This window comes from Eriocheir sinensis, chromosome 15 (genome assembly GCF_024679095.1).
Source record: "Eriocheir sinensis breed Jianghai 21 chromosome 15, ASM2467909v1, whole genome shotgun sequence".
NCBI lineage: Eukaryota > Metazoa > Arthropoda > Malacostraca > Decapoda > Varunidae > Eriocheir > Eriocheir sinensis.
Genome location: NC_066523.1, coordinates 641461 through 713549, shown reverse-complemented (window position 1 = coordinate 713549; position 72089 = coordinate 641461). Strand labels below are relative to the sequence as shown.

Genomic DNA, 72089 nt, shown 5'->3' with positions numbered 1-72089 from the left:
CCGAGATATGGGATAGATGTGAAGAGGAGGAGGAGGAGGAGGAGGAGGAGGAGGAGGAGGACGACGAGATAATGAGGCAGGGAAGGAGGAGGAAACGTGAGGTTGGGAAGAGGCCGGCGTGTGAGGCAATCTAGTGGACAGGTGTAGCGAAGGATGAATTACCTGGCGGGAGGTGAAGAGGCGACAGGTGAGGCAAAAGGTAAACGAGAGATGAGGGAAGGGAAAGGGAAGGGAGAGGAGTAATGAAGCGGTCACAAGCAAGGAAACTAAAAGAAATGGAAGAGAAGAAGGAGGAGAGAGAAGAGGAGTAACAGAAAGAGAAGCAGGAGGAGGAGGAGGAGGAGCGGTAACAAGCAAGGTGGCAGGGTAGTCGCCTCTTCCTCAGCGCGGGCGGCATTATCCGGGCACTCGTCATGCTCAGAGCTGGTACTTGAGCGGCCACGGTGTGATTATGCTTGATGGAGGACCGCGGAGGAGGAGAAGGAGGAGTAGGGAGGTGGTGGTGGTTCTGGAAGTGGAGGAGGAAGATCATGACGACGAGGAGGAGGACAAAGAAATGGAGAGAAGACAAATATAAGGAGAAGAAGAAGGAGGAGGACAAAGAATGGTAGGGAAGCCAAATACAAAGAATAAGAAGAAAGAAAGAGAGGTAAGTAAAAATACGATGATGAAAAATTGTAGAGAATGGGAAGAAATATAAAAGAAGAAGGTGAAGAAAAGATAGACTGGATAAGAACAAGAAGAAGAGCAAGAACAAGAAGAGCAAGAACAAGAAGAACAAGAACGAGAACAAAAACAAGAACAAGAAGAACAAGAACAAGGACACAAAACGAGAACATTCACAATGAAAAAAAAATAAAGAAGAAAATATGGGAAAGAGAAAAAAAAGATGACTGGAAAAGAAAAGAAAACAAATACAAAGGAATGAGACAAATGATAATATATGAATGTAGAAAAATTAATAATGAGAGAGAGAGAGAGAGAGAGAGAGAGAGAGAGAGAGAGAGAGAGAGAGAGAGAGAGAGAGAGAGAGAGAGAGAGAGAGAGAGAGAGAGAGAGAGAGAGAAAGGAAAAGAAAAGGAATTAAGGAAGAAAGGAAGGAAGGAAGGAAGAAAAACAGGAAATAGGCAAAACTTAATAATAATGGAGAATAGAGTCACAAAAAACACACAAACACACATACAATTTTCTAGGTCCCCTAAAATCATCATTACTACCTCCTCCTCCTCCTCCTCCTCCTCCTCCTCCAATTAATCCTCCTGTCCTAGTGCTCCTCCTCCTCGTCACGGTGTCATGAACTTAATTAACACACACACACACACACACACACACACACACACACACACACACACACACACACACCTGACTAATGAGCGGGCAGGTAAGTGAGAGGCGGCGCGAGGTGTAATCTGCATGGCGAGTGACTGATGGGCGAGGGGAAGCGGCCGTGAGGTAAGGGAAGTAACGCGCCACCCGTGTAAGTCGCCAACACTAAGACCCGATTTTATAGTCCAATTCGGTGGGTTTGTAATCGCCCGAACTCCAAACTATTCGATCTTCTATAATCCACAATAGTTAGGATCTCGATATAACTCAAGATACGCTATAGAGATTTCACGTAGCTATAGTTTCCTCGAATTTCTTACCTTTTTTTATTACAGTAAACAGCTCAGAGACAAAAACAAAAAAAACAAAAAAAAACAATAATGAAAAAAAGCCCACAAATCACAGTCACTAACCACAAGTAATTTTCGAGGTTTATGGTATTGGTTTGAAGGCTTACTAACCCATCATGGCGAACCGTGCACGTCGCCAACACTACATTTACCAGCACTACAACGTTATCCCTCTCGATGTTGTTTTCCCTATTTCTATTTCTTATCCTCTTCAGAGCTAAAACTACCGCCGCCTGCTTTTCCTACCATCTTACTCTGGGGTGGCTGTGGCTGAGTGGTTAGCGTGCAGACGTGGTGATCCGGAGACCCGCGTTCAAATCCCGCCCGCCCGAAGCTACAAGGTGACAATTATATCAGTGGAACTCCATGGAGGCAGCTCGAGATAACCAAGAATGGCGCCATTATAAACTCTTGGCTGGACGTTATAGGCTCACGGAATAACGAAGAGGCAGATGAGTAAAGCAAGTCCTATAGTGTCATGGTAAAACACCCCCCCTCCTCCACTCCCATCCACCCAACACACGTCCTTCACACCATCCCAAGCTGAGAGGAAGGGGAGGAAGGGGTGAAGGGAAGGTCTTTATTTCTTCTCAGCCTCCCTCCCTCCCTCCCTTCACCTCCCTTCCTTCACCTTCACCTCCCCCCACCCCACCCCACGCACGCACCTGCCGCCCCCTCCTCCTCCTCCGCCGCCGCCGCCACGAGACTGATGAGCGGCCATCCGTCACGCCGAAGATCTAGCATACTACCTCCTCCTCCTACTCCTCCTCTTCCTCCTCCTCCTTCGTATCCTCACCCCCTCCTTACCTCCATCGATCTCTTCTTCCTCTGCTTCTCCTCTGACTTCGACACGTGGTGCTCTTCCTCTTCTTTCTCTTCTTCCTCCTTCTCTTCTCACGCCTGTCATTCTCTTCTTTCTCCTCCTCCTACTACACCTTTCTCTTTATCTTATTCCCCTTCTTCCTCCTTCTCCTCCTCCTCCTCTTCTTATACCTGTCTTTCTCTCCTTTTTCTGATTTATTTCTACCGTACCCTTCTTTCTCTTTCTCCTCCTCCTCCTCCTCCTCCTCCTCCTCCCCTTCCTACTCTCTTCTCTTTCTCTTCCTTTTCTTTAACTATACCTATCTTCCTCAATCTTTTTCTCCTCTTCCTCCTTTTCTTCTTACATCTTTCTTTCTCTTTCTCCTCCTTCTCCTTCTCCTCCTTCTCCTCTTTTTCCATCTGTTCCTACTTCTTCTCCTTATGTCCTAATCATGTGCGCAATGTCCCGCGGCCAATAAACTAATTTAACTATCAACCCGTCAAACGTTTTCTTCGGTGCACACACTAACTAAAGTATCCAGCCGTCAAACGTTTTTTTCGGGCACACACGGGAAGGGCGTGCAACCGGGGACACTAAACTAATTGTCCTTCATCGTATTCTGGCACGTCGGGGGAGGTTAAACGTGTCCTTCCGGCGGCAGTCTGACCACGCCTTCTGCATCTGTAATGTTGTGTGTGGCTGCCGACGCTTCCGCCAGTGCAGTCCCCGATGAAGCAGGTTATGTCTTTATTATCTGCTGTGTGGGGTGAGGGATGGGTTGGGAGGGTGAGTGTGTGTGTGTGTGTGTGTGTGTGTGTGTGTGTGTTTCTGTCTGTCTATCTGTCTGTCTCCCTGTCTGTCTGTCTGTTCCTCTCTTTCTGTCTTTTAATCTGTCTGTCTCTGTCCGTGTCCGTGTCCGTGTGCGTGTGTGTATGTGTGCGTGTGTGTGTGTGTGTGTGTGTGTGTGTGTGTGTGTGTGTGTGTGTGTGTGTGTGTGTGTGTGTGTGTGTGTGTGTGCGCGCGCGAGCTCTTCCTTGCCTGGCGTGGGGTGGATTTTAATATATCCGCTACAAAAAAAAGAGAAGCAAGTCCACTTTTTATCGTACAAGGAAAGACCAGAGACTAAATAAAAGGCGCATAAGCATAAAGCCGCTCGCCACACCCTGCTGCCGTATACAAAGTATAGCAGGTACAGCAAGGAGAAGTTGTTAAAAAGAACGATCAAATTTAATTCTTGAGTAACATACAAGTTTTTTCTCCTCCCCGCTATCGTGTTGGGGCTGATAATGAACGCTCGTCTATTACTACCTGCATTTTCTCTGATACAGTGTCTGCCGCACACACACACACACACACACACACACACACCAAAGGGTTCATGATACTCCTCAAGTGAAGATGTAAAAAAGTTTCAGCTACATATTACTTGGGTTTTTGATTTTCAGCTCCCATGTGTTGCTTGCTGCTCATAATGTTGATCTCACAAAACAGGTAAAAAGGAAAGAAAAGAAAGAGAGGATAAAAATAAGAGGCAAGTAATCAATATAGGTGTGAGCATTATTTGGCTTTTCGTCACGAAGCTACTGTGGTACTGATTCTCAAAACATGAAAAAAGAAAAAGGGATTGGATGAAGGAAAATGGAAAAGGAAAATTATCCATATACATTATCTGAGGTTTCTTAAAAAAAAGGCTCCTATGTTATTGTTATTAATGATTACCTATTAAGACACACACACACACACACACACACACACACACACACACACACACACACACATGCACAGACCCCCCCCCCCATACACACACATATATCACCTCACCTAGCCTCGGGTTGGCGGTTCAAATCAACACCACCTCGCCAAACGTTTCACTGTATTACACGTTCATCTTCTCACCTCCAGTATCAGGTGCGTGTCGGTAATGGGTACTTCGAGAACGGAAACTCTACTACACGCCGCGGGAGCTTCCTGTCCAACGTTTACTGCAACGAGACCTGCAGAGCGCCAATCTACTTCCTTACGCTATGTTTTATGTATGGTATGAAATGTGTGTGTGTTTTGTTTTCACTTATAGAATATCCACCGGTTCTTAAATAGTGTTCTTTTTCCTTTTATAAATTGTCCTTCATTCCTCTTATTTCCTCTTCGATCTTAAGTGCTCCAAAGTTTTCAGCCTGACTAAAATAGCGCTAAGTTCAAAACGGAAATACAAAAGCTCAGATATCTCAGCCGCCACAAAGGAAGTCTCAGAAAAAATATTATTGATGCTAAAAAAGACTGAGAAAGTTAATCCACGAAAAAAGCAAAGAATGTTCAACGTTAGACAAAAACATGCAAATATAACGACAAGGAAAAGATAGAAGAAAAAAACTAGAGGCTGAAAATGACAGAAACCTAATCCAAGAAAAGAAGATAAAAAAGTTTAGCATTAGAAAAATCACGCAAAGGTCACTAGCAAAAAAAGTATAGAAGGAAATCATGCCACCCACAAAAAATAACCTCAGCACCAACACAAAGATAAAAGAAAAGCCAAGAAAATTCATGTCAACCACAACGAACACACACACACACACACACACACACACACACAGAACACAACAACCAACAGAATGAAGTCGTCTTACACGCTTCATCTTCGGCGGCCGCGGGAGGGAGAGAGAGAGAGTGACGGAGAAAGATGAAAGTTTACATTTTGACGTCAAGGAAGGGACACGACTGTTCCCTTCACCCATACACGACCCCGCGCCATCGATCACACTGCGTCAGGAGGAGGAGGAGGAGGAGGAGGAACTCAAAGGTCAACATTACCACCCTCTGACATTAGGCCGTGTCAGCGCTAGTGTGTGTGTGTGTGTGTGTGAGAGAGAGAGAGAGAGAGAGAGAGAGAGAGAGAGAGAGAGAGAGAGAGAGAGAGAGAGAGAGAGAGAGAGAGAGATCTAAACTTTCATTCACATACACCATCTACAGAGAGAGAGAGAGAGAGAGAGAGAGGCTGTGAGGTGATCTGACTTGTAGATATCCAGGATGAAGATGTTATGGGTTAGAAGCCCGACGTTTAGGCTTACGCACCCGACTCCCGCGGACTCATCGGTTAGTCGGGTGTCGAAGCTTCGTGTTCGTGGCTTCGTTCGGGTTCATGACTTGTTTGGCATGTGTGTGTGTGTGTGTGTGTGTGTGTGTGTGTGTGTGTGTTCTTTATATTCGTAACTTTGTATAATATCCTCCTCCTCCTCCTCCTCCTGCCTTTCCAGCATTCCCTACACGTTGTGACTCACGGAAGGCATCTTATCTCTGTCGCTGCCCCGCCACCTTCACCTCCTCCTCGCCGACTCCCTCAGCTTACGCCCCTCTCAGTGGTCTCTCCTGCTATCCTTGTCTCTCATATTAACTCTTACCACCCCTACCACCCTTGCCTCCCCCACCTTCGCATATCATCTACCACCATCCACATACCCACTATCTCCCTCGCCCTAACTACCCCTAACCACCCCTCCTTCTACGCCCACTATTACCAACACCTAACCATCCCTAACCATCCCCAAAATTCCCCCCACGAAACGAACCATCCACCCTTCCTTCCCCTTCCTTCCTCTCCCTCCCCCATATCGCCCAAGTACCTCCCTCGCCCCAGCCGCCTCGTCCCCCCGGCGCCAAGACACGTCGTATCAGGGCGAGGCGTCAATCGTCGCCCCACGCTGAGAGGCATCGAAGGAACCTTGTCTCCCACGCCGCCGCTGACAGACTGGCGGTGATGGTGACGTGGTGATGGTGAGGAGATGGTGACGAGTAGTGATGTGGTGATGTAGTGATGGGTGGTGACAGGGGGCGATGATGAGAGGACACTTATCATCAGAGAGCATCATAACATATTTAATTCTCACACCTCCGCCTTGAGACAATGATTAAGACAAACTTTTATCCACACACACACACACACACACACACACACACACACACACACGGACACGCCGCTGTTGACAATGGCCTCCAGACCCAAAATAATTGCACTCTTCCTCATCAGTACAATAATTTTCCTCCAGTTTCTCCTTTCTTATCTCTCTCTCTCTCTCTCTCTCTCTCTCTCTCTCTCTCTCTCTCTCTCTCTCTCTCTCTCTCTCTCTCTCTCTCTCTCTCTCTCTCTGTATCTATCTATCTATCTACCTATATCTCTAGTCATCTATACCATCACTTTCCTTCGTCCCTCCCTCCTCTCTCTCTCTCTCTCTCTCTCTCTCTCTCTCTCTCTCTCTCTCTCTCTCTCTCTCTCTCTCTCTCTCTCTCTCTCTCTCTCTCTCTCTCTCTCTTCCATCACCACCCTGGGCCTCCCCCACCATCACGTCCATCACGCCCTCCCTCATTACGGCCCTCAGCGCACCTCACGCCTCCACCTCGCCACGCCCGCACGCTTTATCAGCCTCCTGCCTCCTTTCCTCGCCTCGCCTCACGCCGCCTCTCGCCTGACATCACGCCACCCATAGCTTTCTCGCGCGCTGTCCCTCCGCTCTCGCCTCCTCCCAGTCACTTCACGTCGCCTCTCCTCACGTCGGGAGGGTGGATACATGTTAGATGCCACACGACGAAATTATCACTTTTTATTGCATGTTATGGCTTGACATTGAAAACGGGAAGTCACGCTGTAGATAGGACACTCTGTACTTTCCTAACCAAGACTATTTATACTTATAATTACCGAAAGAAAACTTAAACTTATGTAACACCTGTCCCCCTTACTATAACATCCGGCTGCTGTCCACTATCACTGCCCCATTAGCATTGCAATCACTACCCTCTGCAAAAGTTTTCATCTATCTATCTGTCAATCTCTGTATCTATCTATCTATCTGCCTCTTTATTCATCTACCAACATTTTACATCGTCCTTCCTTCCCCTCCTTCCCTTCCAAGCTCCCTTCTCCCACCTCCTATGTTATTACCTGCCTCTTATCACCACCCTGGGCTCGCATTCTCAAACACTATACTCTCGCCACGACTATTTTTCTAAGACCGCAGACGAGATTAGTCGGGTGTCTTCCGTCCATGACACAGAAACATTGTCAGATTACCACTAGGATCCTGAAAATCACCCATGGGATTCTTTACAAGCACTACGAGAGCCTTTCATTGATGTACTAAGGCGACGAAACGTTTGAGAATATGCACATCACTATAGTTACTGTCACAGGCTTGCTTACCTTAGCCGCTGTGGTGGAGGTCCCTGCAGGCGTGGCATGGAGGTCTTGGTGGCAATGGTGGTGACGGCCGTTGAGAAGGCGATTACGGTCACACAATCTGCTTGAGTCTCGTGTGTCCAAGCACCAAGGAAGCACCAAACAAGACATATAGATTAACACTATGTCCCCACACTCCATTTTCAGGGTAATAGTGACGGCTGTTGAGAAGGCGATTACAGGCACACATTCTGCTTGAGTCTCGTGTGGCCAGGCACCCAGGAAGCACTCAACACGACACACAGATCAACACTATGCTCCCACACTTCATTTTAGCGTAACAGTTCCATGGTGACGGCTGTTGAGAAGGCGATTACCAGCGCACATTCTGCTTGAGTCTCGTGTGTCCAGGCACCAAGGAAGCACTCAACACGACACACGGATTAACACTACGCCCCAGCACTCCACTTTACCATAACATTTCCTTGGTGAGGGTGACCTTTATCTTGACTGTTTGAAAGCACTGAACACTATAAATCTTTTCTTAATCAATTTTCCACCACTAACACTTATTCAATTTAACGTCACAGCAAGCTACACACACCTCTGTATATCAATTCCTTGGTGACGGTGATCTTGGGGACTGTTTGAAGAACTTGAACACTATCACCTATTTGTTTCAATGATTGGCACAGCTAACACTTCAATTTCACGTCACTCCACTCAGTACAACATGTCTAAACACTCCACTTGGCCATAACATTTCCTTGGTGACCTTGTTGTTGGCTGTTTGAAAGGATTGAACACTATTACATTTTTATTTTATCGATCGACAACATTACCATTTCTACTTCCCATCACACCATGTCCAGTATTGTCCATGCACTCCACTGTACCGTAAGGAAGAGGTGTTGGATCCAGCCTGAGTGCCTCTAAGAGTGACATAAAGCAGTCTAATTTTCCGGCTCAGTAGCTGCTCCCCCGCTGTGACGAGTGGCAGGTGTCCCGGGAGGTGAGGTGACGGCAGGTGAGGTGATGGCTAGTTAGTGGGTGCTTTTGGTGCCTGCCCCGCGACCCTGAGGTTACGAGTTCTGTCCCAGCTCACGGCGGCTTCTCGGTCACTCGATAAGGTACCTAGCAGACTCCTATATCACTAGCACGGCGGTGGGGGATCTTTAAGTCACCTGTAGTTTAAAATCTAGACACAGATGCCACTTAGTGCTGTAATTTTCGTGACAGCTATCTTCATGCACGCCCACATACAGCCGTTATAGGTCACTTACGTAATGTCGTTTCATACCGTGACCTCCTGTTTCAATGGTAATGTGTTGCAGTGTATATATGTGATAAATTTAATGGAACCGGAAGTGCTCGTTTAGTCTCCCTCCCTCCCTCCCTCCCTCCTTGTCCTGCCCAGGCCTGCCAACCGGCCAAACCTTCCCGCCAATATTGACAGCCACCATGGCCGCCACACGCGGGCCCTGCAGAGTCTGCCTGTTCATTGCTCCGGCGCCTTGCCTCACACTGTACTGGTGACGATGCATTCAGGGCTACGTAATATAACCGTACAAGGGATGAAAACCCTAGCCATGGACGGCTGCCAGACCTGGGCAGGAGAGTGCAACTGTGTGTGTGTGCGTGTGCGTGTGTGTGTGATTGTGTGTGTGTGTGTGTGTGTGTTTAAGGGGTAACTGATGAATGGTAAAAACAAAAGATATGTAGTGGACGCATATATAGCTAAAAATATTAAATGATGGTTTGATTAATTTGATGACAGAAAGGTAACTTGGTGAATAACTCGTTCCCAGGAGCAACCTTGTGTAGGCCGGCTGGCGGATACTAATATCGGGTAATTTCCCGGCTGTTGGCTGCCGCCAGATATCAGATCAGTTTGATCGCAAGAAAGTTAGTCCGCTTAGAACACAGCTAGACTTATAGGGGTGGAAGCAACAGAGGTCAGAGAGATAGATAGAGATAGATAGATAGATAGAGAGAGATAGAGAGAGAGAGAGAGAGAGAGAGAGAGAGAGAGAGAGAGAGAGAGAGAGAGAGAGAGAGAGAGAGAGAGAGAGAGAGAGAGTGTGCTACTATAAACACAGGGCCGTAATTTCAAGGCGGCTAGGGGGGCTATAGACCCTCAATGTTTTCTATATCGGCCTCAAAATGCCCCGTGTTTATTTTTCAATGATTTTTCCCACCTGTGTATGCTCGCCTAGCTCCCCCGCCCTCTTACGAACCTGTGATGCCCTGTAGCTCCCCCCAAAAATAATCTACCAAAATTGCAGACCTGAAACCTATAAAACAGAAGAAGACCAGCGCGTAATGGATGGTCGTGGACCTTTACTTCATGTCATTCTATTCCCGCTAAGGCTAATAAAGTTTCTCGTTGGATGCGCAACACTCACGCCACACGACCGCCGACGAGTACGCAATAAATAGTACGACATAGTGCACATGCAAATAATGAACTAAATGGAATGCTATGACATGGTATTTCCGGTAAGACTGCAGCACTATTTTCGTTAGATGCTCAAATCTCACGCAACACGTCCACTGTATAAGGAGCAGTAACTTGGGGGTTCGGGTACATACCAGTTCAGTATTCATCTCCTACCTTCTGCCTTGTATTTGTCTCTCCATGCTAACTCCTCCTCTGAACTAAAAATTATCTCTTCCCTTTCTAACCTCATCTGCTCTCTTCCTCCTAACTGCTTTACCGAACTTAATTTATCTCTCGTTTTAACTTCTTTTGCTCTCTTCATACCTATTGCTTTTCTGAACTTACTAACTACACGCCTCCTCCAACCCTCTCGCGGTTTCAATGGATAAGACTCTACTGTAGTTCATCTCTGTGTTGCCTCAGTGCTCATCTCCGTGTGAAAGCAAGAGATAAAGTCAATTCGGATGCAATGTAAGTAAGGTACACGCAAATAATGGACGCAACGCAATTTTCATAGATAAATTCAAACCTAAATTCAGCTGATCCGATAAAGCCGATATATATAGCTGCGTATCTCCTCGTGTTTGTTTGTCTCCTGAGGCCAAAAAGATCCCGCTGTCTCATTATTTCCCGCTCCGAATAAAGATTTGCTACAACAAGTCCATCAGATAAGATAATGAATAGGTACGTGTCTGTCTTTGTGTGTGTGTGTGTGTGTGTGTGTGTGTGTGTGTGTGTGTGTGTGTGTGTGTGTGTGTGTGTGTGTGTTTCTTGAGGCAGTTCACATGTGTAGCAGTATTTTCATCCTCGGTAGTTTTATGTAAGTTTTCCACACACACACACACACACACACACACACACACACACACACACACACACACACACACACACACGAGACACCATCATCCTTTGCAGACACGAAACACAAGGAGAGAGGTCAAAGATAAAAACAAGTGCAAGGTGACAGATGGTGTTCAGTCCAACCCTTCTGACCCCAGCATCCGTGGCCTCCAACCCCATTCTGCCCCTTCCAACCCCCTTGTCACACCTGCCCTTTCCTCCCTATAACCCCCATCACCTTCCTCCCACTATACTACAACCCCACAACACTCCCCCCAACACACACACAACATTACTCCGCCCACTATACTCCGTTCACGCTAACTCCGTACAGAAGTCCCACCCTTGCACACCCATCCCCCACCAATGGGCTACAGCCTTTCCCAGCATTCACCAATCACATGCAGCCACAGCTAGAAAGGGGGCGTGGTTTACTCGTGGATTAGCCAATGGTATGTGCCTAACAGGGAAGGGGGAGGGGCTTATTTGCCTAGTTAACGTAACATGCCCACAACCTTTACCAACCTTGTATCCCCCTTCATACCACAACCTCCAGTACCATTCCAGCATCCCTATAACTTCACCAACCTTCAATGCACTCCCCCTCATACCACAACTTCGAGCACATCTCAGCATCCCTAAATCTTCCCGTATACCTTCAATGTATTCCCCTTCATACCACAACTTCCAGCACCATCCCAGCATCCCTACATCTTCACGTATCTTCAATGCATTTCTCTTCATACCCCAGCCTCTCGATCCCTTCCCAGCATCCCTACACCTTCCCCAACCTTCAATGCCTTCCCCTTTCACACCACAACCTCTATCATCTTACACAATCCCAAAATCACAACCTCCAGCCCTTTCCCAGCATCCCTACAACCTCCGCAATGCACCCTTTCACACCACAACCTCTCGCACCCTTTCTAGTCTTCCCATGCTCCCCCCCTTTACCCCTCCCTTTCCCTCACCCACGCCCCGTCACCCGCCACACGCCGTCATCCGTCAGCCGTAACGAGGCCCGGGAGGAGGCGTGACAATGGGCCCCGGAGTAGGCGTGACCCGCGACTCAGCAGTGGGCGTGACCTCTACTAACCCGCCATTATCAATTCAAGGCGCGGAAAAACCAATAAGGAGACAACCGCGGCCTCGGGGGTCCATCATTTACGGTCGCTACGGGGCGCCGCGTCTCGACAAGCGCGGGTTGCCAACTCTCGCGCGTGAATGAGCGATGAACGCCCCTCGGAATGGCGTGTTTGGGGCCGATGGATTATTTTCAGGCCGGTGTTGATTATTCGTGGCGTTTGGGGTCCTTACACGCCACGTAATCAGTGGAGTTATTGCCAATAAGTTTAACACGCCGCTGTCTTACGTGCGGGTACCTCCTTCTCACTCTCCTTCTACCTCCCCTTCCTCCTCCTCCTCCTCGTCTTCCTTCCCTTGGTCTGAGATTAGCACTAGACACGCATATGCAAAGGAGAGGAGAGAGGGGAGAGGAGGAGAGGTGAGGAGAGGACTCAGGCCACAAAAAAAGAGAGGAACACATCGCCGGGATCCTCGCAAGAGTGACGGGTGTGAAAAATTACTCCCGCGATCTGGGCGGCGACGGATTTGAGCTGTGCGATCTCCTCTTCGACTGTCTCTCTTCCTTGCTCGTGATGTGTGTGAGTGGCGGCTATTGTTATTGTTATTATTATTGCTGTTGTTGTTATTGTTTGGTTATCAACGCCACGGCCTTTACTCCTCTCATTATTCCTCCTCCTCCATCTCCTCCCTTTCATAACTTCCTCCTCCACATCCTTCATTTTATCTTCGTATCTACCTCCTGCTTTTCTTCTTTTTACTCCTCCTCTTTCTCCCCCTCCTACTCCTTCTCCTAATGCCTTATTCTATTTTTTTTTTCTTTTGTTGCTTGTATACCTCCTCTTCTTCCTCCTTCCCCGCAATATCTTCCTACTCCTTCTTCTTCCTTGCGTTCTGTTCTACATTCTGATTCTTTTGTTTTCTTCTTCTTCTGCCTCCTTCTCCTCTTCTTCCTCCTCCTTTTTCTTGTCTTCCTCTTTCTTGCGATCTACTCATTATTTCGTATATCGTGGTTGTGGTCGTGATGATGATGGTGGTGGTGATGGTGGTTGTGGTGATGGTGGTGATGGTAGTGGCGGTACACAACACGATTATAATAATGTCTTTTCCTCTCTTCCTTATCCTCCTCCTCCTCCTCCTCCTCCTCCTCCTTCTCCTTCTCCTTTTTATTTCGTCCTTCTCCTCTTCCTCCTCCTCTTTCTTCCCTTCATCACAAATCCTTCCACTAACGCGATACAAGACATCTATATTTTCCGTTCCTTCTCCTCCCTCCGTGTTATCATATTACTGGAGGAAAGATCTGCATTGTCACTCTGGGAAGGGAAGGGAACGGATTGTCAGAAGATTTCGTCTGTGTGTGTGTGTGTGTGTGTGTGTGTGTGTGTGTGTGTGTGTGTGTGTCTCCCATTCTGTCCCACGCCTTCACTTCTCTCTTTTTTCCTGTTTCTCCTCTTTCTCCTTCTCCTCTTACACTTATCTCTTCATATTTTCCTCCTCCGCTTCCTCCTTCTACTCTATCTTCACCTATCCCAACTTCTCTCCGTACCATCTCCTCCTCTTCCTTCTCCTCCTTCATCTCTGCCTTTCTCTTTCGTCCTCCCTGGCCTCATCTAGAATTCATGAAGGCAGCGCACGTGAATACAGCCAAAGACAGCTCTAATTGGTGTAGGCGAGGTGTGTATGGCCCGCTGCAGCCGTGCCAGGGGCGAGGACAAACAGGGTGGAACGAGGTGGAACAAGGGAGGGGCGGGGCGCTTTCCTTGCTGAACTCCTGACTGCCCGCTGCGAGCCTTGACCGGGACGACGTTATCGGCGGCGCCCAGATTAGTTTGTCATTGCCAGAACGTCTTCATAGGGCGAGGAGCAGCATGGAAGGGAGGCGAGGGGTTAGGGAGTGACGGCTGATACGAGGAAGGGTAAAGGTTGGGAAGGAAAGGCTAGATGTGAGATCGAGTGAGTGAGTGAGTGACTGGGAGTGTAATATATGATCCAGGTAATGAAACGAGATGGCAGAGGTGAGGTGAGGCGTGTGTGATATGATGCGCGACTGTTCCGTGGTGGAGGTGTGTTGTGTTGATCGTATTTATATATTTTTATTTATTTGGCTGTCCATTATTTATAATTTATTGCTTTATGTACTTATTTATATTTTTCATTATCTATTGTATGTTTCCAATTTATTTATTGTTATTTTGTACATATTTAGTTAGTTAGCTGTTTTGTAAGTAAGCTAGTCAGTTTGTTATTTAAATTGTAAGTAAGATAGTTAGTTCATCAGTCACTTAGTTAGTTAGTTTGTAGTTTAGTGTATTAGTTAGTTCTCCAGTAAGTAAACAAGTAAGTGAGTTAGGTAGTTAATTGTTTGTTTGTAAGGAAGTTTGTTAGTTCGTTACACCGTTCTCGTTAATGTCTAAAAAAAAAAATCAATATAGAAAAAAGTAAAGAAATTGTGCTAAGAAAATAAATATTCGGTCTTCCCAAACACGGCACACTTAGTCAATAATATATGCATAATTTTTTTTCCTCGGCGTGTAGGTGTGGCTTGATGTGATGTGATTTTAATTTGATATTTATCTGGTTAACATATACATATACAATTCACCGGGGGTTGCGCAGGAAAATGTTAACACTTAATATTTTCAGTGCTCGACTCCCAACAGACTTACTTACCTACAACATTATGAGTTCCAGGAAATATGAGCTAGGGAAACTGTGTCGAAATGATTAGTTAGCAAGTAGATTAAGCAATAAGAAAAGAATATCGAAGTTAATAAGCTTCTAGGAATAAATTACTATATTGCATATCTTTGCCAGCGTGACACAAACCATTTATTTAGCATATAACTTCATTAGGATAAACTATTATTATAACTATAATTATTGCCATGACTGTTCCTACAACTATAAATATTAATGACTATTCACATAAACTATAAACTAACTTCATCGTCATTAACTATTCTCTTGGCCTATAATTTCATTGTCTCAGCCTCAGCTATCCTATAAGTATAAACTATTCCAATAATTATTCTTTAACAATCATCATAAACTATTCTTATTCATCGTTGTAAACTATCCCTTTGGCCTATAACTTCATAGTCATAATCACAAGCTCATGCAGTCCTATGTTTACTTTGATGTTGTTTATCATGATTATAGGAAGAGATTATGAGTGGCCTCTGTATTGAAGGGGAAAAAAATCAACGTCAGTATCGAACCACTCTTTCAAAGCTTATAACTTCACTGTCACAGCCCTAACAGTGGATTTATAGGACCCCTGAGCTCACTGAATGCTGTATGTCATGATAAGGAAATATTGTGAGTGGTCTCTTTATCGAAAGGAAAATATTGATAAAATAAAATAAAAATAAAAACATTTGAATAGCCTACTATGACGAGACATTTCTTTTTTCTTTCCTCATATTCTCGTTGTTTCTATTACTTATCCTTATATTTAGTTATCTTTATTGGTTATCATTGTCGTATCAGAGGTTGTAGATGTACTTTTCCTGTTGCAAAGTTAATATACCTTGATAAGATATGAGCTAAATTATCAATACTACATAATTAAACCAGAGTTCAGATTTATACCTAACACGCATTTTATGTTAAACCATGAACTCTAATATTTATTGAGCTCAGAATTACTTTAAGTCTAATTAATATTGTACGAGAAAAAGTAGATAAAATTATATTGCACAAGAACTACTTAACTAAATGACAAGCTAAACTAATGAGTACTGAGCTGACACTACGGTACATAATATAAAGAGTTTAGATTCATGCCTAATCATCAACCCTATTATTTAATGTGCTGTGAGCATTCAAAAGTTTAATTAATATTTTACATAAGAGATAGATATATATATACAGGGCGCGGAGGGATACATGGCAGCAGTCGTGTCTATGCAAGTGATGAGTATGCGCGCGTTTTTTTCTGTGCTCTCTTCTGAAGTCGGGAATCTGGGAATATACGGGACCTACCTTGGTGCCAGGGACTCCTAATGACTGGTGAGGAATCTAGTACCTTTCTAATAAGCCTTGTGTGTGTTGTAACGTGTAGGGAAAGGTTAGGTAGTGGAAAGAGTGGAGGGAAAATTATTTATGGCGCGGAGTAGGTTACGGGGACCTACAAATTCCCGCCTTATTCATCCTGTTTGCCCGCGTCACGTAATTGTATAATGGGTCTGATTTCATGTCGCTCAGTGAGATCCTATTTACGTAACGCGGAATATGTGATTATGTTTTGTGTGAGTAGGCAATCAGCAGGACAGTAGAGATATATGAAATAATATCTTCTCAAGTTCCATAAAATAACTAACTAGGCTACATCATGGCGAAAATATGTAGGGCGTATTGTTTCTTGTGTAGTTGTATAATCTGGTTATCATCATCATCATCATCATCATCATAATAATAATAATAATAATAATAATACTATACCAATAACTAAAAATGATAATAATTAAATAATAATACTTATGATAACAGCAACAGTAATAATGATGATAACAGTGATAAAGAATAATAATACGTGTTAATATTAATACTGTTATTATTATTATTATTATTATTATTATTATTATTATTATTATTATTATTATTATTATTATAATTACTATTATATCTTAATTTTTCTTTTCCTTCTTGTTCTTGTTCTTTTTGTTCTTGTTTTTCTTCTTGTTCTTGTTCTTCTTCTCATTATTATTATTTCTATTACTGTCATTATTATTAATATTGTTGTCGTTATCATTCTTATAATCATTACTAATATCATCGTCATCGTCATCATTATATAGTTTGTTGACAACGATATTAAAGCAGACACTCGTTTGCAATACTGAGAATGTTATGCGAGACGTTATAAGCCTTTGGTGAAGTTGGATTCCGTCAAAATGTGTGAATTATTTTCTAACTTGTTAAATTTCGGTGAAAGTGACACGGTAGTTAACTGATAAATTCTTCATTACACGGGATAAACTTTTTGCTCCCTTCACTTTTTCGTATCATAGGTGAGGGTCACTTAATCTTTCCTTAGTGCCCCAGTAGTGGAAGCTTGGCCTTGCGTCTGCCCTTACATGGGGGTGATAAGAACAACCTCCTGAGCCGCGGCCTTATGCCTCACCTCCACTACCAACACGCTCATTAGAATGTATAATGGCGGGGCTACGGCTAAAAGTCTTCATTTCCCGCCGCTTCTAGTCGCCGCTGATACTCACGTCAGCGGCCATCACATCACCCGTCCCTAGGCTGTTTAGCACCACAGCCGCCGCCGATGCTGCCAATTTTCTCGTCGAGGCGTCTAGAGAAGGGTTTTTCTGGGCACGTGTGGCTCTCTGGTATTGACTCGTGACAGGTAAAGGTAAAGACTGGGCATACACTGTAGCTGCACGTGTCCTCGGTGCTCATCTCCGTATCAGTGCCCCCATACTTTTCCTTTTCCCCTTTTTCCTCCAACTTAATTCATCTTTTGCCCCGCTTCTTCCTCCTCTTCGTTTCTCCGCTCTCTTCTTTCCTCTTCCACCTTCTTCTTTCCTATTCCTTCGCATTCCCCTACCTTCACTTTCTCATCTTTCTCCATTTTCCACCTCTAATTCACCTTTCCTCCCCTATCTTCCTTCTATCTCCTTAACCTTTCCCTTCTTTCACTTTCCTACCCCCCTACCTTCACCCGTTATTCCCCTGTTTCTTTATCCTCTCTTTCCTTCATTGCCTCATCTTCCTCCATTTTCCACCGCCTAAATTCACCTTTCCTCCTCTGTCTTCCTTATTTTCCTTAACCTTTCCCTTCCTTTACCTTTTTCCTCCCCCCACCTCCACCGCTTCCTTCCCCCTCCCTTCTCACCGCCGCGGCCGCCGTTGTCCACATCCCCGCCGCCGCCGATTACGGTCCGCTGAAAGGTTTTAAGAATGGGCCATTTTTCAGCATTTCCTAATAATTGGAATTCCTCCCCCGGATCTGATAAGCAGCCTCACTCTAATGGAACCACTTACTATCTTTATCGAGCCGTATTTTTCGCGCGTGGGAAATGTAACTTGCATCTTTTGTCGAGATTAGGCGCCGTGTTATTTGTCTTAAGTCTGACGTTGTCTCGCTTTTTACCGTGTTTGTCTTCTCTTCTTGGATGGAGTGCGTTAGGTTTGTGGTTTCGTGTGGTGGTGAGGGTGGTGGTGGTGGTGGTGACGGTGATGTGTTACTGTTGTTGTTGTTGGTGGTGTTGGTGATGGTAGTGGTGGTGGTGGTGGTAGGGCGCAATTGACAGTAAGCAAGATAGAGCATTGTGACACAGACGCATCTTTGTCTCTCACTAAAGTGCAGGGATCGTGGCGATATTCTCGAAGGAGGGAGTGAAGTTGCGTTTCTCTCCTCACCCCCTTTCTTTAACACACACACACACACCACAACATAGAGCGGCCTTCGTGAAACTGCATGGCGCCGGCGTCCCTCGTTTCGTGCCTGCCTGTCGTTTCGGCCTAATACACGGCGCCTATGCATAGGGTTGTTTCGGATTATTTACCGCCGCGTGGCTCACAGCGGCTGACAAGGCGAGACCAGGAACCCTTGCCACGGCGGCTTGGTGGCAAAAGGCAAACAGCTGGAAACTCAAGAGGAGGATATGTAAAGGACAACTGACTTTGACACTCCACCAAAATTATTGAGATATTAGTTTAACCGGATTTTGTTTTTCATTCATATTTTGTGCGTGGAGGTAAAATCTATACTGACCAAGCTGAGAGTCTTCGTTATTGTTATGTCGCTATTGATTTGTGTTCATGGCTTAAAGGTGTGTTATGGTATCCGTTATTCCTTGTTTCTGATATACTGGGTTATAAGACTTTACTCTTGGTCGACGCCTCAGTTGACAAGCAGATCAATGCTGAGTTATTAGACTAACTACTCTCTAAACTCTATAAAGAAATCTGCAACTGGGTTGTTAGAATAATTTATAAACCCAAGCTATTTCGCCTCATGAAAAGTTAAAAGGCCATTGGTGTATGTTATGTATCCTTCTTAAGCCCTGCGTGCAAATTTGAGCTCTGGCTGGGAACGTACATTCACATATCCAACGCCTAGCTGTGAATCCTCCTCCTTCCTGGTTTTGAGGGTACGCGGACACCAGCAGACACCGCGGGAAGGCAAAGGGTCATATTCTTAAACATTTCGGCTCCCAAGAGCACAAATTTGACAAGACTTTCATAGAAATTGTGGGCATTTCCAGGGGTAGTCTTATGACCCTTCTGGTAGTCTGACCCTTCTTCTGTGCCATGACCCTAAAACACACTCATTTGAACCCGACTGATCTCCTTTTCGGTCCTTGGAAATAGTTTATGTGAGGGGAGGAAGCGTCTGACAATACCGCCCCAAAGTGTGGTACCTTGATGTCAGGGCCGCCCTCGTTACTCACCCGGGAAGGCAAGTAAACCTGTCCCTTCAGACCTCAATATACAATCATCTCGTAAACTGATTTATGGCGTTCGGGTGTCCCTCCTCTCCCTCCTCCTCCTTTCTCCCTCACCTTTCGACTCCTTGTTTTAGTTAGATTGTATTGCCGCTCGTTTGTGAATGGGTGAAGAAAGGAGGGGATGTTCTACTTAGTTTGGGATTTGTCTTTTTCTTATTATGCATCTTTTTCCTTTTTTATTTCGTTTCATTGAGGCTTATTTATACGATTTTATTTTATGGGATTTTACTCTGAATTGATTTTTCTATAAATCGTTGCTCTTTCTTTATTTCTTATTTCCCTCTCCCCACTGAAATTTATTTATAGCGTAAGGTCATATTTTTCTGCCTGATATTTTGCTTCCATGTGTTGTCGCACAGATTGATATGTTTATAGTGACGCCTCTCTCAAGGGTCGCGTCCGCCTCCCACGACGAGAATATATACGCCTGGCGGCAACCTTTGGAGCATGCATATTTTCAATATATCCCTCACGACCTATTTTGAAGCCCCAAGTGGCAGTAGTTTGAGCTTTGTGCGGTCCATAACCTGGTATTACCTTACCTATTTTAAGAAGCGGCGACCCAATATGTAAATCCCTAGTGACTGGTGCGCGAGTTACACTTTGAAAACTCATGCTATAGAGTGCTTATTTGACAAGCACGAAGGGTACGCCACACAGTGGACAAAACAGAGAGTAACACCTCTGTTTTATTATTATCACTCCTCGTTCCAGCTGTCATTTTAGTCTATTCCAATTATCCTCGCAAATATACCTTCCCTTATTCTGAGCGTACATCATTGGTCAGCCTACAAACAGGACACTTTTCCTCTTAACTCGACTTGTATAATAAAAGTGGTTGGTGTATGCATGACGTAATCTCATTGATGGCTTGTGAACTTTCATGGGTAGTGTTTATTTTTAAGGTGATTTGAACAGAGTATACCACCGCCCTAACCTTGTGACAACCACTACCACCATCACCACCAACACCTAGCCACTCCCATTACCATTTCCACCACAACCACCACCACCACCAACACCATCATCACTACCTGAGCTCAGTAACCTTCCTCACCTGAGAGCTCAATTGACCTTACATCTGTTACTTTTAATCCTATCCTGTCCTGTCCTATCTTATGTATTTTATCCTGCACTATCCTGTTATACTTGATACTTTTTCCTATTCTACTTATTCTATCATTTCCTTCGTATCCATTTACACCTGTTTTCTTAATCCTATTTAATCCTCTATAATCCTATTCGATCCTGTATTTTCCTATCCTATCCTATCTAATCCTGTTCCCTTTCGGCCACAGCAGAAAGGCGTTTGTATTTGCAAGTCCGATCAAGGCAAGGAATTCAACACAACGGAACACTCACTCACCCTCGCTCCTATTATTTCTCTCTCTCTCTCTCTCTCTCTCTCTCTCTCTCTCTCTCTCTCTCTCTCTCTCTCTCTCTCTCTCTCTCTCTCGTAAAAGAAAAAGAAAATCAATGCAGGGTGGAGTTTGTATTATTCATGACCGCAGAAGTGCTTGAATGACCTCTTCTCTCTCTCTCTCTCTCTCTCTCTCTCTCTCTCTCTCTCTCTCTCTCTCTCTCTCTCTCTCTCTCTCTCTCTCTCTCTCTCTCTCTCTCTCTCTCTCATATCTATACGAATAAACGACCTACATACATTCCTAAAAGATATATGATTTAACTTATGTATATATGTATGTATGAATGTATGTATGTATGAATGTATGTTGGTAGGTAAGTAGGTAGGAAGTTTTTCGTAAATGTTTGTACTCGAAAAAAGATTATTTAAGAATATGATGAAAGGAGACGAAGAAGATGATTTAGGAGAAGAGGAGGAGGGAGGGATGGCTAAAATAAATCGGTGTTCTCGCTAATATTTCCACGGTAAAGGGTTGAGGCCGGTTCCTGGGAGCGTTGAATTGTTTAAAGCTAACGTGATGGAGAAAGATGGTGCTGGATTAAGGGTTTTAAGCCGCCATAACGGGCCAGTGAGTGTAAAGGAAAGGGCAGAGAGAAGAGGTGAAGTCAGCTGGTGAGAGAGAGAGAGAGAGAGAGAGAGAGAGAGAGAGAGAGAGAGAGAGAGAGAGAGAGAGAGAGAGACCGTCACATATCACACAATAATATCACGCTACGTAACATCGCAATCGCTCCCAGACAGTCACACTCATGGATTTCACGCCATTGTTCACACACACACACACACACACACACACACACACACACACACACACACACACACACACACACACACACACACACACACCTGTTACCTGTATTCAATGTACCTGAACACCCTATAATTAATTTACCTGAAGGAATTTTGTCATTACGCTTCTCACTCTTTTCTCACTCCATTTCCTAAGTTTTTTTTTTCCATCAATTTATTTTTTTCTTCGTCCTATAAAAGAGAAAGATGTCTTAAACTATGCTGCTAAGAATTTTGCTATCATCGTTCGCACCATTTTCACACTCTATTGCTCTGCGTATTATCTATTTATTATTTTTTTTCGTTTGAGGTATAATTGTTATCTGGGTCTAATTATAAGCAGCTGGATGTCAACGGAGAGCTTATTTTTTTATTAATTTTCAGCGTTGTTAAGAATATCCATGTATGTTATTACGCACTATTTGGATTTTAATCATTTTGCAAAGGAGTAGAAGACGAGAAAGGAGAGGAAAGTGGATCGCAGTGAAGCCAGATGCGCGTTGGAACTGAAAATCACTTGTCGTAAGCGATTTTTTTCCTTCTCATTTCTTGAGTTTAAAGACCGGACAGACTTTCAATGGAAGAATCCAAAAAGAGAGGAAACAAAATACTCAATCCCTTTCTCTTGACCAGGATTCTGTTTTCTTTAAGAGGTGGTCTGATACTCTCTCTTCTTCCTTTGCCTTTTGTGTTGGTGGTAAAAGTCTATCTGTCTATCTATTTATATACCAATCGGTTTTTCTCTTTATCTACATCCTAATCTACCTCCCAATTTTTTCCCTCATTTTTCTTCCCTTCGCCCTCTTGTCTTTGGTTACTCTTTCTCTCTCTCCCTCCTTTCCCTTACCTTCGCACCTTTGTCTTATTTTTTGGTGGTTCTAATACTCTTTCACCTTCCTCCTTTTCCTTTCTTTCGCACTCTTGTCAGCGTCACTACATCCTTGCCGTCCCTCAGAGCAGCAGGAGAAAGACTCACTCGACGCCCTCTCGCGGTGGAGGAAAAGTTGAGTTTACGGGCAAGAAATAATGATCTCTGAAGCCACAAAAACACTTTCCGGAGAGACATTACTGGGGTGCTTGGGGCGAGAGAGAGAGAGAGAGAGAGAGAGAGAGAGAGAGAGAGAGAGAGAGAGAGAGAGAGATAATGAAATAATGGCGTAATATAAATACACTGTACAAACAAACGTGGGGAGTCACTCATTGGAAAAGGCAGGAAGGAAATGGCGGAAAATGAAGAGAAGGAGGAGGAGGAGGAGGAGGAGGAGGAGGAGGAATAGACAAGAGAGGAATTAAAGAAGAGGAGGAAGAAAGAAACTAGGAGGTAAAGGAGAGTAAGAGAGATAAAAATAAGGTGAGGAGAAGGAAGAAGAGGAGGAGAAGGAGGAGGAGGAGGAGGAGGAAGAGGAGGAAGAAGAAGAGGAGGAGGAGGCATGAAGTGGTGGGAGTCGTGACGATAAATTATCAGCACAAGTGTAATGATTATCTCCCCAAAGGCGACGACTTGCCACGGCCACCACCAGGCTGCCCGGACCCTCGCACACACACACACACACACACACACACACACACACACACACACACACACACACACACACACACACACACACACACACACACACTCTCATTATACTTTATTTAGGTTCTGTATCCTTCTCGGTAAAAGTCTATCTGTCTATCTATTTATATACCAATCTGTTTTTCTCTTTATCTACATCCTAATCTACCTCCCAATCTCTCTCTCTCTCTCTCTCTCTCTCTCTCTCTCTCTCTCTCTCTCTCTCTCTCTCTCTCTCTCTCTCTCTCTCTCTCTCTCTCTCTCTCTCTCAGCCTCAGGAGATGAACTTCAGCAGCATCCGAACGAGAGAAATGTATCGAGATAAGGAATATAAGGATGTAATTTCTCCCTTAGGCGACTAACTTGATTGGGAGAGGAGATCAATGGCTTGTGATTGTGGTGGTGGTTGTGGTGGTGTTGGTGATGGCGGTGGGGCTGACGGTGTTATATGAGATGGGTAGTGGTGGTGGTAGTGGTGGTGAGAGAGAGAGAGAGAGAGAGAGAGAGAGAGAGAGAGAGAGAGAGAGAGAGAGAGAGAGAGAGAGAGAGAAAGTAAGTAAGTAAAATTGGAACGTAACAAGATTGCGGGCCAGAGTCAGTCAGTCAGTAAGGTGCCGCCCGGTGTTGGATAATGAGTGAAAGGCGAGCATTCAGACCGCCGGAACCATGCAATACTAAACTTATATGTAATCTGTGAGGGGCGCACCAACACACTCTCTCTCTCTCTCTCTCTCTCTCTCTCTCTCTCTCTCTCTCTCTCCTTTCCTTAAATACAAAGTGAAGGTTCGTTGGCTTGTTCAGGCAGGAGAGAGAGAGAGAGAGAGAGAGAGAGAGAGAGAGAGAGAGAGAGAGAGAGAGAGAGAGAGAGAGAGAGAGAGAGAGAGAGAGAGAGAGAGAGAGAAAATAATATAACTGAAAGCACGTACTGCGAATTACACACACACACACACACACACACACACACACACACACACACACACACACACACGGAATCGCATTATCAAGGGATCTCAACCTCATAGCAATGTTTGAACTTTGGAATATAGAGTTAATACATGCGATGAAAGGAATGGCGTGTGTGTGTGTGTGTGTGTGTGAGAGAGAGAGAGAGAGAGAGAGAGACTAAAAACATGGAAAAGCAGACAAAAGTATAGATTCTGACAAGAGACTAAAACACACACACACACACACTCACACACACACACACACACACACACACACACACACACACACACACACACACACAGCAGACAAACGTACAGACATAAAGATGAATTTAGATTAGACATGTTAGGGAACGAAAATATAACATAGTGTAGGAGAGAGAGAGAGAGAGAGAGAGAGAGAGAGAGAGAGAGAGAGAGAGAGAGAGAGAGAGAGAGAGAGAAAGGGAGTGGAGCGATAGGGCAAGGTAGGTGGGTCGGTACACACACACACACACACACACACGGATAAGGTTCAGCGGGCCGCCCATCCATAAGAGCCAAAACACACCCAGATATATTACTGTCTAAAAGCGCAAATAACAAATAGCCTGGGATTAAACAAGTGAGGGAACGGATCAGATAAAGGGAACAAAGCAGATACACAAATCTCCCGTTAAATAATTATTGGGTTGCAGGGGGTGGAGGCGAGGCGAGGTGCGGAGATGAGCTGGGCCGCCGCGGGGAGAGAGAGAGAGAGAGAGAGAGAGAGAGAGAGAGAGAGAGAGAGAGAGAGAGAGAGAGAGAGAGAGAGAGAGAGAGAGAGAGGTAGATAATTTGCCAGTTAGTCAGCAGGTCAGTCATTTTTCTAGTCAGTCAGTCAGTCAGCCAGTCAGTCAGTTAGTCATTCTTCAGTCAGTCTCCCAGCTAGTCAGTCGGTCAATTCATACAGTTAGTCACTCAACCATTTAGTCAGCAATCAGTCATCAATTCAGTCACCCAGTCAGCCAGTCAGTCTTCATTCAGTCAACCAGTCAGCTAGCCAGTCAGTTAGTTAACCCATGCACTTAGCAACCCAATCAGTCAGCCAGTCAGCCACTTACATAGCCAATCAGTCGGTCGCCTATCCAGTCACCAGTCACCCAATCAGTCACTCACTCAGTCATTCACTTAGTCAGACAAATTTCAATCCAGTCAGCCAATCAGTCTTTCAGGTATTGTTTAGCCACTCAGGAAGTCAGTCAACCAATTTGTAGTCCAATCAACCTAGAATCCAATTAGTCAGTCGGGCAGCCAGATAGTTAGCCATCAGGTTAATCAAATAGCCTGTCATCCAGCCGATCAGCCAGTCAGTCAGCCAGTTAGTCATCCAGCCAGCCAGTCAGCTAGTCCGGTTATCCCGTGATGGCTGAGAGAGGCGTGTTAACAAAGAACAAAAGCCAGCTGGTCCAAATTTTACATTATAGGAAGACGTAGTTCTCTCTCTCTCTCTCTCTCTCTCTCTCTCTCTCTCTCTCTCTCTCTCTCTCTCTCTTCCTCTCTCTTCCTCCTTTCTCTCTTTCCTCGTCTCTCTCTCTCTCTCTCTCTCTCTCTCTCTCTCTCTCTCTCTCTCTCTCTCTCTCTCTCTCTCTCTCTCGAGCACCCACTACCCCGCACCTCGTCTCGCCTCGCCCCGCCCTCCCCTCCGCTAAGTCGCTCCCCTCCCAAGTGGCAACACCGCCTCGCAAGGGCCGCCCGCCAGTATATCTTTCAAGCGGTAATTTGCCATCAAGTTGTGAAGCCTCGCAAGTTGGGTGTGAGGGACTTCGCGGCCTGCCTGCCTTGATTATCATACTTGGCTGGGTCCACACGCCCATCCCGGAGAGGAGTGGGAGGAGGGGAAGGAGGAGGAGGAGGAGGGGAGGGAGAGTGAGGAAGATTGGAAAGGGTTGGAAAGAGGGAATGTGGGAAGAAGTGAGGAGTGAGTATGGAGCTGAGGAGGAGGAGGAAGAGGAAGAAAAGAAGGAGAGGTAATGGAAGAAAGGAGTTGATTAGAAGAAAAGAAGAATAAGAGGAAGTTGAGGATAGTGAAGTAAAGGAAAGAAGGAAGAGATGAAGGGAAGGAAAGAAGAAGTTGGGAGTCAAGCAGATAAAGGAGAGAATGCGATAAGAAGGAAAAGATAAAGAGGGGTAGGAAGTGGAGGAGGAAGGAAAGGAAGAAGGGAGAGAGAGTAGGAGGGATAAAGAGGGAGGGAAGGAGGGAAGGAAATAATTAGGACGAAAGAAAGTAGGAAATATAAACAATAAGGAGAGAGGAAGAGAGAGACTATAGAGAAAGGGAAGGCAAGAATCAACTAACGAGCGGGAGGGAAGAAGGTAAGGAGAGAAAGGGGGTGAGAAGAAGAAGACGTACTGGAAGAAGTGGAGGGAAGGCAGTAGGGAAGATAAAAAGTAAGGAAGGAGAGGGAAAGGGAGGGAGGGAAGGTAAGGTAAGAAGTAAGGAGAGAGGAGGGAGGAGGGAGGGTCCGGCTGAGAACACGTTTGATGGAGATGGTAGGATCGATGGGGAGGATGGTAGTGATAGCGGTGACGATGGAGGAGATAACGGCGGTAATGACGGGCGGCGAGATTACTGTTATTACCGTGATGATGATGAGCATGGGGGTGTTTTTATCGCATTAGCTTTTGCCGGGGTGATGTAGGGCGTCTGGCCGGACCTTAACTCACCCCACAACCCCTCCATCCCTCTCCCTCGTGATCAGGAACACAGAGAGATGGATGGCCGGAGGATGACTGGAGATAAGATGGATGGGGGTGGAGGGGCCTGTCCAAGTGAGGAGGACGGTTGAATAAGCAAGATAAGCGCCTAGTGGATGGTTATGTTGCGATAAATAGATGGGTGAGCAGATAGGATGGATGGCTGGTTGGAGGCGTTGCGGGCGTATGAATGGGGGGAAAAAGTGACTCTGGGATGGCTGGTCTTGATGGTGGTGGTGGCATGAAGGGGGGGAGAGAGAGAGAGAGAGAGAGAGAGAGAGAGAGAGAGAGAGAGAGAGAGAGAGAGAGAGAGAGAGAGAGAGAGAGAGAGAGAGAGAGAGAGAGAGAGAGAGAGAGAGAGAGAGAGAGAGAGAGAGAGAGAGAGAGAGAGAGGACTTGGGTCTTATACAGGGGTGTGTTTTGTGTGGGATTCAAGTACATAATGAGATGAGGATGAAGTTTTTGGAGAAGGAGGAGGAGGAGGAGGAGAATAAGGAGGAGGAGGGAGAGGAGGAGGAGGATTAGGAGAAGGAGGAGAGGGAAGAGGAAGAGGAAGAGGAAGAAGAGGAGGAGGAGTAGGAGTAGGAGAAGGATAAGAAAAGACGAAGGGGAGTGATGATAATGAAAAAAAACAATGATAAAGGGAGTAATAATATTAATAAATAACACTAAAAAGGATATAAAAGCGAAAAATAATAAAGAAATGAGGCGGGGCAGTTGCTGAGTGGTTAGCGTGCCGGCTTGGTTTCCATGAGGACGCGGGTTCGTGTCCCGCCCGCCGCCACAAGCTGGGATATTTCAGTCACCACCGAGTGCTCTAAGACTACCCATATGCTGACCCCCTGTCATCCCGGACTTTAGATTTTGTCTCTTAAGAGAGGCTCAAAGATGAGCTCCGGGGAGGGGGAGCAGCATAAGCCAAGCAAAATGGCGCCACTATTTATTAAAACACTTACCTGCGCCATTACAAGCAGGGGCCAACCATCAGGCCTCTCCGGTGCTACAGGCAGAAACGTAAAAATTAATGAATAAAAAAAATGAAAATAGAATAAAATAAATAAACAAACAAATAAATAAATAAATAAAAAGAAACGAAGAAAAAAACGAGAACCTTCATTGATGAAAACTGTACATGAACAATAACCAGGACAAAAATCAACCGTAAGAAGAAAACAAGAAAGAAACGAAGAAAAAAAAAGAAAAAAAAGAATAAGTCGCCGTATACCAACAACAACAAAACAATAACATTCCTTAAGACAAACCCATTTTAGGAACATCACCACAGGAATAGCGAGCATGCAAGCTGACTTACATAACTAACCTGATCCACACACACACACACACACACACACACACACACACACACACACACACACACACACACACACACCTGCGCCAGTCAAACCTTAGCTCCTCTCTCTACGCCACACTTTATCAATCACTGACGCAACTTAATCACCGCTGACTTCGGCCAAAAGAAACCACTTCTACGCTACCATGGAATTCAATGGCCACGGCATGTTATATCGATATTCGGAAGTAGAGTTTTAAGTGGGCGTCGGATATGGATGATAATTTGGAGGACATTACTACTACACTTTACTTCTACTATTTGGAAGGATATTAGCACCAGGCATTACTACTTAAGATAAAAAGAAACCACTTCTACGCTACCATGGGATTCAGTGGCCATGTGATAATCGTTTTTCGGGAATCCATGTTTACAAAGCGTCAGATAAGGATGATAATTTGGAAAAAAACGTAGTCCAGATCCTGCCTCATTTTCGTTTGTGTGATTTATTAATAACTTGTGGATAATTAAGTATTTCTAAGAGACGAGTAATGATAAAATCTGGTATCTTAACCACCATTGAGTTTTACATTTTGCATATACATTTGTTTCCTGATTAAATAACATCTTGCTTTGCCACTGAGAAGGAGGAGGAGGAGGAGGAGGAGGAGGAGAAAGAGGAGGAGGAGGAGGACTTAAAATGAAGGAGGAAGGACACTATCAGAACCACAAACAACCCCAAGAAATAGCAATATACAAGCATGAGACAGAGAAAAAGAGACGAAATGGAAGAGGAGGAGGAGGAGGAGGAGAAGAAGGAGTAGGAGAAGGAGAGGGACTTAAAATGGAGGAGGAAGGCCACTATCACAACCACAAGAAATAACAACTGCAAGCATAAGTGATAAAAAGGAGGATGAGGATGAGGAAGAAGGAGAAGCAGAAGGAGGAGGAGGAGGAGGAGGAAGACCACTCGTTTAGCTATTTGGAGTGGTGATTGTGGAGTTGACGGGCAGTTGCTTCTTTCCCGAGACTTATGATCGGCTTTTGTGTTTTACAATTAAAGTTTGCATTCATCGGAGTGCGGGCCGCGGCGGGAGAATGGATGGGCGCCGCTCCCTCGCCGGGCAGCGCGGAGGCATTGTTACGGGGCGCGCAGGCTTAAAGGGACGCGATTTGTTATTGTTTCGGTTAGAGTGAGAGAGAGAGAGAGAGAGAGAGAGAGAGAGAGAGAGAGAGAGAGAGAGAGAATCATGAACAAGAAGCAGTAACAAGAATAATATGTCTACGTGTTAAACCTTGCTTGCAATATACCGAAAATGACAGTGACACAGAGAGAAAGAGAGAAAGAGAGAGGGGGGGGGGTGGCTGGTTCTGCTTCTAGTAGTGGTGGTGGTGGTGGTGGTAGTGGAGGAGGAAGTCGTGGTGGTAGTGGTGAGGAGAGAGTGTCGGGGGAGAGAGATGGAAAGAGGAGGGGGCTGGTTCTGCTGGTGGTGGTGGTGATGCTAGTAGAGGGGGAGGTCGTGGTGGTTAGGCGGGTGTCGGGGAGGCAAGGGATGGGGTCGGCCGTTAGGTAAAGCGAGGGAATAAGTTTCTTTCAGCCTCCACTCGTGCGCGTGTTAATCACCCTCCTCGCATTGGCAGCGCTAAGTGACCAGTGTTTATCTGGCTCGCTTGGGGCCAATAAAACTCATCGATCTGGCTTCTCCGCTCTCCTCGCTTCTCTCTTCCTCTCAGCTCTTTTCCTCTCTTCTTTCATCTTGCTAACTTATCTGTAATCTTTTTCCTTGTTTGTGTTCGGTGTCTTGGCATATTTTTCCTCTTTTCTTCTTGTGTTTTATGCAATTTCTTCTATTTTCTCTCTTTTTTTTATAAATCTGAATATTTTTTTCTCATAGCTTCTCTTCTCTTTTCGCTTCGCTTTCCTCTCTTTGTGTTCAGCATCTAATTATCCTTCCCTCCTCTCTTCTCCTCTTTTATCCTCTCCTCTTCTCTCCTCTCCTTCCCTCTCTTCTCCTCTATTGCTATCTTCTCATATTTTCTCTTCTTTTCTCTTTCTCCTATTCTCTCAAACGCCTCTGCATCTTTTAATCCTTTTCCTTTTTGCACGATTTACAGTGTGTGTCGGAGAGCGTTTGCGGTGCCTGGAACAACAACAACAACAGTAACAACAACAACAACAACAACAGCAGCAGCAGCAGCATCAACATCAACGCAAGGTCTGTCTGAGGCGCCTCCTGCATGCTGTTTAAGGTAGCCGAGTTAATTAGCATATTACCTATAAAACCCTTCTCTTCCTCAGCTTGGGCCGTTCCTTATGACATAACTCTTGTTTACTGCCGCATTTATTATGGTCGGAGACAGGGAATAATGCGCCTTCGGAGGGTCGGGCGCGGAGGCGGGAAAACAGAAAGACAAGCGTCGGTAATGAGTTGGCTTAAGACGCCTTCCTTATGTTTGGGTCTTCGTCGTTTGTGTGCCTCGCTCAAAACACCTGGTGGTAAAGACACTCTCAAAACATCATCTGGGTTGGTGTATCTTTCGTTCTGCCTCGCTTGAAACACCTTCTGCATTAGTTAGTGTGTCTGAAAACCAACTCTTGCATCACAACTTTTCTTAGTGTGAGAGCAAAAGATGGAACAACGTATGTGTGTCTTCGATGTACCCGACTCTAAATCATCTGCATCGTTCTGTTACGCTCCCTTCGAAACAGCAGCTCCCTCTTTCCTCTTCCCCTTGGAGTGAGAGCAAAAGAAGGAAATATATATAAGTACAGTAGTGGTGTGTCTTCGGTATACCATGCACGCTTTCAACACCATCTACATCAGTATCTTCGTTCTGTTACACTCCCTTCAAAACAGCAGCTCCTTCACCCCTGCCCCCCTCGGAGTGAGAACGAAAGAACGTATACGAGTTGGTGTGTCTTTGGTGTACCATGCACGCTCTCAACACCATCTGCTCTGTGTATCTTCGTTCTGTTACATTTGCTTCGAAACAGCAGCTCCTTCACCCCTGCCCCCCTCGGAGTGAGCGCCAGAGAACGAAGCAACACAAGGTACACGAGGCATGAACCTCCCTCTCCGCTTCTCGCCATTTGCAGTCCAATCTCCGTATCGAACTTGACCTTCACACACATTGTTGAGTCAGCGCGTGAAAGCCAAGGCGAATAGACTCCTATGCAAATGCCAGTTTATCAAGAGAATCCAATCTATTTACGCAATGAATAGTGCAAATATTGTGGGAGGAGATGCGAGCGCACATGTCTGCCTCCGCCTTATTCATCTGGGAATATTACAGGGTATGTTATTAACTCCAACTCTGTTTAAAGTAACAATTAGTGGATGGGCGGGAAGGCGACTTGTCGACCACTAGGCGCTTTGTTTACACTTGCCTACCAATCAACATCCCTCATACATCACGCCTGGGAGCCCGCAACACGGAGGCCCCGGCGTACTGGTGCCCGCCAAACCCGCCCTTCCCGACCCGGCGTGGAGGGCCCAAGACGCAGGGCGAGGCTGCGGGGATAGGTATTTACTGCCCTATCGATATAACTATCCTTATCAATGCGATCCTGGTGGTAAATAGGCGTATCCCGAGACTAAAAAAGAAGGCAATAATAAAACTTACAATCTCCCTTCACTGGGTTCCTATGCAATTACTCCGCGCCGCCGAGCTCGTCTTAAATAACAGCTTTCCAAACACTAACTTATTAAGAATAGCTCATTTACATGGCTAAATAGAGAGCAAGGTATACATCGACGGCGAGTATATCACAATGGGCCCAGACAGGTACCAATTATTGAAGGCAAACTGTGGCTTGAGCCCTATCTAATACCTTTGAAATGAATCTTATCGTCCGAGGCGATCACACAAGCTATTGTTTAACGGACTCACTCGCCGGCAATAATACATTCTGATGCGATGCCCGACGAGGCTTGCATGCCCGCTGCCTCCAGGACCTCGACCCTCGCCAAGCACGCCCATACACCTTTGTCACCCTCAAAACCCCCACACAAGAAACATCTCCCCTCCAGAATCCTAAGCACGCCCATACACCTTTGTCACCCTCAAAACCCCCACACAAGAAACATCTCCCCTCCAGAATCCATGCACCACCACCACAACCCCCTCAGCGACCCCTGTATGCTCGGTGCCTCCAGGACCTCGACCCTCACCAAGCACGCCCATACACCTTTGTCACCCGCAAACCCCAACACAAGGAACATCTCCCACTCCACAATTCTTGCACCTCCAACTGAACCACCTCAACGATCCTTGTATGCCCGCTGCCTCCAGGACCTCGACCCTCGTCAAGCACACCCATACACCTTTGTCACCCCAAAACACCCCCACACAAGGAACATATCCCCTCCACAATCCTTGCACCCCCACCACAACACACTTAACGACCCCTTCATGCCCAGTGCCTCCAAGAGCTCGACCCTCACCAAGCACACCCGTACACCTTTGTCACCCCAGAAAACACCCCCACACAAGGAACATTTCCCCTTCCACAGTCCTTACACACCCACCTCAACCCCTCAACTCCTTCTCCTCCTCTTCCTCGATGCCTAATGCCGACAGGACCTCTACCCCCGCCAAGCACACCTACGCACCTTAGTCACCCCTGAAAGAGCCCTTCTCAAGCCACCCTCCTCTCCCCCCAACAATCCTTACACCCCCACCTCAACCCCCTCAACGAAGCCTGTATGTCTTGTGCCTGCAGGACCACGACCCAGGACATCACCCCCTCCAAGCACCCCCACCACAACCCCCTTCGTCACCCCCATATCCACATCCAGAACACAACATTCCTCTCTTACCACGTCCAAGCATTCACACCACCTCCTAGACCCCCCAAACACCCTTCCAGTACCCCGTACACCCCTTTAAATGCCCCCTCATCGCACACCCCACCCGCACACAAGCCTTAACATCACCCCTCACCGCTTCCTCACCCTTTTCTCACCCTCATTCACTTAGGTCAATATCAAATCGCCTCCTCTCCCACACTATATATACTTATGACACCTCCTTTTTCACCCCATCTCCCTCATATCCCCCCCGCACTCTTACCCCTTTTTACTCATGCCGAATATAACCCTCATTTATATACTTATTTTTCTCCCTCACCCCACCACACACTGTACGCTTTCTCCCTCACTCGTCATATACTTCTTCCTTCCTTATACTTCCTTCTTTCCTTTCTTCCTTCCTTTCTTATCCTCTTCCTTACACACACCAGGACAAAACACAGATGCTCACTTACACAAAAGCACTCCCCACCCCTATGTAGTTCCTCCCTCCCTCGCTATACTCCCCCCCACTCCAACTCACCCATAAGAAATCCTATACCTTCTCCCTCATGCTATCTCTCACTAATGCACTCCCAACCTCCATGCACCTCCAACCTCACTATAGTCTCCCGCCCCAACTCACCAATAGCATATCCTACCTCCTTCACTCTCATTCTAAGTCTCTCATGTATGCTTCCTAATCCCTCTCATTCCTCTCATTCTCACTGTGGCAAAAACAAAACTCATCAGTGTACCCCTCCCCCCCCCCTCTCTCTCTCTCTCTCTCTCTCTCTGCACTTCTCTTTTCACTCTACCTCACCCTTCCCCCTCATCCCCCATCCTACACCCACCCCCAGCACCGCCCTGACCCGCCCCGCCCCGCCCCGAACCAACCAAACATCTCCGCACTGCTACTGGTATACTTGCCCCTCACCCCATCACCCCCCAGCCCCGCCCCGCCCCATGCAGTCAGGCCGTAGGAAGGGGGCGGGGCGCTGCAACCTGTGAGGGGGCGGAGCAAGATAACGAAGGTGCCGCGACTGTGCAGAGGCGAGGTGAGGCGAGGCGAGTGGGGCCGGCCATTGTGGGGCTGCCGGTGGTGTTTGCATAATTATATGTTGCCTTAATGGGTCGTTGTGAGGCGCGGAATAGGGGGTGTCTCGGCGATGTGTGCTGAGGCGACGGAGGCTTAACACTACAGCTTCCTACTGCTACTGATGATTCTGCTCCTTTTTCTTCTCAATCTCCTCCTCTTCATCCTTATTCTCCTTCTCCTTCCTTCTCAACATCATCCTTATCCTCATTTCTCCTTCTTCTTCATAATCATCTAGTTCTTGTTATTGTTCTCCTTCGTAGTCTCACTGTCTTGTTCTTTTTCTCTCCCCTATCTCCTTCGCTCCTTTTTCCCCTTCTCTTTCTCTCTCTACTCCTTCTACCTCTTCTTCCTTCCTATGTCCTCCTTCCCTCCTGATTCCTTCTCTCCTTCCTCCCACTTTTCCTTCCCTTTCTCTCGCTTCCTTATACCACCCACCTCATTTTCCTTCCTCTCCCTCTCATTCTTTCTCCCCATCTCATTCCTCTCCTCTCCTCTCTCTCTCTCTCCCCGTCTATCCCCCATCCCTTGGTCAATTTTTCCTCCTCCTCCTCCTCCAACCATATTTCTCCCCTCCTCCTCTTCCATCATGGCAAGTTGAAAGTCCATCTTCTTATCGGAGCAGCCTCGTTGGTGTTCTTGGTGTGTGTGTGTGTATTGAGTGGCGCCTTCTGGACCTCATCCCCTGACTGACCGACCCTCTGTTATGTGGATGCTTCTCTTGAGTCCGTATTAATAGGTTTTGTTTCGCCTTTGGTTCGGGGGACTTGCTGTCTGTACCATGGGTGGGTGTATTAGAATTGGTGTTCTTTGAGTGTGTATTGAGTGGGGCCTACTGAAACTCATCTATTTGCTGACTGGTTCTCTGTGCTTCTCTTGAGTTCGTGATAAGAGGTTTTGTTTCGCCTTTGGTACGGGGATCGACTTGCTGTCTGTACCGTGTGTGTGTTGATATTGGTGTTCTTCGATCTTATCTCTTGACTGACTCTTATGTTATGTGTTTGCCTCCTTGGGTTCATGATAAAAGGTTTTGTTTCGCCATTGGAAGGAGTTGAAACGTGATCACAAAAACGCCATTCATATTAATCTTAACGAGACGAGTGAGAGCTAGGGAGAACAATGAAAGGAAGAGATTGTTAGAAAGCTGATGAGGGGAAGAAGAAGAAAAAAAAATGTGAGCGCATAGGAAGATGATTAGAAGATGAAAGATAATGAAGGAAGTGAAGCAATTGGAAAGAATGAGAAACAAAAACGAAAGAAGACGAATGGAGGATGTGGACAAGCAGACGTGGGAAGACAGAATTAAGACGAGGAAAAAATACGTAATAATTCAAATTTCACTTACACACACACACACACACAGAGACACAGACACACACACTTCCCTTGTCTGACTGGCTGCCTACATCCCTCTCTCTTATTCCTCTTCTTCATTTTCTTCTCTCCAAATCCTTGCCCTCTATTCCATCTGCTTATCCCTGCCTTTTCTTCTGCTCCTCCTGCTCTCACTCCTCTCTGCTTGCTTCCCTTTCTCTTCTTCACTTACTCCCTTTCTCTCATCCCCTTCCTGCTGCTCTACCTGCTTATCCCCACCACCTCTCCGCCTGCTCGCCTGCCTGCTCGCGTTGCCCCACAAGCCTTGATGGTATCTCGCGGCTGAGTCGTGAAAGAGCAAAGAGTGTTTTTGTGCGGAATGTTGTGTAATGCCGAAGATTTTGCCAATTGGCGCACTAATCCATACCGCATCTCGACTGGCAAATTGTCCCGATATTCATCCTGTGTGTATTGGCACGGCACGCTTATCCTGGTGGCCGCCTAACACCCGCCCATTAGCCGCTCGCAGCCTCGTAACCAATGCTACATACGCGAGGAAAGGAGTTGGTATATAGCCCTGATTGTTTCTCTTATGGTATATTATAGCGTATTGTTGTATTATCTCAAGCCAATCAGTACTACGTATATATGTATTTAACCTGTTATCTATTACCGATACTACATTCATGAGGGAAGGAGTTTATATTATAGCCGTGACTGTTTCTCTTATGGTATATTATAATGTATTGCTGTGTTATCTCTAGCCAGTCAGTTAGTCTTGCTGCCATATAACGAATACTACATACACGAGGGAAGGAGTTTATACATAGCAATTATTGTTTCTCATATAGTCTGTTGTGTGTATTGTGGTATTATCTCAAGCCAGTCAGTATACATTAACCTATTAGTCTCGCGGCCTCATAACCAATACTACATACACGAAGACGGGAGTTTGTATATAGAAGTTATTGTTTCCGTAAGATTCTGAATATAGTGTCATTGAATTATCTTAAACCCAAGCATTAGTACTACATACCTAAGTACGGATGAGAGAGAGAGAGAGAGAGAGAGAGAGAGAGAGAGAGAGTAACCCCGAAAGGTGTACGTTATTTTCTCTCTCTTTCTCTCTCTCTCTCTCTCTCTCTCTCCCCCCCCGCCAACAGGTGTTCTCGGCTCCCATGACTCACCTAACATCGCAGCTGACTTCTTTAAACCCTCGTCGTGGACTTACTATTATAATTACAATTAAACCGAATTAGCGAGCCGTCAGCGATTACACGGAAAAACGTTTATAAATAACTTTAAAAATTACTCTGAGCCAGACTTACGGTGCGTGCATTCTTGACCTCTCTTCCTCCTTCTCCTCCTTTTCTTCTCCTCCTCCTCGTCCTCGTCCTCCTCTTCCTCCTCCTCTTTCTCTTTCCTTTCCTTGTTTCGTGAAATTAAATGGACAAATCGTATATAAATGAAACAACTAACAAACACAAAGCTATATATATTTGTGGTGCTAATTCATCCCTGTCCTCCATCCTCCTCCTCCTCCTCCTCCTCCTCCTCCTCCTCCTCCTCCTCCTTCTGCGCAGAGACCATCAACTCCTTCAAGAAACGCATTGATCCCTCCTAGTCCTCCTTCTCCTCCTTGACGTAAAGACAACCCGTTCTGAAGAACTGCCTGAGAAATACCGCCGCATGATCAAGCAGTATGAACGTAAAACGGATGCCAGTAACATCATAATCTCAGGAATCCTCCCGAGGGTCGGTGCCGAATCTAGCTTTTACAGTAAGGCCTTTAGCACAAACAACATACTTCAGTCCCTTTGCTCACAAGAAAACGTCCAGTTCGCTAACTTGTGGAACAGTTTTTACTACGATTCAGACTTGTTCCTTGCTGATGGCATCCACTTAAACCCTGTTGGAGCAGCCCGTTCCGGGAGGCTGCTCTGTGACCAAGTGGCTCATCGAAAGCCAAAAAACGCGGAGACGAGAACACCAGCAGCTCCACCGTAAGGGAGCACTCAACCCGCGAAACCCCCGACTCGAATCACATTAAAACTTGCTATGTAAACGCTCGTAGCCTATGTAACAAATTTGAAGACTTAGAAGTCCTCGCAGCTACAAATCATTATCACATCATCGGAGTCACAGAATCTTGGATAGACACTTCAAATAGAGATTTCATTGCGGAATATAGATTACCGGGTTATACCATCTATAGTCATGAAAGAGAGAACAGACGGGGTGGAGGCTTTATCTTTTATATCCACAACTCTCTCCATCCAGTATCCGTGAAAACAGATATGATAACCAATGTAGACACGGTCTTCATTGAAATTAAAAATAAATCTCGTAAAATAGTAATTGGACTTATCTACAGACCGCCAGGGCAGACTCTTGATATCGACCACGCATTACGTGAATTATTATTAGAAACAAGTAGCAGTTGCGAGGCAGTAATTGTTGGGGACTTTAACTTGCCAGTGAAAAGATGGGGTGAACCGTTTAACTGTCATACAGGGCTCGACCTGTACACAAATTTACTAGAAAGTGATTTACATCAACACGTCCAAGAACCGAGTCGGGAAAATAATATACTTGACCTTATCTTTTCTACGACAGCTGATCTAGTTAACGAAGTAAATGTTGGTCCAATTTTTTGTTCTAGCGATCACCGAACAATCACATTCAACATCGAGTTTAGATAAATATAACTGAGTTGCGCAATTACTGCTGAGTCCAGCGGTACCAACTAAAGTGGCCTGTCGTGAATAAGAGACGAGCTATGACGAAGAAAACACAAATGTGTAGAGTCACGGCGGACATGAATGGCATTTGAGTGAGGGAGGGGTGCAGCCAAACACAGGAGCCGTAACAAACGCTGCCTAGGCGCCAGATGAACGGGCTCCGTGAACAGACTATAATACGTCAAATGGCTACCCGTTACAGGGCCGCCTTGTGCAAAGGCCATGTCCCCCTATTTAGGGGGTAAATCCTAAAGAAGAAGAAGAAGACTGCATTTCTGCCTTAGTAAATAGTAAGGTGGAGGAAGTAGTGTTCGAGTTTGTTTGGAAATTACTGATTCTCTCTCTCTCTCTCTCTCTCTCTCTCTCTCTCTCTCTCTCTCCCCCCCCCTCCTACCGGTGCGCCTATGAAAACACAACATGACCCAGCCCTGTGCCAGGTCAGGTCAGAGGTGAGCCGTGCGTGGGAAGGCGGCTAATGAGCTGCGGCCTGGCGGCGACGCGGTGACAAATACGTGTGATGACAGAGGAAGAGGAGGGGAGAGGACGGAGGAAGAGGAGGGGTGATGTGGGGAAGAAAGGGAGGTGAGCCAAGGAAGAAGAGGGTGAAGAAGAGATGAAGGGAAGGATAAGGGGATGGATAAATCGAAGGAGAGAAGATTGTATACGGAGGGAAAAAATAAATCCAGAGACTATGTACATTTGTGAAAAGAAAAACCATGACTTGTATGGACCCAGTCTTGGCGCAATATAGCTTACAGGTCTATGTACGGTGGTGACGTGTCTATACCACATAAGCTAGGCCCCCGATTCCTGACCTGATCGTGTGGGTTTTTCAGTACGGGACACGAACATCGGCTCATCTCCTTACGTATATCATTATGGGGGGGGATGACTAAAGGGATTTTCAGAGAGAGAGAGAGAGAGAGAGAGAGAGAGAGAGAGAGAGAGAGAGAGAGAGAGAGAGAGAGAGAGAGAGAGAGAGAGAGAGAGAGAGAGAGAGAGAGAGAGAGAGAGAGAGAGAGAGAGAATGCAGAGTAAATGAATGGGTGTGGGAATGAGGAGAGGAGAAAGGGAGGGTTAAAAGAGTAAGACATCATTTTGTGTGACTCGCGATAAGGAAGAAGAGAAGGAAAGAAAAAGAAGAGAAAATTAAAGAAAAAAAAGAAGAAAGAAAAGAAAGAAAGAAAGCATTGACACCATGTTGTGTGACCCCAGCTAAGTGATCTGAGGCGTTGGGGTCAGGCGAGGTCACAAGACTTGGGCAAGGAGGGGAGGAGGGAGGGAGCGAGGAGGGGAAAGGGCGTCACGACAGGAGGCTCCGTGAGGGTGTTAAAGTGACGCCGTGTGCCACGAGGGGTACGGTCTGACATGAGGGATGAGGTGTGGGTGATCCCGGGGTGCTGTCTCGCAGGGGAAGTGTCTCCTGGCTACTTGTGGAGATAAATAGCTGACTAACTGAATAACTATGTAACTAACTAACTGACCGACTGACTAACTAACTAACTAGGTAACAAACAAACTAACCAAATGACTTGCTTAACAGCTGACTAGGTAACTAATTGACTAACTAACTAAATAACCAATTAACAAGGTAACCAACAACTTACCAAAAAATCAGGTAACTAACTAATTTATCAGTTAACTGACTAACTAACCAGCCAGTTAGATAACTAAGGAACTAACTAAATTACAAACTAAGTGACTCGACAGGGAGATGAATGGCTAACTATACAAACACATTAACCCGATAGCAGCGATGGGCCAGATTTGTGGCTTTTCCGTGTACCAGCGACAGGCCAAATTTTTGCCAGGATATAACCCCCTCCAAAAAATAGATGATGCATAAACTGATCACAAATGCGTTAATATATATTATGAAATGGTTTGCGTGAGTGATGATTTTTTTTTCCTTTTTCTCGCATAAAGGGGCCTTTAAGAAACATGATCCCCGCCGCTACCGGGTTAAAAAGTGTATCTCTTCTGGTTACTTACGTAAGTATTGATATTAATGAAATAATAAATGCTGTTTTATCACTTATAAATAGCTATGTCAACAAATAAATCGATAAATGAATCAGCAAGTAAACATTAACGAGCAAATAAACTCATAAGCAAAGCAATCGAAATAATAATACGTGCTCTCTGAGTGGTCCCTTTGAGAAATGACAACCAACGACCCACATTTTACTCTATTATCGAAAATTTCCTCGGAAGTCACAAAAAACCCGTAAACTTACTCTTCAATTATAACAAACCTCTGAAGCAAAATTCCGCTACTCCCGTCACGAACCATGTTTACCGAACCATACCTACCAAACTAACCCCAATAAAAACGTACCTCAAAAGAAAACGTGTGCTGGTTGGGCTAGAGGAAAAATACAGGACGTAGCATTCCTGGCAGAGGCGAGGGGGAGGGGTGCCTGAAGGAAGGAAAGCACTAGGGAGAGAGTGGGGGAGGAGGGGAGCAAGTTCTGGAGGGGGGGGTAAAGTATCGGTGACACAGCCAGCGGGGGGCGGGTTAGGGGTGTGAAGGATCGGCACACACGCCACGGGGGGTGCAGGGAGGAAGAGAGGAGGAGGAGGAGGAGGAGGAGGAGGAGGAGGAAGAAGAAGAAGAAGAAGAAGGAGGAGAAAGAGATAAGGGGTGAGGAGAGAAGAGGGTAAGGAACCGCATGAGGAAAAGAGGAAAGGAGGAGGAGGAGGAGGAGGAGGAGGGCAGAAGGTAAAAAAGAATGGAGATGAGAGAAGAAAAGGAAGAGAGAGAGAGAGAGAGAGAGAGAGAGAGAGAGAGAGAGAGAGATGTGAACTGTGATTATGTTGATGTTTTCCTTCCTTCCTTCCCCTCATTCCTTTACATTTGCTTTTCTCTCCGTTTCTCTCACTCCTTCTCTTCCTCTCCTTCTCTCCCTGTCTCCCTTTCCCTTCCTGTCGTTCTCTCACTAAATTTTTCTCTCCCTCTCCCTCACTGCCATTCCCTCTATAACTAATGAAAATATAGTTAATGAAAAATATAATTATGATATAGTTGATGAAGGGAAGATGGCCGGAACAATTTAAGTATCATATGGTTAACGAAAATGAGGTTGAATACTTATGAACGGAGGTTAGATAATCATATGAATGAGGCGATTGACCTACATGAGTTTCTTTAAATCCTTGTCTGTTCCTGTGAAAACAATCTTGATATCCACCAAGAAGTATGAAAGCATGTAAGTTTAAGAAATGCAAACTGAGTATATCTTAAATTCCACCTCCGAAAGCCGTAATTACATCCTTGTCTCTTTAAATCCTTTTCTATTCCTGTAAAAACAACCTTGAAATCCACCAAGAAATATGAAAGCATGTAAGTTTAAGAAATGCAAACTAAGTGTATCTTAAATTCCACCTCTGAAAGCCGTAATTAAATCCTTGTCTGTTCCGGTGAAAAACTTTAAAAGAAATGTGTAAAGATACATAAAACCAAGTGAGTTCAAGCAATACAAACTAAATATATGAAATTTCTACACGCAGGTCAGTTTAAGCAATACTAACTAAATATATCTCAAAATTGCGCCCCCAGGAGTTTTAAATCTTGATCTGATTCTATGAAAATAACCTGAAAATACACCGCGAGAAACATGATACGAGTTAGTTCAAAAGCAATACAAACTTAACTTACCTTCCATTTCACCGCAACGTCAGTTTAAGTAATGCTAACTAAATATGTCTCAAATTCCACCCCCGGGAGCCTTAAATCTTGATCTGTTCCTATGAATATAACCTGAAAATACACCGCGAGAAACATAATGCAAGTTAGTTCAAAAGCAATACAAACTTAATTCATCTTACACTCCACCGCGCGTCAGTTTAAGCAATACTAACTAAATATATTTCAAATTCCACCCCAAGGAGCCTTAATTCTTGATCTGCTCCTTTGAAAATCACCTGAAAATACACCGAGAAACATAATGCAAATTAGTTCAAAAGTAATACAAACTTAATTTATCTTACATTTCCACCGCGCGTCAAAGCAATACCGTACTAACTAAATATATCTTGAATTCCACCCCAGCGCCTCTTAACCCCAGTAAAATACTTTAAGAAGCATGGAAGCAAATCAGTTTTTTGTTATACGAACTAAATATATCTTGAACTCCACCCCGAAACTCACTATGAATAAACAAACACACGAATAAAAGTAAGTCAGTTAAGCCATACAAACAATTTAGCTTACATTCCACCCCGCGTCCGTTTTAAGCAATACAACTAAATATATCTCAAATTCCACCCCAGCGCCGCTTAACCGGGCCACTATTCCCACCATCAGTCCGCCAGCAGGCTCGGGGCTCCTGTAACTGACCGGATACTGTCCATTATAAGCCTGAACACGATCCCGCTGACGCCCTCGTGGCATCTGATCCCCCATTGTGTGTGTGTGTTTACCCGGGCCAGGCCGCCGACGACTCCGAGTTAAGACGTCAAGGAGAGGGACACAGCCGGAAGGACTCTCTCTCTCTCTCTCTCTCTCTCTCTCTCTCTCTCTCTCTGGCTCAGACAAACGGAAAAGGATATTAATCTGTGCGAGAGGAGAAAACGGAGGAAGAGGAGGAGGAGGAGGAGTAGGAGGAGGAGGAGGAGCAGGGGGAGGAGGGAGACAGATATAGACACGGGGTTCGGAAGTGAGGGAGAGGAAGAGGAGGAGGAGGAAAAGAGTGAAAGAGGAAAGCAGACAGAAGCTGAAGGAAACACGGAAACAAAGAAACATGTAAGAGCAGGCAACAAAAAGGTCAGAAGGGGGATGATGCGAGTATACTAAAAATGATGATATGGAAAAGCAAAGCAAATAGAAGTAAAGGGAGGAGGGAGGCACGCAATAAAGAAAATTGGAGAAGAAGGAGAAAAGAAAGGGAGCAGGGAGTCGCTTTAGGTAATATTGGGATTGAAGAGAGAGAGAGAGAGAGAGAGAGAGAGAGAGAGAGAGAGAGAGAGAGAGAGAGAGAGAGAGAGAGAGAGAGAGAGAGAGAGAGAGAGAGAGAGAGAGATAGAGAGAGAGAGAGAGAGAGAGAGAGAGAGAGAGAGAGAGAGAGAGATCTGGGTTTATGAGGCGTTCAAGGGTTTCATCTAGAGGGTGCGATGGCGTCTTTGTTAACATTGTCTTAAAGGGAGTGTGTGTGTGTGTGTGTGTGTGTGTGAGAGAGAGAGAGAGAGAGAGAGAGAGAGAGAGAGAAAATGCCAATAGTATTTAATATACTGCAATAGGACGCCAGATGACAAGCGTTCTCAGGCATAAATAATATTCAGTAAAACCAGAGAACAAAAACAAAAGAAAATAAATCATAATAATCAACAAATAAAAGAATAAGAAAGAATACAAAGAAGAAACATGAATAGTAACAATAATTAACGCCTAAAAAATCACTAAGACGCCGAGTAATAAGAAGCATAAATATTGAAGCAGCAAAAACGTGTTAAGCGCCTCGTAATTTATCACGCTGCGGTCAAGAGTTATTGGACACCAGGTGACAGACGACCAACAACTTACTTCCGCTGGGGGTGTTGGTGCCTTCCCTCCCAACCCCAAGCTCCTAGTGCCCCTCAGTGCCTCTCAGTTCCTAGGCCCCATCAGTACCCCTCTCGCCCTCCTTCCACTCCCCTACCCTTCCACCCCCTCCTTCCCCCACGCTTCTCCTTCCACCTTCCTACCTTCACATTCATCCTTCCACCTCCTACCCTAATACACCCTTCCTCCTATCCTGAGTATACCCTTATCCTCTCCACTCTACAGTACATCCTTGCCCTTTACCTTTTGTCCTCCTTCCTTTATTTTTAACACACCTTGTTTTCCCCTTACTTCAATACCTCCTCAGCCTTCACTCAGTGCCCACCAGTCCTCCCCTCGTTCTCCACCCAACACCACCCATGTGAGACTTGACGGCTTGTGACAGGCAGCGGCGGCGGGTGGCAAGGCGGCACCCTGGGGACATCATCCTGTTTGTACACCACTAATGACACTCTGCCTTCACACACCCGCCCCTTTCCCCTCCTTGACCAGCCTCCTCCTCCTCGTCGTTACTCCCGCCTCTTGTGACTCCCTCCTCCTTCCGTTGCCACACACTTGCTTGTTGAGGACAGCCATGTACTCCTCTCGCCTTCGTCAGCTGTTCGTCCAGGGAGCCGCCGTTCAGCTTCTGCAGCGCTGCCTTCACCTCCCCCTCCATGGTGGACAAGCGATCCCAGCCCCTTCTCCTCCGTCTAATCCTCACTCACTCACTCACTCACTCACACCAGCACATGGACAACACAAAAGGTCATGAAGTCAGGTCACTCACAGCCAATACTTGACCCTCCTTATGGCGCCTTCAATGGTTTACGACGAGATAATTGATTGTATTTTCCCAGGTGTATTGTCCGAGGTGTAATGTCAATGTTGTGCATCATTTTTGGCGATTAGAATGCCTTGTGTGAGCGGCAGGATACAAGTACTCGCCCGTGATTGATAAGGTTAGTTAATCCCTCGCTTTCTAGGCTCACAACATATCTTTCTCCTTGTCTTTTCATTATTTATTTTATCTGTTTCCCCTTTCCCCGCTTCCTAGCCTCCTACCTCTCCTGCATTCACCTTCCAAAGTCCGTGCAGTCTGGCAGGCGGCGTCGGTTATTCGCGGTGCAGGCCAGGCAAGAGTGTAGTGGCGGTGGCTGTCAATAGATGGCGCGGGGGGCACTCTTTCAACCTCTTTATTACACAGATTTACATAGATCCTGGTCCACACAGAGCACGCCAACCACCACACACACACACACACACACACACACCAATTAACCTACAGGCCTCTTACTGATCCTCGGCCGACCTGGTCAGTCACATAAGACCAGGCAATGTGGGTGGCGGTGGTGATAAGGGGATTAGGAGGGAGAGGGGAGCGCGTTTCAAGGACTGAGTGGAGTTGGTGGTGGTGATGGTAGTGGTGGTGGTTGGGGAGTTGGGGATGAGGAGAGGGAAAGGGAGCGTTTTGGGGAAAGATTGCAACTGTAAGCGATGTGGTGGTGGTGGTGGCGGTGGTTGGAGATTGATTGATTGATTGATAGTTTATTGTTGCAGGTAAACAACAAGGGAGAAGATGAGGAGAGGGAGCGGGGTGCGTTTGGGGTAAAGATTGCAGCTGTAAGCGATTGGGAGGTAGTGGTGGTTTGGGAAATAGGATGAGGAACAGGGATTGCGGGAACGGACAGAGTTGGAAGGGATAGATTTCAGTCTTTGACCATTGAATCATGCAGTAATATAACTCTGTCTAGCAAGGGACTCATACTTTTTAGATACAAACTGTGTGACTGCCAATGTTCATGTGATTCTCAAACCTACACAGATATAACAATAACATCACCCATTATTCTACAAAGAGGAAAACAAAAACAACACACCTCATTGCACAAACACACACATTGGAGGTGTAAGCACACTGTCGGTAGGGTCTTAAGAACTTTGCTTTATCCCTCTTGAGAGCGAGGAAGAAGCGGGAGGCCAATGAACCCACGGAACCAATGACACGCTGCCCCCAAGATCAATTCCGCAAACAATGGAAGGCCGCTGGAGGCTGGACACACAGAAGGGAATATCAGGGAGCAGAACACTGAGGGTCCCTTAGTGAAGCAGAGTATATGTAGAGTTATTCCTTAAACGGAGCAGAAATATTGAGTTAGTTTTAAAATGAACACCGTTGGAAGAACAAGGCAAAAAATAAATGAATAGGAACAGAAATTTGAACGGTAATATAAAACCGTGAAATTATTAGGGTGGAGTGGGACAGAGGGGAGGAAGAGTGTTAGGAGAGAAAGACTGTCAGGAAAGAAGTGTGTAGGAGAGGAGAGGATAACTACACATGTGACAGAATAAACAATAACACGATGCAGAAATTTGTGCATCTGGTTACGAGCCGCGGCGCCACGCTCCGACACACTTTACGAGACACTGGCATTAGCGACCTTTGACCTCCCCTGGGTGACCGTCCGACCTGGGGGTGGTGGTGGTGAGGGTGGTATTTGTGGGTCTGGTGAACTGGTGGTGTTGGTGGTGCTATTGTGGTGGTGGTTGGGTATGTGATGGTTTGGTGGTGGTGAGTGACTGGTTTTGGTGGTGATGATGAATGGGGTTGCTGTGGTGTTGGAAGAAGTAATGTAGCAGTGGTGTTGATGGTGCTCATGAATGTGGTGTTGTGGTGTGGTGGTGGTGGTGGTGGTGGTTGCTTGGTATGGTTGAAGTGATGCTGGAGGTAGTATTGTGGTCGTGGTTGTAGTTGATGTTAAGGTTCTGGCATAACAGTAACTAGATGTTTATATAAGTGTGACATATAAGTTCCCTCCTATCAAGGCAACTTTTGGGAACAGTTCGCACATACTTAAACGCCTACAAAATATGTCAGCGCGTAATAGTATTTCTTTTATTCCTTTATGTGTTTTGCAAGTGGATGATTTCCTCTTCCAAACCCTAGTAAGACGTCTTGAAACAGCTGACGCATTTGCCCTCCTCGTGCGGTGTTTGACTTACCTTCTAAAACTGTGCAAAGGATTACTGGCAGCAGCTCAAACATGCATCTACCCTCGCCTCGTCCATCCCTTGCTTGAAAAAAACACCCGTGCAGCCTCGCCCGGCGTCGCTGTGCCCCTCGCTGATCCCTTAATGCCTGGCACATGAGGTTACCCACGGAGGGCTCCTGGACGGCAAGGCACAAGCTTCCTGCACTCACTCACTCACTCTCCTTCCTTCCCCTTGATGCCCTCTGTCACACCTCACGGCTCTTTTAGCACTCTTTACCTCCCCTTACTTGTCCTCCCAACACTTCTTACCGTCTCTCAGTGCTTGTTCGGCTTAACTTCTCTCCTCTTACGCCCCCTCAAACACCCTTACCTTTCCTCTCCTCACTCCCCTTCCTCTTCTCTCTCTCTATAGACTTCTTGACTCAGCCATAAGAGTCGTTTTCAAAACTCTCTCTCTGTGCATTCTCGTTAGCTCTGTCAACACTCACACACACACACACACACACACACACACACACACACACACACACACACACACACACACACACACACACACACACACACACACACACACACACACACACACACACACACACACACTCTCTCTCTCTCTCTCTCTCTCTCTCTCTCTCTCTCTCTCTCTCTCTCTCTCTCTCTCTCTCTCTCTCTCTCTCTCTCTCTCTCTCTCTCTCTCTCTCTCTCTCTCTCTCTCTCTCTCTCCTCCGTAATTCCATGATCCGCTATGAGCCAGTGATTAGCGATTGATGCGTCTTCTGATTAAACACTTTGCGAAATGCTGTTAAAAGCTATTATTTGTTAAGCCTTCATATGATACGCGAATTATCAAGACTCGGAAAAAGCATGATATAGTGGTCAGTATCACATTGGTATAGTATTTTTGTTAAACGCCATTAGTAACTTAGTGTGAGAGTATTACTTGCTAAGTCGATTTATTTATTTTATTTTGTACTTGAATTAAGACGCGTATATTATAGTAGTTATTATAATTCAGTGACCACAGAAGTCTTATTGAACTAAACAGCTAGACACGGGCAGTTTGAATAATAGCTTTAGTATTTCTTGCTTATACATGAATTTATGCCTAGAAACGTGTGGGATAGTAAGATACGATAGACAAGTTAAGCCAGGTTAGATTATTATATTGGATTTGCATTAGGAGAGAGTATTAGTTTGATTAGACTTAGGATTAGGATATAGAAGGAGGAATCAAGTTAGACTGGGCGGTGTTAGGTTTCCAGTAACCGCCCTGTGTAAGCCGACAGGCCTCTCGCAGACTCCATATGAAATGTTCTTCTACAGGTACTTGCCAATATATATTAATCATTCATCATCACACCTCCGTGGTCTAGTGGTTAGCGTGCCTAGCGACGATTCCGAGGGGTCTGGGTTCGAATCCAGCTGTTCATTCTCCTTTTCAGGCTGGTCGATTAACGTGTACCTGGGGAGACCTGGGAAAGGTAATAAGTGTTAACCCGGATGTCACACCGGTTGTGTCCCGGGGTGATGGGTTCCTACCTACCACAGACTCAAGGGCCAATGCGACTGAGATGAACACCACGGCCACGCGCAGCTATATATCGTATGCCCCCAACTTTACTCTTAACCAGCTGGAATACGAACCAAACTGTTGTGCCTGACGAGATCGATATCACAGTAGAGGCAAATAAGCATTCGTAACACGGAGTAAAATCACGCAACCTCGATACCGCTAAAGATATATGAACATTAAATCGTCTATCATTCTCATCTGGGTGCCATTTGGGAGAGTCAACGAACTCTTAGCACACTCAACCTTACTATTATATAACTTACATGTTTCCTCAAATGTTGGCTTACGGTTATCAGCTGATTTTTGCTCTAGATAAATTTAATTACTGTTTGCGTTGTGTTTTTATATGTTTGCTCGTGCGTGTGGGTGTGGAAGGGGTTCGTGTGCGTGTGAGAGAGAAGATAAGATAAGAGAAGAGAAGAGAAGAGAAACAAGAGAAAGAGTTAAGCATCAAGAAACACACAAGAGAAGGGAGACGAGAGAGAGAGGAGACATCCCAGCATCCGCCGTAGTAAGATGAAGCAGCGGAGGCGAGAGGAGAGCATCCATTAGCCCGGGCAAACACGAGGATAAGGCTCATAAGCGTCTAAATCAGTGGAGATCTAATACCCGGCTCTCCTGTGTCCACCTCCCCGGCGTGTGTTACCAGGGAAGGAGGAAAAGTCCTGGTGATCCTTCCGGCCCTCGCTGCTGTACAGGGAAGGAAGAAAGACAGAGATGGAAAGAATGTATTAACTCAGGTGCTGCTAGTGGTGGTGGTGGTGGTGATGTGTGGGGGGTGTAGGGGGTTATGTTTCTGTGTAGGGGTGTGGGGTGGGGTTGTATGCGTGAGGGGGAGGGGGGGGCACATCCATAATTAAGACATAATGGTGGTAATGTCCTTGATAAACTCTCTTCCAATCTTGTTTTCTTTTCTCTCCTTTATTAACTTCTTAATATAGTTTGCTCTCATGTTTTCTTTTCTATGCCATATATTTATCAATCTATCACTTTGTCCAACTCTGTCTGTCTATCTTCTTATCTATCTATCTATACATCGATACGCGTCTGTCTCTGTCTCTCACCTTATCTTATTAATACATCCACCCGTCAGTTAATTAATCAAAGCTTTAATCTTTCTCTGCAATAATGCATTCATTCATCCACCCTTCTATTTAGCTATCCATTTATCATTCTATCTATCTATCCGTCCTCTATTCATCCATTTACTCATCAATCCGGGTATATAGCCTATCTATCCACTCTTCAGTAACTCACTCTTTTTTCGCTTGTCTCCCTCTTTCCTCTCTCTTTCTCCGATCACCCCTCCTCCCCACACACGTATGCACACACTCCCCCTCGACCCCCCCACACTAAAAATAACAAGTTGACAATTAAAATGCAACAAAGAAGGGGAGACGGAAGGGGCCGGGAAGGGAAAGAAGCGGATCTCCATTACTGGGGATTAAGGAAACTCAAACACCCATTAGAAAGGGAATTAAGAGAAGGAAAAGAAGGAGGATGCAACTCAATGCCCGTGTTTAGCGTGTGTTAGGAGCGGGATGGAGTCTGTTTTTAAGTGTTTTCTAATGTGTTTTTCCGATTGTTTTTCATGTTTTTTTGTGTGTGTGAGTGGGTGAGGGATGGGTGGCTGGAAGAGGAGGAGGAGGAGAAGAAAAATGAAGAAGAAGAAGAAGAAGAAGAAGAGAGAGAGAGAGAGAGAGAGAGAGAGAGAGAGAGAGAGAGAGAGAGAGAGAGAGAGAGAGAGAGAGAGAGAGAGAGAGATCATGCATATATTAACTGGTAATGTCATAAAATGGTCACGAGTTATCTATAAACGAAGAAATAAACAAACAAGCAAATACATAGAACAGTATATATGTATGTATGTATGTATGTATGTATTTGTGTTGTGTCGTGTCTCATATTGTGTTTCTTTTCTATGTGTTCCGTTTGTTACATTGTCTAAGAACATAAGGAACACAAGGAGTCTGCAAGAGGCCATTACCTCATTATATTGTATTGTCTTGTGCTCTGTTGTGTTCCCTTTGTATAGCGCTATGTTGTACTATATAGAAGTGCTGCATTGTGCTCCGTGTTGATTCGCCTCGTGATGAATACTGTCCCGTTGAGGTGCTGTGGTCTTGCGCTGACCTATGTAATGTCGTGTTGCGTTAAGTTACGATGTTGAAGTGGTCTGGTTAAGTTATGTAATGAAATATAATGTTGTCTTATGTTCCGGACTGTCTTGCGTTGAGCTGCTTATGTTTTGCGTTGAGTTATGTAATGCAGAGTCGTGTTGCGTTACGATGTGTTGTGCCGAGACGAGACGCGCTGAGCTGCGGTGATCCCTGCCGCTGATAATGCCTCACCGCCGTTCCCGCCGACGCAAATGACCGCCGCTAAATCAGATAATCTCCGCGTTATGACCCAGGGACTGTCTGCTGTTACTCGGCGCATCACACAACTCATCTTTATGTCTGCGCCGACTGGAGGCTATGTATGGTTGTTGTTGTTGTTATTGTTGTTGTTGGTGGTAGTGGTGATGATTGAGGGAGTGATTAGAGAGATTTCAAACATGATTTCTTAAAGTAGTAATTAAAATGAACGAAAGAAACGGTAATACAAAAATAATAAGACGCATGATGGCGCTATTCTCTCTCTCTCTCTCTCTCACACACACACACACACACACACACACACACACACACACACTGAAGACCCTACATTAAAGACTTCCTGTAATGAATCGACTCACGACACAGCGATGCCACATAGGTCTTCGCGTGCTAATAAACATCATTGGCTTAGCGAGTTTGATGTAATTGTCAGCCATTCAATTCATCAGTCAGTCAGTTCGGTGAGGCGGCCAATGCGTCAGTCAGTCATTCAGCTAATTCCTCAGTCAGTCTGTCAGGTAATCCATCCGTCAGGCATTCAGTCAGTCAGTCAGTTAATTCATTCATTCAGTCCGTCAGTTTACCATTGTCATCTTTGCTATCCTCTCCCTCCTTCCTTCAATTCCGTCAACTATTCTACTCACTCAGTTTTCCCTTCTTTCCTTCGTCTTTTGGATTTCTCTTTCTGCGACCTTGCCTCTGTCACCTTCTCTTTCCTGTTCACATCCTCCTCTGCTCCTCATCTCTCGACTCTTGTATCATTATTTCCCTTTGCTTTCCCTTTCCTCATCTGTTCTCACTGCGCCACTGATATCGTGTAGCGAATGACTCTTTCTTCTCCTCACCTTCACCCTCGTCCTCGTATATGCCTCTCATCCATCGACTCTTGTAAGATCATTTCCCTATTCTTTCCCCTTCCTCATCTGTTCTCACTCTCACTCCTTCTCTCACTCCCTCTCGTCCTCCTAAACTTCGCCTCTCACCATCCTCCTCCTCCTCTCCGTAATGTTCTCCCAAGACTCCCAAGTATGTCTCGGGATACTTAGTGATCATTTGGTTCCCTTCCCTGCAATCTTTATGTCTCCGGGGATGAAGTAATGTCCATCGCCGCATCAGCAACTTGTACCTAATGGACTGGAGGTGAAGGAAGTGCTTGAAGTCTCTCTCCTCGCCGACGGTTAATTGCCTGGACTGGATGATGCAAATGCGACTCTGTTTGGTTTAGAGGGATGTTATAGGTTCGGTTTTTGCCACAATTCATACTCGTACGTTTTAGACTAGGCGCTTGAAGTCTCCCGCCTCAGCGATATAACCTTGTATAGCTGCCCAAGAGATAGGGGATTGAGATGTGGTGCATTTGGTGGCGGGTTTCAGAAGGATGTTATGGGTTAAGTGTGTGTAATCTGTCGGAGGCTGGAAGTGCACGGGGCTTATAAACCTGATAAACACACCAAAAAGATACACTCAGATGGGTCATGGACGGTTTGTGTTGGACTGTATTACTTCAACATCTCGTATGTCATTTGGTGACGGGTCTTAGAAGGATGTTATGGGCCAAAGATGTATAATTTGTCGGAGGCTGGACGTCCATGGGGCTGATAAACCTGATAAACACACCAAAGAGGTACACTCAGATGTGCCATGGACGGTTTGTGTTGGATTGTATTGCTTCACCATCTCGCGTACCTTTGCTTTTTGTCCACCACACGAAGGGAGGCAAATACGTACAATCTGTTGGAGGTTGGGCATGCGGGGAGCTGATCTACGTGATATACACACCAAGAGATACATAGAGATGCACGCTGGATAGATTTATGTTACCTCCTTTTGCTTAACTTTCCTATATTAACTATACTTGTCAGTTCTAGAGGAGGCGAATGCTTTTAATATGTCGAGGCTGGGCATGCAGGGAGATGATCTGCTTGATATACGCACCAAGAGATACACAGAAATGCACGCTGGATAGATTATGTTACATCCTATTGCTTCACTTTTCTCCATTACCTCTATTTGCTGGTTCTCTGTTTGCCACTCTTAAGGAAACAAATACTTATAATCTGTCGAGGCTGGGCATGCGGGGAGTTGATCTACGTGATATACACAACAAGAGATACACGGACATGCGCGCCGGAGCGACTTATCTTACATTATATTGTCTCATTCTCTGCCATTTCCTCTATTTGTCGGTTCTTTTTCTGCCACTCTAGAGGAGGATTAGGAGAGAGGCTGATCAGGTACACGACACATAGTAAACTTTATCTCTGCACTCTTTTTCCTTTCCTTTGCTTGCCGCCCTTCTCTGCGCCACTAAAGATAAGCTCGTCCGGTGGTTTGCCTTTCTAAATATACCTTTGCTGCCTCCCTTTCCCTCCCCTTTCTCCCCATATATGTACCGCGGGAGACATGATCGCAGTAAATGGAAGGGCCGCTCTACCATCCATGCACAGGTGTGTTGGTGGACCAGGCGAGCTTATTCCATCTGTATCATTTTTTTCCCTTTCCTCAGCGCTGGTTCCTCCTTTTCCCTTCCTTTTCCTATTTATATCTGTCGTATGGGAAAGGAAAGCACACAATACAGTAGACAAGAAAATAGTTAAAGGAAGCTCTGAGTGTTCATGTAGAGGGTTTGAGAACTAGGAGGCTCTCGTTCAGTCAGAAATGTTCCCCGTGTCCTTTCCTTTCCTCTTCTCCTGCGTCTGCCGTACAAGACATGAAAGCAAGATAGGGAGCCACTACCTTGCCTTTCTATACTTCTAAGCAGTGTGTTTGAGTGTTACTCTGCACTCGTTCGATCAGAAAGGTTCTCTGTCTCCTTTTCCTTCCTTTTCTCCTTTATCTCTCCGTCGTATAATGCATGAAAATAAGATAAGGGAGCCACTACCTTGCCCTCCCACACCACCAAGCAGTGTGCGTGGGGACGAGACTGTAGCACTCGTTCAGTCAGACAAGTCCCCGGCCCCCAGATGGGTTTGGTGTCCCCAGTACCACGTCTTCCTCCTCCTTCCTTAACTCCTCCAGTGTTTGTCTGCCGCAAGAAACAAAAGGAAGGGCCGCTCCACTACCCACGCCGTGTGTTTGGGGACGGGGCGGCGCTTGTACCATCAGACAAGTTCCCGGCCGCGGCATAATGATAAGTATTGAGGCAAACTGCCATAATTATAGGGTCTGCATTGATAGCAGTAGCCTGGCAAGCCTCGGCCATCTATCATGCTTAGCGGGGAGCTGCTGGACGGCAATGCTTCATTATATTCGTGCCTCAGTCGGGTAAAAACTGGACGCCAAAACAATGCCTCATTATACCTGCACGAAGGGACCACGCAAATATTGATGGTAATAAAGATGTAATGGATGGCTCATGTCTGGCTGCTCCGGGGGCATAGTACACATAGGAGCGAGGCAGCATGGCCGCTGGAGGGGCGCCACGGCCACCAGACGCAGGCATGGCCACATAGGGGTGTTGGGGTACAGGCGGAAGGGGGGGGTCTCTCTCTCTCTCTCTCTCTCTCTCTCTCTCTGTCTCTCGTATAAAGTGAAAAGAAAAACACATGAGGAAGGACTCGGTGAAAATATGAGGTTGTAGGAAAGCAATAACGGAACGCGACCTGCTCTTGATTGTTAACATTTGAAGAGGAATATTAAGAACAAATAGTTGAAAAAAAACATAACAAGGAAAGACCCGGCAAAAAGAAGTGAAGAGGAACAAGAACGTGACAATGATGGAACAAAAAGAGCTCTCAATAGCAAATACGAGAAAAAAGAAGATAGGAAAAACGACCAAAAGAGGAGGAAGAGGAATCTGGGAAGGATAGGACACCACAAAGGCCTTCATAACACCACTGAAGAGGAACAATAACAACAAAGAGCTGGAAAAAGAACATAAGAAGAAACGAATAAAAGAGGAAACAACGTGACGATGATGGGACACGAAGAACGCTTAACAACACCGAAGAGGAACAAAAAGAACAGTTGAAAAAAGCATAAGGAAAAATGCATATAAGAAAAGGAAACAGACCCTGGCAATGATGGGACACGGAGGGCTTCATAACAGCACCTCGAGGACGGGAAGCGAGCGCCCGACGCATTCCCCCCGCGACGCTGATGATGCGGACTCGAGACGAAGGAAGAAGAAGCCATTATGTAAAGTTAATGCACACGAGTTAATGCTGATGATGACGACGATGATGATGTATGTTGGCCCAGGACTGCTTGCTATTATAATCATGCTACGTGTGTGTGTGTGTGTGTGTGTGTGTGTGTGTGTGTGTGTGTAGAGGAAGGGGAAAGAGTGGGGGGGGTTGGGGGAGGAGGGACGCTAACACACACACACACACACACACACACACACACACACACACACACACACACACAGAGAGAGAGAGAGAGAGAGAGAGAGAGAGAGAGAGAGAGAGAGAGAGAGAGAGAGAGAGAGAGAGAGAGAGCTTACCACTCCTCTCCTAAATCAATCCATCAATGGCCAATTAGACGGAGATTAGCACTGACGCCACGCGCAGCTATAGTGCATGCCCTTAACTTTACCTTTTAATACCCTCCGTGATATCCATTTTTCACCTCCATACATAAATGCTGTTTTTAGTGCCGTTAATTTGCGTGTACAGACGAAGACAAACTACTGGCTGTCAATATTTCCTTTATCAAGCTTATTTTTACAGACACGTTTATTTCAGTGAGTTTATTTTTCTACTGCAAACTTGAGTCATTGATAGAAAGAAGGAAGACAGATTGTGACAGGCTTTCCCGCCACCTCTCTCTCACTCTCTCCTTGTCTCTCCTCCCTCCCTCTTCCACTTTCATACCCCCTCCCCCTCTTAACGAGCACCAGCCTCCCCAACTTTCATCCCCCCATCACTCCTTCCTCCATCATCACCCTGCCTCCCTGCCCCATCCTCTTAACAAGCACCGGCCTCCCCCTTTCACCCCCCTCATCTTTACCACCGCCGCACTCCCTCCTCTCTCCCCCACATCCCATCCTCCTCCTCCTCCTCCATCTCCAGCAAAACCCGCATTATGTCGGTACCATCGCCATACCCTAATCCCTAAGTTTGTTTAAATGTGTTAATATCCGTGTCTTGATGTGAAGAGAAGACATGTTGGTGAGAAGCATAGGCGAGGCATAGATATAGGTCTAAACACTACATGGATATGATCACTTGATGAGAAGAGATAGGACACGTTCAGAGGTGTGTGTGCGTGTGTGTGTGTGTGTGTGTGTGTGTGTGTGTGTGATGACTCACTTTAATGCTTATTGTAGAGTATAATGAAAAAAAAGTGAAGGAATTTGTGATTGTAAATATATGTAAACTAAGCGGACGTAGACCATTGTGACCCCAAGTATTTCCCCGGGGGAGTTACTAATGAATGAAGAGAGAGAGAGAGAGAGAGAGAGAGAGAGAGAGAGAGAGAGAGAGAGAGAGAGAGAGAGAGAGAGAGAGAGAGAGAGAGAGAGAGAGAGAGAGAGATGAAAATCAAAATTCCTCGCTCAAATGACAAGAGCAATTCCATGCAATTTGTTGAACAATGCCCAGGACAACACACACACACACACACACACACACACACACACACACACACACACACAGAGAGAGAGAGAGAGAGAGAGAGAGAGAGAGAGAGAGAGAGAGAGAGAGAGAGAGAGAGAGAGAGAGAGAGAGAGAGAGAGAGAGAGAGAGAGAGAGAGAGAGAGAGAGAGAGAGAGTACTCGCCAGATTCCTGAGGTGTGTTGATATGCATGTTGTTGTCTCCGTAAATTCTCCTTTGCATCGACGAATAATTGATGAGCTCCGGGGAACGAAAACGAAAACCAGAACGAGAACCAGAACGACAGTGGGTACGGAAGGGAGGGAAAAGGAGAACGGCAAATCATACAAGAACGAGAAGACAAGCAGGCAGGGGTGCGCCTTAAAACTTGAAGCCCGTATTCACAAACGTTTCTTACACACTTACATAAGATAAGGTTTCCGTTGAGCTTGTGTTAGTATTTCCACGGGTAGTTTTATGAGCCTAGTGATAGTTTGACAAGGCCTCTGCACCATGAATGTGAAAACCCTCATGGGAACCCGACTAATCTCCTTTGAGGCCTCTGGAAATTGTTGTTTTAAGAGCCGAAAGTGTCTGAGTTTAAGGGTCGTTGTTCGCTCCTAGATGGGTCGCCTCCTCCAGCATCACGGTACTTGAAGGAGGCGCTGCAGGTCTCCCTTGATACCTGTGTGTGCTAAGTTCCTTCAAACAAGCACCTCCTTATTCCCTTCCTTACCTATATGACAGTGCGGGAAGGAAAGCAGAAAAAAGAACAATATATATATTTTCTCTCTCTCTCTCTCTCTCTCTCTCTCTCTCTCTCTCTCTCTCTCTTTCAGCCTAACAGCATGATGAGCCTGGGTCGTAATCGTGGTCCAGCCTCAAGGGTCGCCCTCAACATACGGACGTCTGTGTGGTCGTCCTCGTCATCCCTTCCTCCTCCTCCTCCTCCTCCTCCTCCCCTTCCTCGTTTATGGCGGCCGTTGTTCGGTGGCATTTTTCCTTCATTGCTTGGCGTTATTACTTGGTTTGTTTGTGGCTGTGTTAGTGTCCCTCCTCTTCCATCTTATCATCATTGTGGCCTCTTCCTTTTCTTCCTCCTCCTCTTCCTCCTCCTCCTCCTCCTCCGCCAGTCAGTAAGGGTGAGGCTGTTTACTGAGCAGCTCGGTAAATAACTACAGGAAGTCGCCTTCTTTACTTAGATTCATTACTGTGGGTGACCGTTTGAATTTGATCTCTTTCCTTTCCTCGCCACGCTGACGTTTATCAGTCTAACCCGTGCCGTGTTTAGGACGTACGTCTACGTGCCTGTCAGGGAAGCTTTTAGCGTGTGCATTACGTTTGGACTGCTGAACAATTACACTGCTGTCGTTTCTTTTATTTTCTATCAATAATCCATCACTTTCTCGGTCACCTTTTATCATCTTTTTTTGTTTTCATTTTCAGATTTAAACTTTTTTTACTTGGAGGTTATTTTTTTATTTATTTTCTAAATCGGTTTTTTTCTATGTATTGATTATTTAGTTCTTTGGGCAAATGTGTGTGTGTGTGTGTGTGTGTGTGTGTGTGTGTGTGTGTGTTTATATAGGAAGTCACACACACACACACACACACACACACACACACACACACACACACACACACACACACACACACACACACTGAGAGAGAAAAAAAGGAGGAAAAAATCCCTCTCTTTAACACAGTTTCTCGTATGACGCCATAACAGATTTCCGTAACTTTCACCTTCGTTGAATTTGATGCAAAATATCGTGTGAGATTTTCTGGCGGTGAGGTTAACAACGGAAGAAAAAGATTTACGTAAATGTTTTCACTTTCAAGTCGATACCTGGAGAGCTGTTGACGCCTCTTAGGTATTCATGGAAGGCTTGTGAAACCTTTAACTTATATACAATTGTACCCAGGCTCCGGGTTTTGCTGAGAGAGTTGGACACAGACCTTGGAAGTAGACAATGGACCGCCGGTAATGACGGTTCTCAGAGCAACGGAGGCAGACAAGGGCACAACAAGAACCTGAAAATATGGTCGCTAAACGCTGCTACAACGAGAGGAAAACAAGTTCAATGCATTATCAGTTCAGGTTGGAAAGGTGTCTTGATGATCCACTGTTGAGGGCGTTTAAGTCATAGGAAGGAGAATATACAAACAGATGAAGAACGGCTGTTCCAGAGTTAACCAATGAAAGGATGAAATGATTAAACATTGGTTAACTCTTACAGTAGGAAGTAAACCAGCATAGGGATGAACTAGAGTAGAAGGTTGTGGATGCGAAAGCGGCCGAGGGGTGGGGACATGCAGTTAGCAAGATCAGAGGAGGAGTTAGCATGGAACTATTGGTAAAAGATAGATAAGGAGGCAACATTTCGACGGAATTCAAGGCTTTAGAGAAAAAAAATGGGAGGTTTACAAGACCTTTATGACAGAAAGATTTTGATTTCATTCGTTATAGATGTTAATAACTTAAGCGCAAGAAAAGAAAGACTAAGGAAAAACCCTGATATACTGACTTGCAAAGAAAATGAGAAACCAGAAAATCACCCACACATAAAAAAAGAGAAGAAAAAAACCTCAGCGTGTGGAGAGCATAATGGAAAGAAAGAATCCGATATGCTTTACGGTTTTCGATGGTATAGACAGACAGATCGAGAGAAAGAAAGAAAAGGGTGTGTGTGCGCGCGCTTTTCGTAATGGTTGAAGCTCATTCGTCTCAATCTTCCTGAGCTCCATCGAATAATTCACAGGTTCACGGGTCAAGATTACAGGGACGCGAGAGTGAGAGGCTGGGGCGATGCAGGCCACGGCGGCGCCACCCATGCAGCGCGTGTGTGTGTGTGTGTGTGTGTGTGTGTGTGTGTGTGTGTGTGTGTGTGTGTGTGTGTGTGTGTGTGTGTGTATTTCCTCCTCCTCTTCCCTGCATCTCTTCTTTAGACTACACAGAAAAATGTACATAAATAAAACAGATCACTAAGGTATACATTCTCCTCTTCCTCCTCCTCCTCCTTCACCTCCTCCTCCGTGCAAGATAGAGAAGTGCATTAACATCAGACAGAGAGGAGAGCGTTGGGAAAGGCCGTTGTACTAAAGAGGACTAATAATGACTGAAGATGATGACGATGATGATGATGTATATGATGACCTACATATATAATCTCTGACAAATAGAATGCCTTGTGTTAGTGGCAGGATACTGACTCAGGGTCGTATTATGAGACATTTCGCCACCCAAGAACACATATTTGACAAGGCTTTCGTAGGAGTTGTGGGCATTTCCAGGGGTAGTTTTATGACCCTGGTGGTAGTCTGACCCTTCTTCTGTGCCATGAACCTAAAGGAACACTCATTAGAACCCGATTGATCCCCTCTTTGACCTTTAGAAATAGCTGATGTGATATGGCAAAGTGTCTTGTAATACCAGCCTGAAAGTACTCGCCCGTGACTGCAAAGTTTTAATCATTCACTTTTAAGAGTCATACCACATATTTATCATCCTCTTCTCATTATTTTCTTTCTTCTGTCTTCCTTTCCTCGCCTTCCACCTCTCCTACACTCACTTCCCATGATCCGTAGCGAGAGACAGGTGAGACAGGAATGTAGGGGCAACGGCTGTCCATAGATGGCGTGGGGGGACTCTTTCTACCGCTTGATTACATAGATTTACACAGAATCTCAGATCACTCAGGCCCTAGGGTTCAGACTCTAGTCCCCTGTTGTCAATGGAGTCTAGCTCAGGCTATGTGATCGGCTCCTAAACCAAATTGACACTGACTAAATTAGCTAATATGGCTGCCTTAGGGAACATTAAGGTGCAGGAAGTGGCGGCTGTTTGTTTTAAGAATGAATCTCTCTCTCTCTCTCTCTCTCTCTCTCTCTCTCTCTCTCTCTCTCTCTCTCCGGTGTGCCTATGAAAACATAACGTGACCCAGCGCTGCACCAGGTCAGGTCAGAGGTGAGCCGTGCGTGGGAAGGCGGCTAATGAGCTGCGGCCAGGCGGCGACGCGGTGACAAATGCGTGTGGTGATGGACGGGCTGGCGGCGGTAGGAAAAGGGGGGTGAACCAGGGAGGAAGAGGAGAAGGGTTAATGAGCTAGGGAAGATGAGGATGAAGAAGAGAGAGGGATGTAAGGAAGGATCTGGTGATAAAGGAATTGAAGGAAAGGGAAAAAAAAATATTTGCAAACAATATCTATACGTTTGTGAACACGACTTTATGTTCTGCACGGGCTTGGCAAAAGAGCTTACAGGTCAGTTCACACGGTAATATATATCTGGTGACTTGTCAATACCACATACACTATAGGGGGGGATGCTTAGAGTGAGCGGAGATGCATTAATTAAGAATATGATAAGCAATAACGACTAGATTGAGAGAGAGAGAGAGAGAGAGAGAGAGAGAGAGAGAGAGAGAGAGAGAGAGAGAGAGAGAGAGAGAGAGAGAGAGAGAGAGAGAAAGGAATAACTACGGAACAGAGGAATAACCAATTTGCAGTTTGCAGGGCATCTCTCCTCCTCCTCCTCGTCCTCCTCTCGCTCTTCCCCTCTCTACTCCTCATCAGCTTTCACCTGCCTTCACCACTAACACCTTTTCCTTACCTGAGTTGAATGATGAAGGGATTTTTCTTATCATTTCCATGACCCATTTCGTAAGATTTGAATATTTATACACGGATATTTACGACAGAACAGTTCCACCTTATTTTACGATTTCCTCTCAAGTCCTCGCTTTGATTAGACATTCCGTCATCATGCCGAGAAATAAGCAGAACATCGGTGTGAGTTGTTATTATGTCAGGGAATATATGTTATCTTCTTTTCTGCTCTTTGTGGAATGTAATGTTTTTTTATTTCATCATTTACTCAATTGTCTTTCTCTCTTTTTTGTCGTGTCTTTGTTCGTCCATTCACTCTTTTTTTTCTCTTTTTATTTATCTTTATTTTGTGGAATGTGATTGTGTTTTTTCTTCTTCATCATTTACTTGTTTATCTTTCTCCTTTTTCTTGTCTTCATCTTTCTTTCATTCATTCATTTTTTTTGTCTTTTTTGTTCCCATATGATAACTCTCTCTCTCTCTCTCTCTCTCTCTCTCTCTCTCTCTCTCTCTCTCACACACACACACACACACACACACACACACCTGCTAGTTATCGCCCTCATCTTCGGGTACAGGAAAAAGGAAGTCACGTGTCCCTGTTGCATCTGATCATTACATGGTTCATTTTAGTGTAATATTCTCTATTCCTTTTTTCTTCTTTTTTTCGCTAACAGCCGCTCGCTCGCCTCCTCACCGTCTCCCCCTCTGCCTCTTTACTTTCTTCTTTTTTATAGTTTTTTTTCATTATTATCAAGTCTTCTCTTTACTTGCTTTTCTTCATTTCCTTTCCTTCCTCTTCGCTAACGTTACCTTCCTCTCCTTTATATATCTTCTGCCTCTTCCTTTCCTCCTTTCTGTATCGTTTTTATTTTTATTGTTTTTCTCTTCGCCTGCTTTTCTTTATTTCCTTGCCTTTTCCCTCGCTTATGTATCTTGCTATCCTTTCTATATACACTCCTCGTTCATGTATTTAGCTTTCTATTTTCTTTATTTATTCCTCTCCCCCGAAAAAAATGAAGAAAATACAGAAATAAGAAGGAAAAAAGTATACTATTACACACACACACACACACACACACACACACACACACACACACACACCTCACACACACCTCACACACACACACAGGTGATAAATTATACTCCTTATCTCACCTCTTTTTTATAACGTGGTCCGTAAAATGGTGGCGGCTTTATCGTATCGTCGGAAAACACTGCTCTCCGACACACGGGTTCCGCCATTATGGAATCACGTCCGTCTTATCTGATGGCAATAATGTCCAAGAGGAGGAGAGAAAAAAATAATCCCTTCGCCGCCAGGAAATAGCCAGCCAGCCCTGATCACACGCCCCGCCGCGCCGCACGACCGACAGATAGCACCGCCGCCGTGAACACCTGAACAGAACGCTAATGATCGACACCTGTATTCATATATTCCTGCTTGCTGTTGTTGTTGTTGTGGTGGTGGTGGTGGTTTGTGGGGATGGTTTTTCCTTCCTTGTTTCTTCTCCTTTTTCTTTTCGTTTCGTTCTCCTTTTGTAATACTAATGATCAACACCTTTATATACTTGTTTTTTTGTTGTTGTTGCTGCTGTTGTTGTTTTCATTGTGGTGGTGGTGGTGGTTTCTCCTTGTCTTTTCCTTTTTCTTTTCATCTCTTTTTCCCTTCCTCTCCCTGACAACACACAACACACTCCTGATCTTCCTTTTGACATCCTGGAGTTAAGTAGCTTCAAAACATATATACGCTGTCCCACAATATGATATTAAACGTCGTATCTCGATCATCACTACATTACCTTAAGCGCTGAAACAGAATGCAGGGACCAGAGTGTCTGTCCAAGATATAGATAACAATGGCCTAGAAAAGGATGTGGTAATGATTTGGGGTAATTCTGGTACCCGCAGCAAGGTACCTAAAGTTGAGGCCTTACACCAAGATCCGCGGCGTGGCCTTGGTGTCCATCTCCGTCTTATTGGCCCTTGAGCCTGTGGTGGTTGAAAAAACATTACCCCGCGGATTCTTAGCAAGGCATACTATACTGGTACACTACTGATTAGCAGCTAGACACAATAATAAGTCTACCAATACCCATATCTCGAGCACCAGATCACTGACCCACATAGCAGAAGGAGAACACAGAGTCTGGGTTATGATTAATCTCTCTCTCTCTCTCTCTCTCTCTCTCTCTCTCTCTCTCTCTCTCTCTCTCTCTCTCTCTCTCTCTCTCTCTCTCTCTCTCTCTCTCTCTCTCTCTCTCTCTCTCTCTCTCTCTCTCTCTCTCACGACATAAGAAGGGGGAAAGGGAGAGAGGGTGACAAAGGGAGGGGAGAGAAAAGGGGGATATTGGATTTAGCGGAGAGAGAGAGAGAGAGAGAGAGAGAGAGAGAGAGAGAGAGAGAGAGAGAGAGAGAGAGAGAGAGAGAGAGAGAGAGAGAGAGAGAGAGAGAGAGAGAGAGAGAGAGAGGAAATGCTAAACCAGGAGACAGAGCACCCTTTGAACTATACCTCCGTGATAGACAACTTCCTGCACGGACCAACAACACGCGAAGGTACAAGGAAGGACCCACGTCTATCTCCTCAACACATCTCCAAGCCGCACCGAGAACACTCATACAGCTCCACCAATAACAACATCTCCCTCACTATCACCTCCACCATCACCTCCGCTATCAACACCATCATCCATTAGAGGGTCCGTTCCACCAGCACCTCCACCACCAGCACCAGCGTGTCATTACCAGCCCTCATCTTTGTCTCATTAACAGTAACGCCGCAACACTTGTCAGGGCAGCAGCGGAACACACGTCACAGCTGATGGTCATGTTTTGTTCGGACGTGACCTTGGCGGCGCTATAACACTAATGGACTCCAAACAGCTGATCGCCCGGCCGCTACCATCCTTTCCCTCCTTCCTTCCTTCCTTTATTTATTTATTCATTCATTCATTCATTTCTTCCCTTCCCATATTCCTTCCTTTACCGGCTTTCCTTTCCTCCTTTCTTCATTTATCAGCCTTCTTTCCTTCTTTCCTTCCTTCTGTCCTTCCTTCATCAGCTATCCTTCTTTCTTTTCATCAACCGTCCTTCCTTTCCTTCCTCTCTTCCTCCTCTCTTATCTTGCTTTATTTCTCCCTCTTCCCTCTCCTCTTCCTCCCCTTTTCATATCACATCATGCAACTCTTCCTTTTCTTCCATCTTGCTTTCTATCTCCCTTCCTTCCCTTCCTTTTCCTTCTATCACATTTCTTCCTTCATCTTAATTTTCACTGGATATTCCTTTAACTTTCCTTCCCTTCCTTCACCATCCTTTCACATCACTGTACTGTCCCTCTCTCCTTTCTTCTCTCTCTGCTCTATCCCATGACCTCCCTTCCCACCTCCTCCCTACCCTCCTTCCTCGCCCTCCCTCCATCCCTCTCCCCGCGCGTGGTAATGTCGTATTTATGGTAATGTCTCCCGCCACAATTATCCTTTATTATGTAGCTGTCAAAATCCTCGTCTCATCAGCGCGGGGAGCGAGGTCCGGCGATCGTATCCTTCCGGGCGAGGAGTAACGCGTCGGCGAGAATAATAGTTTGGTATTGGCGAGAATAATCTGTTTCCCTGACACTCACATCCGCTGCGGCTTGCATGGTGTGTGTGTATGTGTGTGTGTGTGTGTGTGCCGGGCAAGCAGAGAGGGGCAAGTAAGTTGGTGAGGGCCCTATATTCTCAAATGTTTCGTGGCTTACACACCCATATTTGATAACTCTTTCGTATAGGTTGTTGGTGTATATGAAAAACACGCATGTGGGCTTTGGAAATATCTGTTGTGAGCCGAAAGCGTCCGAGAACAAATGACCTGCAGGGAACGTGGCCGGGCGAGGAGAGGGTGGCTGGTGTACTGTCGCCATAGGAACGTGTTGAGTGGAATAGGAGGGGACGGATATGATGCTGACGTGGGAGGGGAAGAAGAGGATGGGAGATAAACTTAAGAGGATGACAAATGCGGGGCTTAAAAGTGAGATTATGGTACGGGAAGGGTGGGGAGTAGAAGGAGAAGGGAGGGGAGGTAAGGATGAAGTAGGGAATGTATAGGTGATGGGGAGAGAGGTAAGGGATGGTGGAGGAGTAGGAGGGAAGGGGAGCGAAGGAAAGGGAAAGAGAGGGTAAGAGGAGAGGGGAAGGGAAGGGGTATTGTTGGTAAAGGGAGAAGAGGGAATGAAGGGAGAGGAATGGGATGGACGAAGAGTAGAAGGTAGGAAACAAGAGGAGGAAAGCAGACGGGAATGGAGAAAAAGAGTAAGGAAGGACTGGGAGGAAAGGGGAAGGGAGAGGGGAGGGCAATGAAGGGATGGGGAGGGGAATGGAAGGAGGAAAAGAGCAATAGAAGAGGGATAAGGAGTACAGATGAGGAATGGGGAAGGGAGGGGAGGAAGGCAGTGAAAGGGTGGGGGGAGAGGAAGGATGGGGAAGGTGTGGGAAGGGAAGGGCGGAGGGGAAGCATCGTCCGTGGGCTGGTGGCTTCCTGGAACACCTCTGCTGTCCCGTATCGGCTTTGATGAGAGATAGAACGATTAATAAAATGTAAGTCTTTTTTCCCTTCTATCCATCATAAATTATTGAAGGACACGTGAACGGTAGATGTCCAAATAGGAGGCCAACTTTACGGCGCTATAAAACTGCCGGCCGCGTCCTGCAAAATCGGGTCTTCGGGCCGGGCGAGGTAAGGGCCACTTTCCCGGGTCATGCCGCGGAGGGTTAGGGCGGTGTGCGTGGGATCCAGTTGCCAATAAATAACATTTACAACCAGGCTCTGACTGAGGTAACATTTGTAAACATTACTGGATCCTATTATCTCCGCCGCTATAACTCATCCCTTAATTCTCCCCTTCGTCTATCAACGGCCATCTTGCTCATCGGACCTTTCTTTCAGTCACCGATTTTACTCGAGCCGCAGTCACGCCTCTCCACTTTTAATGCCGCGCCTCATTACCATAACAAAAACATACTCGAATCTAAGTAATTATTTCTGCCCCTCGTAAGTCAGGCATATTGTATAGAAAGGTGCCCTAAACACTATAATCTACGGGTTAAACCAAGCCAGCCCTCCAATCCCGTACGGCGAGCTGCTCTGGCCGGCGAGGCGAGGCGACCAACGGGACGTAATGTACAGCGGGCACTGCCACCCCGTACTCTCTTTTCCGGGCAAATATTAGGCTCTCGCCCCGTCAAGGGAGGGAGGCGCGCCACTACATCAGCCGCGGTATAGGTGAAGGTGTTCGGAAGACCTATTATTCCTATAGACAAACGGGACGTGAATGACAGCGTGTATTGCCACCCTTCGCTTATTCTTCAGGGAAAATATTAGACTTTACTCCGTCGTGGATAGAGTTGAGGCATTGTATTAGCGATGGTTTAGGCAGGTAGGCACAGGTGAGAGTGTCTGGAAGAACGATTACCCCCACAGCATAATTAAACTGGGATTCCTGTGATAGGGGAGAGGTGAGGGAAAGGGAAGGGAGAGGGAAAGGAAGGGAGAAAGATGGAGGTATTTAATGGGAGGAAGGAGAGAAAGGGTAAGAAAGGAGAAAGAGAAAGGAGGACTGAGGAAGTGTAAAACGTTGAAAAATGAGGACAGGGAGGAAAAGGGGAGGGAAGAAGGGATCACGAAGGCTGAGAAAAGGAAGAGAGAAGGAGGGGAGAGTTGGAGGGAGAGAGGGAAAATGCAGTAAAGGAAAGACAAAAAAGAAGGGATACTAAGGGAGAGAGAACACACACACACACACACACACACACACACACACACACACACACACACACACACACACACACACACACACACACACACACACACACACAATGCCTGAACTGAACGGGCCAATGATCATATTAAACTGTCCAGCTGCAAACATGATAAAGGAGGTGGAAGAGGAGGAGTCAGTGGAAGGAGAAGGAGGAGGAGGAGGAGGAGGAGCTGAAAAAAAGAAAGCCAAGTAGAGAAGAAAAGGAAGAAGAGAAAAGGCAGATGAGATGAAGGAAGAGCAGTGTGGCGCGGTGTGGCGAGGGGGGACTCAACAAATAATGGCACACACTGTTTCTCAAGGGGCAGACCCGCTGATTAACCATTGAAACTTTGGACCTTGTAAATCACGGCGTATCAATGCATCGCGGTAATGGCGGTGATGATGCGGTGTTGCGCCACTCGGCCGTCTCGCGGGGCTCCCATGCGTAGTGGTGGTGGTGGTGGTGTTGGAGGTGTTGGAGTGAGGATTGCGGGGTAAGGGTAGGAGGTGGTGGTACACACACACACACACACACACACACACACACACACACACACACACACACACACACACACACCTCCTCCACTCTCTCATTCACTTCCACAATTGTTCCACCACCACCACCACCACCACCTCCACCTCCACATCTCTCACCACCCACCTCCTTCATTCAATCACCACCTCCTCCTCCTCCTCCTCTTCCTCCTCCTCCACCTCATTCATCACCTCCTATCTCATCACACTCGTTCTCACAGTCTTGCCAACTACTAAAATCTTATTGAAATTTACCGCTTTACTTTTTTATATTACTTCTCGTTCTCTCCTCTGCCTTAGCTCCCTCACACCCACATACACGTTATAGCCATGATTAATGTATACACTATGGCTGCATTTGTAATAGATCGCCCTTTGGTTAGGTACAACGCGCACTTTTTAAGGCTTCAAATAGTGGTCATTGTAAGAACACAGAAAAAACCTAAGTGGGACATAATGATAGCATGACATGAGGACGTAAGAAGTATGCAGGAAGCCAGGCTGTTATAATAGTACACCGGGTAGCTCCTCTAAACCCAACATCATCTATTCTTCCTATCCACTTCTGACTAATTTCTATCAGCCAGTTTCCTGTCCTCACTTTAGGGGATTAAGTGATCAGGCAGCACAGATAACTATAAATCAATCAATCAATCAATGGGAGCATACGCCGGGGGGTGCGTCGCCTCACGCAGCCTACGACGCCAAGTCCGGGGGGGGGCCTCCGGGCGAGTCTCCATGCAGGCCCCTTTCCCATCATGAGGACCTCCTGACAGGATCTACCGACTTGCTCAAGCCACGAACTCCATGGGCGTCCCCTTGGCCCCCTCCACTCAGGATTGTCTCTTACACAGACAGCCCGATGAGCAGGGTCGGCCTCTGGGTAACGTGCCACGTGCCCGTATAGCAGGAATTGGCGTTAACGGACAATGCTTCTTTACTTAAAAAAAAGTAAGGCTGGCAGTACGAGTGAGTCCGTGTAGGTATAAGGTCCGTATTATTGAACCCTTCGAAACCTTAGTCCATCTGTTTAAAAAGGCTCTCGTAGAAGTTATCGGGGTATCCATGGGTGGTTTCCTGAGCCTGGCGGTAGTTGTGCAAGGCTTCCGCGCAGTGAACGGGACAAGCACTCAGGACAACCCGACATAGCTCCTCTGTGGCCCTAAGAAACCGTCCTAATAAGACCCGCAAACGTTTGATAATACGAGTTGGAGAGACAAGAAGGTCCGCTCGCCAACTCCGCTGCAGTGTAGGGCATGAGTGCATGATGTCCGGCCGTTGGCGCATTCCTCTCTCCCCGTGAAGGTCATGCGCGGGACATAAATTGCCATAAAGGAGCCGCGGCACACTTCACGCCCCTCACACAGGCCCCGGGGGTTCCTATACTCCTGAATGAGCCACTTTAGGCCGCGCTGAAGTCCTCGAGGTGTGTGTGTGTGTGTGTGTGCGCTCTTCACTAAGGCATTCACGGCACTCAATCTTCTCTCTCGTCCTCCTCCTCCTCCTCCACACACACACTTCACTTCCTTCTTCTCCTTCTCTTCTTCCTTCTCCTCCTCCTCCTGCTCCGACTACTATTACAACTACTACTACTACTACTACTACTACTACTACTACTACTACTACTACTGCTACTGCTACTGCTACTGCTTCTACTACTACTGCTACTACTACTACTATATCTCCTTTTCATTTTCCTCCATCACGATTGTCCCTCTCCCGACCTCTCTTCTTTTCCTCACACGAGATGAAACGGTCTGAATAAGAGGTGGAAAAGGAGGAGAGAAAGAGTAGGAAGAAAAGGAAAAGGAGCAAGAGAAGTACTCGCGTGAAGAGGAGAAGGTGAAGGAGGAAGAGAAAGAAGGAGGAGGAGGAGGAGGAGGAGGCGGGTCATTTTCTCACTTTCACTCCCGCTGCTCAGGTGTGTGTGTTTGTGTGTCCAGGCGGGGGCGTGACGCGTACAAATACGTCTACTCAACCGTTCAAGTTACCTCCGCTCCTCCTCCTCCTCCTCCTCCTCCTTCTCCTCTTCTTCCTCCTCCTTATACCTGTGGGAGCCGTTTCCTGTTCTTACGCATATAACACCTCTGAGATAGGCGGTTGTGTTGTGGTTACTTGCTTTTGTTTGCTATTATTATTATTATCATTATTATTATTATTATTATTATTATTATTATTATTATTATTATTATTATTATTATTATTGTTTGTAGTAGCAGTAAAAAGAGTCGAAGTTCCATGGGCCAGGGCTATGCAGTTATTCTAGGGTTACAAGGAGCGCTACCCCTCTCTCTGTAGAAGCTGCCGTGAGCTGAGATTGCACTCGTAGCCTCTCTGCCGCGTCGGACCCATATGAAGTTAGTGAATTGGCCGGAGCAGGATAAAGTGCTCTAATATCAGAGAGGATAACGTTGGGAAAGGCCTTTTTCTTGCAAGACTAGTAATGGCTGAAGCTGATGATGACGATGGTGGACATGATCACTATAATTATAATATCAGGCGAGTAGAATGTCTTGCGTGAGTGGCAGGATAGAAAATGTATGGTTTAATCCTTCACTCTCAAGGCTCATAACACATCTTTCTCCTTCTCCTTTCATTGTTTCTTACTCCATTCCTCCTTTACTCACCTCTCACCTCTCCTTCACCTTCTTACCACGGTTGTACACACAGGCAAGCCGCGTCAGTTATCACGGTAACCTCTTTAGATTGAAGATGTGCTGGGGGGCAGAGTGGGGCAAGTGAGGCAGGTGTATAGCGGCGGCGGCTGTCCATAGATGGCGTGGGGGGCACTCTTTAAAGCGCTTGATTACATGGATTTATATAGATGCTCGGCCCATATGGAGAGGAAGCTTTTGGTGGACGCAAACGAGCACCCACCCACACACACACACACACACACACACACATATTAACTACAGACCCCCACGAAGGGTAGTAGTAGTAAAAGTAGTAACTAGTGTAACCCGTTAGGAAGGAGAGAGCCATCAGGTTCCTTCCACATGAATATATATAAACTTAATTGGCCTAAATTCAGATATAGAAAACCCTCGTCATGTATACCCCTTTTCAAAGCTTCACAGTTGTTTTGTGTTCCAGCATGGACCACCTGAAGAAGGCTCTGCGTCACAACAGATGAGAGGCCAGTGACGTGCTAGATCCCCTTCATGTGGGTAAGTGTTGTTGTGGTGTTTCAGTACTTTCATCTTACTTAAATAGCTTTGCATCCATTACCATAGAGAATATTGTTGCATCAGAAGACTGTGGTGGCTAGAAACGTCCAGTAAGGGAAGGGAGGAGAGAAGAAAGGAGAGAGTGAGTGAAGACTTCATCGGGATGGGCTCCACCATGTCCTCCCGCGTGGCTGGCCGTGTGTGTGTGTGTGTGTGTGTGTCAGGGATGTGTCGAACACGCGCTACAACATGCCTTGGCCGTGTCCACGAGTCAGCCGCGGCCGGGACCTGCCCACATCATTCCCGCTAATGGCCGGACAAAGCCTTTGACACCGCGGCTAAGTGGCGGGGAGGGGCTGGGCGGAGGCTGGCAGGAAAAGGGGGCTTGGGCGGCAGTGTGGGGGCAGGGCAGGGGCTGGGGCTGTTGGTTTAGGGCAGGGTGTGGGGATGGGTTGACTGGGGACTGAGGAAGGGATTGGCATAAGGCGTGGGGCTACGGAGGGGGCGGGGAATCAGTGAGTAGGACTAAGGTACTGGCTGGATCCTGGGGGCTAGGTGTCAGGGTGGTGGCTGAGATGGGCACACAGTGGGACGGGGGGCTAGCTGGAAGATGGGGCTGGGAACTAGTTGGGGGCAGCGAATGTGTTTTGGCTGTTGTTAGGGGCTTAACGTTAATGGTAGGACTAGCATACGAACTGTAAAGGCGGTTGGGGCTGTCTGGGGGCTTACTGGAGACTGGCTAGTGTGTGAAGTATTGGGACAAAGTTTTCTGGTGGCAGGGGGCTGAGGGCTTGCGGGGTAAGGGCTGAACCAAGAAGTGGACAGTTGATGGGACTCTGGGTTCAGGACTTTGTAAATAGGGCTGGGAAGAGGTTGATGAGGGATTTATAAGGGTTTGGGGTCTGGATGGGGTCTGACTGGAGGCTGGATAGATGGTTTGCCTGCAAGGACGGAGTGAACAGGACTGGGGAGAGTTTGATGAGGGGCTTATAGGGCTCTGAGTTATGGGTGGGGGCTGACTGAAGGATTGCTAGATGGTTTGCCTGCAGGGTAGCGTCGCGTGGAGGCCGGAGGCAGGGCGGACACGGCGGTAAGGCCCTAAAGGTTAGTGAGGTGCTGGGTGGTTGATAGGCGTCCTTTGTCCTGCGGTGGGCAAACACGGGTCAGAGGGAAACCTATACCCTTGAGTGTCTGGGAAACTCGGGGGATAATTGGTAAAGAAAAGTATGTATAGCCTGTCTTACATGGGCTGACGCGTCCTGAAAAGAGTGGGTGTGGGCTGAGCGTGTAAGGTTAATGGGAGGAGGGTGTTGCTGAGTGTTCGAAGACTTGTAGCGATAATTGTTGGTGAAGGAAAGAGCTACACATGTATGCCCTGTTTGACGCTGGCTGACACATCCTATAGAAAAAAGAAGGAACGGAAAATGGCATTGTTTTAGTAGATATAATTATTGGTGAAGGAAAGTACTACACTTGTATAGCCTGTTTGAGGTGGGCTGAAGCTTCGTATAAAAGAAAAAGAGAAGGAAAGGAAAATCACTGAGTATGAGTGGAGATAATTATTGGTGAAAGAAAGAACAGCATGTGGTGCCTGTTTAATGTACTCTGAAGCGTCCATTGGAAAAGAGAAGGAAGGGAAAATCACTGAGTTTAAGTAGAGATATTTATTGGTGAAGTAAAGAATACATTTGTGGTCCGTTTGATGTGGGGTGAAGCTCACGTCCTATAGAAAAGAGAAGGAAGGGAAAACTGCTATGAATCTGAGATCTTGTAAAGTTCGTTGTTCATTGTCAGGGAAATTTAAAGAGATAGGTGGTGAGAAAAAGACTACAATGAATGAAAAAATGTGTTCGAGAGAGTAAGTTTCGTTCTTGACAATATTTTTTCTATA

General features: G+C 46.0%; 1 long non-coding RNA gene across 1 annotated transcript; it reads left to right on the top strand.

Annotated features, from left to right (window-relative positions):
- The first annotated feature begins 15910 nt into the window (after positions 1–15910).
- On the top strand, positions 15911–70203 carry LOC126999058 (uncharacterized). The gene is made up of 3 exons (XR_007753118.1): positions 15911–16019; positions 30298–30398; positions 70125–70203. It is a non-coding gene; the product is annotated as an uncharacterized LOC126999058 (long non-coding RNA).
- Positions 70204–72089: the final 1886 nt, after the last annotated feature.